The sequence below is a fragment of the Patella vulgata genome, chromosome 8 (genome assembly GCF_932274485.2).
Source record: "Patella vulgata chromosome 8, xgPatVulg1.2, whole genome shotgun sequence".
Lineage (NCBI taxonomy): Eukaryota > Metazoa > Mollusca > Gastropoda > Patellidae > Patella > Patella vulgata.
Window position 1 is genome coordinate 1,750,579 of NC_065886.2, and position 72,089 is coordinate 1,822,667.

General features: G+C 37.5%; 2 protein-coding genes, 1 long non-coding RNA gene and 1 other non-coding gene across 7 annotated transcripts; 2 read left to right on the top strand and 2 right to left on the bottom strand.

The window, feature by feature from the left end:
* Nucleotides 1–14,691: 14,691 nt before the first annotated feature.
* On the bottom strand, nt 14,692–23,406 carry LOC126830405 (uncharacterized). The gene is made up of 6 exons (XM_050560794.2): nt 23,264–23,406; nt 20,817–22,741; nt 20,157–20,264; nt 18,534–18,620; nt 17,655–17,752; nt 14,692–16,904 (listed from the first exon to the last, which is right to left on the bottom strand). The coding sequence occupies exons 2-6, from the start codon at nt 22,738–22,740 to the stop codon at nt 16,893–16,895; spliced, it is 2,229 nt and encodes a 742-aa protein (XP_050416751.2). The 5' UTR covers nt 22,741; nt 23,264–23,406; the 3' UTR covers nt 14,692–16,892.
* A 7,912-nt stretch (nt 23,407–31,318) lies between these two features.
* LOC126830410 (uncharacterized) lies at nt 31,319–34,494 on the bottom strand. Its single transcript, XR_008788981.1, has 3 exons — nt 34,205–34,494; nt 32,630–32,929; nt 31,319–31,476 (listed from the first exon to the last, which is right to left on the bottom strand). It is a non-coding gene; the product is annotated as an uncharacterized LOC126830410 (transcript).
* Nucleotides 34,495–42,709: 8,215 nt separating this feature from the next.
* LOC126830406 (neurotrypsin) lies at nt 42,710–51,934 on the top strand. 4 transcript variants are annotated; one of them, XM_056103044.1, is made up of 7 exons: nt 42,710–42,808; nt 44,521–44,711; nt 46,030–46,356; nt 47,067–47,363; nt 48,727–49,017; nt 49,727–50,059; nt 50,701–51,934. In XM_056103044.1, the coding sequence occupies exons 2-7, from the start codon at nt 44,642–44,644 to the stop codon at nt 50,754–50,756; spliced, it is 1,374 nt and encodes a 457-aa protein (XP_055959019.1). In that variant the 5' UTR covers nt 42,710–42,808; nt 44,521–44,641; the 3' UTR covers nt 50,757–51,934. The 4 variants fall into 4 exon arrangements, with proteins under 4 accessions (XP_055959019.1, XP_050416753.2, XP_050416752.2 ...); XM_050560796.2 differs by lacking the exon at nt 42,710–42,808 and adding an exon at nt 43,941–44,053; XM_050560795.2 differs by lacking the exon at nt 42,710–42,808 and adding an exon at nt 44,115–44,224.
* Nucleotides 51,935–57,049: 5,115 nt separating this feature from the next.
* LOC130014127 (uncharacterized) lies at nt 57,050–58,276 on the top strand. The gene is made up of 3 exons (XR_008789119.1): nt 57,050–57,370; nt 57,780–57,968; nt 58,093–58,276. It is a non-coding gene; the product is annotated as an uncharacterized LOC130014127 (long non-coding RNA).
* The last annotated feature ends 13,813 nt before the right edge of the window (nt 58,277–72,089 follow it).

The following is a 72,089-nucleotide window of genomic DNA, read 5'->3' on the forward strand; positions in this document are numbered from 1 at the left end:
GACATTCTGGATGATATACAATCAAACATTAGATTATTTGCAGATGACACCTCTCTGTACTTAAAAATAGATGATCTAGAGGCATGCGCAGTTACCCTAAACAAAGATCTACAAAAAATCAAAAGTGACAATTAACCCCCTAAAGACAGAAACCCTAACCCTCACGACTAAACGCAACATTGTGAAACCACCCCTTTTAATGAAATCCATTAGAATAAAGGAAGTAACTGAACACAAACATCTTTGACTTGCATTTCAAACCAATTGTAAATGGAACAGCCACATTGATAGTATAATTAGTAAAGTATCAAAATTAGTAAACTGCCTACCCTCCTTGAAATATCGCTTAAACAGAAAATCGCTAAATACCTTATATTCTTCATTTATTCAGCCGGACTTTGACTCTGCCAATGTTATCTGGGACGGGTGCACTGACTACGAAATAACGACGAAATCGACACAAATTAAAATTACCATGCAAAATTATAAATAACCTGACCCTTCATATCTCATAAATCTGGAACCAGATTTCGAGACGAAGATAAAATTAAAGAAATTCGATGTCGTACTGAAATATTTTCTAAATCATTTATTTCATCCAGCATAAGAGAGTCGAATAAAGTCAGCCCCCTGCAAGAAACTCAAGAACTCTTAAAATATTCTTCGACCATCTCTCCAAATCAGATATAAAAATTCCATCGTTTTACTACAACGGTCAGCGGACACTCCAGATAATCCATAGTAAACTTATACTCCGATGTTCTGACCTACAGGGCCACAAATACCTCAGACACTTTGCTGGCAGGCCCGCATGCCTCTGTGGTCACATTTTTTAAGATCCTCATCACTACTTCTTGCAATGCTCCTTATATTCCATGTTTAAATTTACGTGATGATGTAACCTATAATACATGCATATAATGTACATTGCAATCCGTCTCATCATATATGTATTTACATATATTTATCTATGTTTTTGCCATTTTAACTGTGTATATACACCCATTTTGTTTTAATATTATGTATTATTTAGGGAGAGGGGTTTTACATGGGCTAAGCCTGTCCCCCAATCCCATTCAGATATCCTGAATAAAATATTGTTTAAAACAAAACAAAAAATTTTCTCCTCAAATATATTCAGTTGTTATTGAAAGAGCCAGTGTTCCTGAATCAAGACGATATCGTGTTATTTTCACAATTTTTGAACATACTCAAATCTGCCGACCCCATGACCATGGTAATTGTATGATACGATCGTAAAACTGTTCATTGTGATTTCAGTCTAGTTTGAGAATCGTCACGTCGTCGAAGAAACTTGCGAATACGAACACATTCAGGCCATAGGGACTCATCAAACAGTTAACTAAATTCCACACGTCTTACTGTGAAATCGTTAGAAGACATATATTCAGATATCTCAGTCGAGGAACGGGGGAGCGATAACTCAAGGTAAAAATAATCCCGTGTTAACGGGACGAGATCCCTGCATTCTTGTCCTGTTTCCTTGCGATATTCTCCCTCTCTCTCTCCCCTATCGCTACTTCGTCCGAAGTATACTCAGCCAAATTAAAAACTTGACTGATGAATTTTAACAATTTTTTTTTTCTGGTAAGTCAAATAAATTTTAAAGTGTTTCTAACGATAGTAAGTAGTAAGAAGCCGTTAATTTCATAAAATTGTAAAGTCACGTGGATCACGTGACTTTTGAGCATATAAAGATGAAAAACCTGAAAAACACGTGCAAACACAAACTCGTGAGGTCAATCGATGCAAGTTTGCTTAACCTGAACACGCGCACGTAACTTGAACTGGAAAAACAAATTAAAATTGTTATTTTCATCTTTGTTAGAAAATGCCGCGCCTTTCAAATGTAGAACGTCTACGTGCTATAGGTAGGCTCTATGCTGGTCACTGTTGCAACAGCCTTTAATTGTTCACGCCAGACAATAATTAATCTTAGAATGAGAGTGCTTCAAACTGGAACTATTGCCGAACGCCCAAGGGCGGGAGCGCCACGTGTGACGTAACTCCAGGAAGATCAAGCAATACGATTACGTCATATTAGAAACAGATTTGTCACTGCAACCTCCACAAGTAGAGAGATGTTTGGTGGAAGGGTAACTGCACAAACTGTTCGAAATCGCTTGCAGGCTGCTGGTCTTCGAGCTCGGAGGCCCTATAATGGACCAATATTGACACCTCTTCATCGCCGTAACCGACTTGTGTGGGCCACAAGACACATAAGATTTACACAAAGACAGTGGAATTCGGTTGTCTTTAGTGACGAATCTCGATTCACTTTGAGATTTGCCGATGGCAGGGTCCGAGTGTACCGCAGACGAGGTGAACGTTACGCTCAAGTATGCGTCAGAGAAGTTGACCGATTTGGTGACGGCAGCGTCATGGTTTGGGGTTCTTTTGAGCACATGGACGTTCTCCTCTTGCTGTCCAGTACAGGGATCAGATTTTGCAACCTGTTCTTCTTCCGTTTATGCAGAGACATGGGCCTAGACTAACGTTTCAACAAGACAATGCTCGACCCCATACAGCAATTGCTACCCAGAATTTTTTAAGAAATGCCGGTGTCCAAGTCCCGGATTGGCCGTCGCTTAGCCCCGACCTTAATCCTATTGAACACATCTGGGACGAACTGGGTCGACGTGTTCGTCAGCAAGTGAATCCACCACTGACGTTGCAGGACCTTCAACATGCTCTTGCTGAGCAGTGGCGACGTCTTCCTCGGGTAGTGTTTACTAATGTTCTGAGATCCACGAGAAGACGGTGTGTGGCAGTACGAGACGCTAGAGGAGGCCACAACCGTTACTAAACACTTTATTCCGATTGTTCTCCAAGTCTGTGAATTTCATTTTGGGGGGTACTGTGGCATCACGATCGTTATCAATGTCAAGGACTTTCGGCGAGACGCATTCTTGATTTTTGTTGATGCCAAGGTCGTCTGTGCACAACATAACACTAAAATAGTTGCCTTAAACCAAATATTAAAAATCTAGTCCCGAAAATCCCGAGTGTCAAGTTTTTAATTTGGCTGAGTATATATAGATTAGATCAATTCCTGCCGCCATAGACTTCCAAACACATCAACTATTTTCGATGAGTTTAAGTTAAGAAGATTAACTTTAAAAAGCAAATTTGGTCGCCTTAACGGCTCAATACCACACTTGTTGTAACTGAATAATATGTCCCAATCTTTATTCTGGTCAACAAATTGTACTATTTTACAATATTCCAATTAATTGATGATACAAATTTCATCTTAACACACCTAATTTAAAAAATTGGAAAAATTCAACTAAATGATTTGAAAAGCCTGATGTAAAGCTTTTCAAATGTGACTTGGATTTTAAAATATTTTTGAACCCTTTGGACAAGTAAAATAGGATTTAATGGATAATTTACACAACAGGTAGGACACTAACACATCTAGTACTTAGAATAAGGCTATTTTTTTGTTTTCTGGAGCTGTCAAGTCAGCAAGAGTGTTATTGTCCCTTTAATGTGCATGTTATGCAAATATATGGGTCATTATCAAAATTGGTAAAAATTGCAAATCAAAACCCAAATGACCCAATTTCAAATATGGTTAATTGTTTATTTTTTTTATATTTATTTGATGAATCATAGTTCAGAGTGTCAGTTATGAATAAATTGTGGACAATTTTACAGAATTTGAATTATTGTCAGCTTTTATCGGTCACCAGTTTGAAATATGAAATTTCCCGTAACGATTAATAATTTTGTTGAAAATATGTCAATGTTCAATAAAATAAAACCATCTTTTTTAAAGCATATTATTTCTAATAATTGGTCATTTAAACATACTAAAGCATGTTTCCCGCAATGTGGATCCTTTTTTTTTTAAAAAAGTTACGTTTAGTTACCTGGTTTATACTTAAATGAATTATTATGCATTATTTTCTATTTTATGTCTGTATGCGTACCCAGATAATTATTTCGCCATGCTCTGTAGAGAGGCATCAATGAATCCATGAAGATAAGTAGAAAAACTGAAGATATGGGCTTGTTATCATTTTCTGACTGTTTATTCGCAGTGTTACAGAAAGGACAATCATGTTGCAGTAAAGACACAATTGTTACAGTGCAGACATAAGGTATGCGTGTAATGTTGATGTTGTTTTTGGTCTGTGGTGTTTTTTACCAAATGAGTTCCACATAATTTTTGACTTCGAAAAACATTAAAAAATTTCTTCTATATCTAATATCTTGTGGAATCTTCTTATAAAAAATTCTACACAAAAATCACTAAACCTTGCCATAAATGATTGAAGTGGATCTATAATTCCTAGAATGTTTTCGTATCCATACGTCAGTAAAAACAATTATTGGTTTTCCTTCCGACTTGATGCACACAATCGATATGTAGTTCATTATTATCACTGACAACAGCTCTCACATTCACAGTACCAAACTTAGCATAAATTGAAAATAAATTGACGCCTAACACACTCGAGAATGCGTCGATCAACCATAAAAAGATATATTCTTTCTGATGTTTATCTAAATATTTCTTTGATAAGATCTGTACCTCGATCAAATACGTCGGAATATGGAGCATAAATTTTGCGTAAATGTGTCCCTCTAGGAAATAAAATGAAATAGGTTTTAACGTCCCGCTGTTCTGCACCTGATAACGGTTTTAAGTAATTTATGACTGATTTTCTACTGTTTTATGTATTTCAAAAATGGGTTTTCATAAAAGATGATGTTTGAAAATAAAAATGGTGTGATAGTCATGTGTGAAGAATTTCTTGAAGATATCTGCCAATAAAGATTTTGGTTGAGGAAGATCATTGAGCACAAACATGAAAAAGGTACACTGTAATTTTTATACGCAGTAATTCACCTTGATAATTTAGAGGGGGTTTATTGTCCATTCGAGCAAATTTTTCGACCAATCAGAATCGTAGAAATTTCTCATTTGTGCTACAATCATACTTATATTAGACAACATCACTCTCAAATTCGGCGATGTCTGCCAAGGCAAAATGGCGTAATTAACATAATTCAATATGGCGGTCTCCTGGAGATTTCTGAGAGTGATATATTTAACTAGCGTGTTTAAGTGGTGAGACAATAAATAGACTTTTTTTTAAAATTAAAATCTTACAATACAAAGTGGTAATAGAGGTGAAATGTTCCGGAAATAACACATTTGACCAAACCAATTTTAAAAAAAATCCTTCACATATTACCAGCCATTCTTAATTCTCGATTAGATAACTTTAATTCACTTTTAGTTGGTTTACCTTTAAAGCTTATATGTAATACTTTTAGTAGAATTTTTGCTCGAGAAATAACATATTCGCATAATATGTGATATGTACTTAAAATACTTAAATCAACTTAGTCTGTAATTGATAGTTGACACATAAAAAAGAGCGATTTATCGAAAACATATGTCACTCATTTACCACCGAATTACACGTGAGTGGAATTATTCTAATTGCATCATTTGATTTAAAGTAACCAATCATTTTGTTAATTACACAAGTTCAGGGCCATGATCACGCGTTATTGTGCATGATATTCATTTACCTTTAAAAGAAACCGTGGAACCCTGTAAGTCAGACTTGCATTAGATTCCAGAGATCGAGGGTACATCTGAGTTCCTAGACAGCCGAGAGGCTGGATAGGGTGGAGAAGTGGTTTTAGCTATATAGTATTGTAATTTGTGCTATGCTTGTATCCATATATGTATTCAGCTATATAAAATGTAGAAGCGAACTATGCATTATTATTCCTGGTAAGACAAACGTCTTAAGAAACTGGAAGAAGTAAATACACAACGTGAAGCAGAAGTAAAGACAGCTAGAGACAAATTCTAGACGATCACAAGGCTACAGAAATATGTAGTAAGAAAAGATGCATGGGTTGTATGTAGGATTTGGCGACCGGTTTCCAATAGACGCTCTCCACGTCAGACAGAAGGCTCATGGTGCTACATATAGATAAATTACAAAAAGTACAGAATACTGCAGCTAGACTTGTTACTTTAACTAAGAAATGTGACCACATAACTCCTGTTTCGATAGATCTAGTTGTTAAGAATTTGCGCCCTAATCAGAAATGGTTATGCGCTCCGTGTGATATCAATTCCCGGGATGGACTGGAAAGGGATGTGGTGGTTTCATGGGTCTCTAAACTGGTTAATGTTATTGCATATTTTAGAGCCGCCTGTTAGTCCTGAATTTACGTTGTTGATGATGAATTGTTAAGAATGCCACAAGTTAATTATATGCATAAGCTGGACACGCCATGATATACCATAGAAAGTACCATTTACATACAGGTTTTCAAAAAAGAAATTCGCGCTTGTTTGGAGAGAACCCCCTTCTCCCTCCCTCAGACATCGACAAAAAAAAAAAATATTTTTAACGTGTGTACATTTTTAAAATAACGGGAATGATAAGACTTATTGTGGTATTTAGAGACAAGTGTCATCGATAACTGAAATAATTCCGGCCTGCTATCCGAGACCCTGTAAAACCAATGATTCTCAACCAGTGCGCCGCGAGATCTTCCTAAGTGTGCCGCGAAATTTTGAAAGGCACACTAAGAAAATGTGAAAATCTCAATTGAGTATTCATTGGTGTGTTTTTCTTTATTAAGTTTGAGTCATTCTTCTATGTGTCTATGACTTGTCTACGGTTGTATGACTTGTCATGTTTTTATTTTGCAAAATTCAGATAATTTTCATATATACTAAGCAGCAAAAGAAACGTCAGTTTGGTATGTTACTCTGAATAGACGCATTGCATAAAACTTGCCAAATGTTTTTATTGTATATTAGTGACCACATCTCCAAGTTTACCTGCGCAATAAGGCTTCTTCCCAAACACAGAATTCAACCTTGGAAATGTTCTCTAAAACGCAACCCGACTTCTGAGATGGTAATGTGTTCTTCAGTTTGCTCAACTGGCGACACAGGCAATGGAGAACTGTTCTGTTCACAGATAGGAGTCGGCATTGCGTATCAACAGCAGATGGCAGGACCAGAATATGGCGTCGACGTGGCCAGCGTTATTCTGACCAATGTGTCATGGAACGAGGTCCACGCCTAATGATTTGGGGTGGAATCGGCCTGAACCATGGAGTGGGCCCTGTGGTATTCCAAAATCTTGGTCCAGGGAGAGGAGGCGGTATCACAGCAGTGCGCTACATCGATCCAGCTCTCAGACCACACGTCATACCACATTTCGCACGTCATCGAGACGTTTTCCAGCTTGACAACGCCCGTGCCCACACCGCCAAGAATTACTCGGGACTTTCTATAGCAGAACAGTGTCAACGTTAAGTACTGGCCAGCCCTTAGTCCGTATCTAAACCCGATTGAACATCTTTGTGATGAAATTCAGAGGAGACTTAATAACATCGTACCGGGACCAAACACAGCCGATGGATCGCGCAAGGCTTTTCCGAGAGTGTGGTTCCAGGTGCCAATACCGTTCATCAATCGTCTGGTCCACTCCATGTACAAACGCCGTGCTGCTGTTATTGACACAAGGGGTGGACACACCAGATACTGATGTATAGACTGTGTACAGACTCTAAACCTTCTCGTAATGTTTTGGAATTGTGATGAATTAATCAGTAATTCGTCAACATACTGTTCACAAAAAATTGTTTAGATCCATTTCGTATGTCGTTTTCTAGAATGATTTGATTAAAGTGGCTCTCTGATTTTGAAATCGTACTGACGTTTTTTTGTCTGTTTTAATATAAACAAATACATTATAATATATTTAGTGAATACTTAATGTTGTGTGTTTTTCAGTTAGTTTTAAAAATAATGCAGAAAGACGGGAATTTCTACCAATTTTGGTAATGATCCATATATTGATCGCCTTAATGTGTATATTATGCAGATATATGCGCAGACATATTGATAAAAATGTCCGTATGTTGAAACAAGTTGTGAAAATAGACGGAATAAATTAAACCGAGTACGAACAATCCAAACCATTACACAAAACGGTCCTAAAAACGTTATCAGTAAAATGGTGTAATCAACAAATGGACTGTTCGCCGTGTACAAAATACATGATGAACGGTGGTAACAGGTGTCCGGATGAGTAAGCTCAACCTACGTGTCGCCACACCCGCTATAGCTCCAATACACATTTCATATCTAATAAAATGAATGAGAGAGAGAGAAATGGGGTTTAACGTCCACTCAACACAAACTAGGCCATTTCGGGACTAACAAATGGGTCAATTTTAATTCAATAATTCGCTTGCGCGTAGGGGTTTTTAGCAGTGGGAGGAAACCAGAGGACCCGGAGAAAACCCACAAGGTTGGACAGGCAAACTTACTCCTTGTCAGGTACAACCGGGAAATCGAAACCACGCCAGTTGACTCAATGACAAACCTTATGATACAGCGCACGTCGTGCTAACCATTCGGCCATCCACACCCCCATAAAATGAAATGAATAATTGATGTATTAAAATATATGGATTCGTTATTGCAGAGTTACTTCGGATTTTAGCGAATTGAGTGTGACGCCTAAATCCGGAATAATGTGTCCACCCGAATTTGAGATTTGGGGAAGATGAAAAAGAAATGAAACGATAAAATTCCCGATTAGATTTCATAGCATCGCCAGAAATCACAAAGCACACAATCGACCAGCTGCTAATTCAGTACGTGAATACAGGAACCTGTTTTTGCAAAATAAATTCAAACCAATGCGCATAAATATTGAATCAGTTGTATTCACAGAAAAGTGATGACGCAAATTTATTTCACTGATCTTATTTCATCCATACTTTCAGCTTAAACTTAATTCAAGTCCTGAAAAATTAATTAAAAAGATAATGATCGATGTCCCAAGACTAAACAGTCATGGGATTTCAGGCGTTTTATTTTGTTGATTTGAAGGCAAAGGGATACTTTCGACAACTTCACCGAAATGACGAAATGTCGGCCCCACGTCATTAAAGCTTCTTGCAACTACGTTTAATTTTTAACCTCTGATTTTACTCAAGTTTAGTGAATTCAACATTGGTATCACTCTAGTGTTTCCCTAATTTCAGCTCATATAAGTTTTCTTTTATTTAACATGGGCTCCAATAGGACATTTAGGGGTTAACATGTTATCGAGTTCAACAGTAACGTGTAAAGTGTTATCTAATTTTAATAAAATGTTGTAATTTTGTTGTCTATTCAATTGTTTTTCCAGATAACTAGTATCATTATGTATAGCATTCGTTGTGAAACTAAATCGGAGAGATTTGATTTGACAGTTTTTACGTATTTTGAAACCGGTTTCGAACTGTTTTGATTCTGTTATGCAAGATATTTTTTGGCGTTCCAAAGTAAAAGTTCGGTGCTAAGACCACTAAAGATAAATTTTAAATTAGAACATGTTTCGCTTTAGTTTTTATATTTTACGCTGACATTTATTGCCTTAAATCTTCCTAGTGAAAAAACGGAAAATTTGATCTTTTGACCTGCCGGGTCACAAAGAATAAAGGTGAATTTAGCAAGTTTACATTTTTATTGCAAGGTTGATTACTTCCGATCATTTTCAGAATGTTTTCATGATACAAGAATGGCTGCGGATTCACTTTCAGTGCAAATGACCTCATTTGACCTTTGACCCCGAATATCAAGAAAACGCCCCAACGGCGGACTGATTACCACTCGGCATCGTATTCTACGCAGCAAAAGTTGGGTCTGGTTTGTGCCCATTTGATGGACACCCCACCTCCCGCACTGAGCCTCCAGACTAGGAGTTATTGAAAGAGAGAGAGAGAGAGAGAGAGAGAGAGAGACGGGGTTTAACGTCCACGCGACACAAACCAGGTCATTTTGGGACTAACATATGTTTAATTTTATTTCAATAATTCGTTTGTGCGCAGAAGTCTTTAGCAGTGGGGGGAAACTGGAGCTCCCGGAGAAAACCCACGAGACTGGACAGACGAGACTACTCCTTGTCATGTACAACCGGGGAATTGAAACCATGCCAGTTGACTCAATGGCAGACCTTATGATACAACGTGCACGCGCTAACCATTATGGCCATCCATATTAGCTACACTAGTGTGTCATTACGTAATAACTATTTACTCCAACACTAGATATGAACAAGACAAACCTACGGACCGGACACTATATACACCGACACCACCAACCTCAAATGCATGGATCCGGGGTCGTCCCGTGTACTGTGCAGTCCCGAGCCTGATATAGATTTCCCTCAAAATCAAACACAAACTAAACAACAATGGATGAAATGGCAGGGGGGTGGGGTGGCGGTATTTCTCAAACGTTGTATCATACTGGTGGTAGCAGGACAGTTGTTTTTATTTTACTTCCTATATATACTGGCAACATGCAAGTAAATATAATCAAAATGGTGATGTGGATAATAAGTTATTCCTGCCTTAATGTGGATAATAAGTTATTCCTGTCTTAATGTGTATAATAAGTTATTCCTGTGAAAAAAATATGAACAAATTTCAAAAACTCTTATTACCTGTCCAACATGTGCACTTTAAATCATATGGTCTGTCATTGGAGAGAGAGATAGAGAGAGAGAGAGAAATCGGGTTTAACGTCCACTCGACACAAACTAGGTCATTTCGGGACTAACATATGGTTTTTAAATTTTATTTCAATAATTCGCTTGCGCGTAGGGGTCTTTAGCAGTGGGAGGAACCGGAGAAAACCCACGAGGTTGGACAGGCGACCCTATTTCTTGTCACGTACATCCGGGGATTCGAAACCACGCCAGTTGACTCAATGGCATTCGGCCATCCAACCCCACCTGTCTGTCATTGGGGTCAAGTGGCAGTTAATCCGTGATAAGGAGTAAGGTCCCCCCATCTCTCTCTGTCTCTCTCTCTCTCTCCCTCCCTTCCGCCTCTATCCGTGTACGCCTCACTACCCCCCCCCCTGCCAATCTCTGTCTCTCTCTCTCCTCTATTTCTCCCCACAACACGAGTACACATGTAGATCCAAAAGGGTAAAGACAATGGAGTTATATCCCCTTCTATGACTATCGTCAAGACTGCAACGGTGTTTTGTATTAATGTCGGCCAGCCAAAATAAAACACCCTTTTTTAAAAAACCAAACTAATCTTTTTACAGCAAAAGACTTGCATTATAAACTTGATTGATTACACGGATTGTATGTACTTCTCATGAAACAGTGAAACATCCACTCGAAACAAACTCGGTAATTTCGGCACTAACAGTGGGGGGAAAATCGGAGAAATCTCACGAGGTAGGACGGGCGACCTTACTCCTTGTCATGATCAAGCAGGGATTCTACCCCCCCTCCCTCCTCCACAGAGTCGAGATAAAGAGAGGGCTATATATTGTATATTCCCTTTCTTAAAAACCTGTGGTACTGTATTAAGGCTAGGTCACACTTGCCCTGTTGACCACGGTTTAATCAGGTTCCTGTGGTACTGTATTAGGTCACACTTGCCCTGTTGACCACGGTTTAATCAGGTTCCTGTGGTACTGTATTAAGGCTAGGTCACACTTGCCCTGTTGACCACGGTTTAATCAGGTTCCTGTGGTACTGTATTAGGTCACACTTGCCCTGTTGACCACGGTTTAATCGGGTTCCTGTGGTACTGTATTAAGCCTAGGTCACACTTGTCCTGTTGACCACGGTTTAATCAGGTTCCTGTGGTACTGTATTAAGGCTAGGTCACACTTGCCCTGTTGACCACGGTTTAATCAGGTTCTCCCGATTACATCAGACGACATATCATAATCATCTGATATAAATATCGACCATCTTGATTTTTTGCTACGCCTGGTAAAATGTCATTTTGTACCTGATTACCCTGATTTATGTCTGTTGGCGTCCTGATCCTCCCCCTTCAAATCACTATAATGCAAGTACAAATACAAATCTTCAAATACAAAACATTATGACGACATGAGCGGAAATCAACCTGGCATACAATAAGTGACCATACGATAATGGGGAATCGAGAAGAATACAATATACATTTCTGAAAAGGTAAATGTAATTTCGTTTCAGTGGTATTTGGTGTGATATCTGGCCCGTATTTGGACATTTAAAACCCCAACCACCCCCTCCCAATCAATTAATAGAGTTTAATACCATACAATTGTACAAGTTACTTTCTGTCACATTTATATTTACATTGTTTACATACTCTGAAAAAAAAACTTCACGGGCGTCGGGTGGGGGGGGGATATATTTAAAAGTCAAAATACGTGTCTTAATACGAATTTCCAGTTATCGTGATCGTGTATTTCTTCTCCAGAAAGTATTTTGTCTATTGCTCTTTGAATATACGAGTGTTAGCTATTTAATGGCACATTCATGGTTAAATGATTTAGAGATATAAAATCCTCTTTCGTTTGCCTAAAGAAACCTGTCACAATTAAGAAATAACCTAATTACTAAAAACAGTCTACTTTAAATTCATTTTAATTTAATGCTAGATCGGATTGAGGAATATATAAAGAAGCATAACACGCTCGTGATTTGAATAAAGTCACGATCATCGAGCGTTTTTTGTTACTGTATGCTTGCTCGATTCCCGTTGATGGTATGGGGACTTATTGTATGCCAGGTTGATTTCGGCTCAAGTCGTCATATGTTCCGGTTCGATAAATTTCGAAAAATGTTTTTGGAGAAATGTTTCGCAAGATTTGTATTTGGAGATTGTATTTGGAAATTTGTTGTTTGAGATTTGTTTTTAGTTGTATGTCTATGATAAAATGTAAATGTAGCTATTTTTTTGATTTTCTATAATAAATTTCATCTTAATATTAAAATACAATTAAATTAAACAACATTTTTTATTTAAATCTGATACGACAAATGTCTGATTTGTAAAAAAAATATTGATTTTAAGATACAAATGTTAATTTTAGTGTACAAATGTCGAAATGCAACAAAAAATGAAGAAATAAGAATTATGAACATACAATTATTATTGTTATTATTATTATTATTATTATTATTATACAACAAAAAACGAACATAATTGTTATATAGCCTTATTCTATAAGAAACATCAAAATAAAAGATACACTAGATAAAAGCATTATTAAAGACGTTTAACTTGCATACGCTTTTATAAATCAGATTTTTTGTGCAGACGGGTAATGTGAAAAAACAATTGAATTAATATTTGGGTGGAAAAAACCTTTTTGCTTAAAGTTCCCGAAGTTCCATGACTGTTTGGCCTAGAGCCATTCCGGAGTGTGTGAGTTTTCGTTAATCGATCATTAATTGTATCATCAATGTTTCCAGAATCGACATTTCTTTAAATTGACCGATGGATAAAACACTTAAAGGCAGTATAATTTTGCAATCAGTGTAAATTCAGTGTAATTTAAATAAAGGGTGTCTAATGCCACTCTGCTCTAAGCTCGACATGTATTACGGGCATATTTGTTTCATCAGTGAAATTTCTGGTGCCATGTGAATGCAAGGACAACAGCCTGATTGATTTGTTGATTCGAGTTGGAAAAGTCTTCATTAAAATGGACCACTTTCAGGTTGCTGTATTCACGGTCTGAACAACGAAGCTAGAAAACGTGTTTTCCGGCTTGTAATTTCCATAAATTTTCTGGGGGTAACCCCCCTCCCCCAACAAATCTCTCGACGGCGCGTTTCACGACCCAATGGTGTCATTTAACTCAGAGACATCGAAAGCCATTTAAAAGATATATCCATTAAAATGGACCACTTTCAGGTTGCTGTATTCACGGTCTGAACTACGTAACGAGTAAACGCTAGTAATTTCAATAAATTTTCTGGCTTGGCGGCAACTTTTAATCCAGAGACATCGAAAGCCATTCAAAAGATATAGTAAAAGTCAGATCTTATGGAATTATCACTGATCTTATTTGACAGCCATTTTGAATGAAATGCCCGGCGCCATGTTATTCCTCAGGTAGACAGACAGGGTCCCATTGAATAGTTCCAGTGAAAGGGCGTTGTAGGTTTAGTGTTTGTCCGACTCCTTTGAGTATTTGCGCCCCATGTCCAATAAAAGCAATCATGTTGTTCTGATGCTGTTCTTGACCAGTATCAAACATATATCGTGTCTGAGATTCGTTACAAATCGCCTGATAACGCTTATTTGAAATACGTTACGGAAACTACCGTAAAACATGTTTACAAAAGCATTCTAAAGAGTGAAAACTGACATATTTCAAGCTTTACTATGTTTAAAAAATATTTTAGATCAGCCAGCTGAAATCTCATCTCCGCTTTTTGTTCATTCTTTAGGCGCCCACTTCCACCGACAATGATATCGCAAACGAGTGTTTAATCTATAAAAGCTCACATTCCTACAAAATGTTTCTTTAGTCAAGTGAAACAAGAAATTTCATACCATGCGGGGGCTGGGTGAATAAATACATCTGAACAGATCTGAATAGGCTAAATGGAGCATTAGAAGAAGTTCACCTTGATGTTGACAAAAACGTAAGACGATATAAACATCAACTAATAAGGTATACGATGTGATTACCGCAAGGTGATATATATATATATATATAGTATCATAGATGTGTAATACTTACATTCAAGTTAAACCAACTGTATCTGGGGGGTTTTAAAAGTCTTGCGTCGAGCTGAATAAACTATGTGATTCATTGTCATTAAAACATCTATGGGTGGTTAACAGTGTGTAACTAAAAACTATAATTGAATCTTTATTATTGCCAACATTTGAATGTGCCTAGAATTTTCTACACCAAGTCTATCGTACCCAAATATTTAAAGCGCGTTAACAGTCCATTCATTAAAGAGAAACCATGTCATGTCGGGGTTCAAACATTGTAAAATTTATATTCATTTGACGATCGACCTCCTATTTACAAAACTATGGTTTACCCTTACTACAATGTATACATGTTTTAGAGACTACCTGAACTACACGGTACATGATTGTTTAACGTACAAATTTGATGTCTGACAATCCTATCTGAAATTAAGTAACCCTAAAAGCCTTATTGTAGAAACAATATCCACATCAGTGGTTCTCAACCTTTTGTTTCCAATGGTATACCTTGGAACACATGGAAAAATAGCGCTACACCTGGCTAACTATATATGAAAATATTTTTGAATTTTGCAAAATAAAAACATGGGCAGTCAGATGGAATACAACCTTAGACAGAGACTAGTCATAGACACATGAGTAAAGAAAAACACAGCTATGAAATTATCAGTAGACACCAGTGAATACTCAATACTCACGTGGGATTTTTTTTCAGATTTTTGCGGCACACCTAGGAAGATGTTTATTTTCTATTTTAAATTTACGCCATCAGGATCATTCATAATTGAGGATGCTAGTGCAATAAGGTGGACAAGCACCATTGTTCTTAAATAAGATCATTTGATTTTTTTTTTTTTTTTTTTTTTTTTTTAATAAATCAATTTTTAGACGATTTTCTTAACAATTTGTTCATATTTATCACAGAATATGTCAATTTTAGTGTTCTTGTATAATCTAAAATATGTAAAAAATACTATTGTTTGCCGATTGTGTGAAATGGCACTTGTCCACCTTACTAGCACTAGCATGCTCAATTAGTTTGCTTGTTTTAGCTACAGATTGAACCCATCAACCACCAAACCCATATATAAGACATATTACAAGCCTTATCCAACGGATAAAAATGACGGAAAATTCCCCCATTTTGGATTTACTTTGCAGGCCATTTTGAATTTCTACTATCAAGAATTCTCTAAATTTATTTTTGAGATCAGAGTTGAATCCAATAACCCGAAAACACGTATGAAAAACACATTTTTTAATTGATGTTTGTCAAATTCGATTTTTCGGCACATGTCGCTTTCATAACCACCCTGTGTATGAGGAATTTAAAAAAAAATCATTTATCCTCCCACCACTAAAACACAAAGTAAGCCCTTTCCGAAAATTCCCCGATCTTGTTAAGTCATGGTTAAGTAAAGCTGTAAGACGCCATGATGTCATAGTTCCTATGCTTTGTTTTGTTGGGGTTTTTTTTCCTACAGTTCAGCGTGCCAGACGACAAGAACTCGATTCAACAGACCACTTGATAACCCATTCCCTCAAATCAACTAGAACACGGGTTATTTAACAACTCTTCCAGGTGTAGTGAAGACAAGTAAAACGAAATTGTGAACTATTAAAAACGAAACGAAATAGGATGTGTGTGTTAATGACATTGGATTTTGACTGACCCTCATGAGGAGGTTGAAAAGTAGAACCCATTGGTGGAAATAAATATTCCTGACAAATGACGAGAGATTAAAACAGCTGTTGAACCTACAACCTGTAAATCCCTTCGGATGATATAAAAAAACAAGGTACGTGTACATATTGCCGTGCGCGCAAAAGAACCCTGGACAATTGTAATTCGAAATAAGAATAGGCAGTAGTGTCGCTGTCCGGGCAAAATATCCACCATAGCATAATGTATGGCGTATGCCCGTCTTCATTAGCCCAGTCGGTCGGACAAGTGCAGTAGGACATCAGACCTCGTTACGTTTCATTTCATGATCAAACTTGAAGTATTATACATAACTCACGGCATATTGACCTAGGCTTGTATAGAATCACAGTGTCAAATAAACTATCTCATTTGGTTTGAGGTCCAACATCCGTTAAATTCTCATCAGTTTTCTGGAATGTCCATTTTGCCAGAAATATTTACCCTCAATTGAACAATGAACCCAAGTACCCAAGTATTTTTTCCCCTGAAGCGATATTTTAACGCCAGTTTCTGAATAACAAAAAATTAAATATTTGTTAAGACATCATATCAACTGTTGAAAGAACAACATATCAAATACGGAAATGTGAATTATTCTGCTGCGAGTCTTTAAACTTGCTTGATCTTTTAAACTTCATTTTCGGTCCTAAAAAAGAATAAAAATAAACCGATCTATACCTGAAGTATCGGAAGATATGCGTCCTCCTTATTCAATGTCACGGAATGCAAATCTACCTTTACCATGTCGACATAAGCATCCGTCTGCAGATGCTTGTACTAGATTTACGGCTATGTCGACCCCCTCTTAACGGCAATTCATCACATGAAGCTGCGACCACATACATGTATTAAACTTTGGTCTTCACTACAGTTTCTGTATAGCCCACCACACGGATATTGACGGGTTTTTTTTAGAAAAAGTTGTTCATATAATGAAAAGCAACACCGTGTGTCTTAGAAATCATTTAGAGCAAAACACCCGTCATTCTATGTAGAGCAAATTGGTAAAAGGTTCCTTATTGATCTCTCTTTTTTCATAAATTTATTGATGTAGTGAAAGACCTGGCAATAACCGTCAACAAATTATGACTTTCCCCGTACTCCCATTTGGGTAAACTTTTAAGATGTCATTCCAGTACACCCACCACTACCAGAAACCATCAAAAAACCTGTTCTTGCAATGTTTTAGAGATGGACATTCTTCTTTCATAAATTGGCTGATTTACTAGCACTAAAGTTTTAATAAATTTCCTCCCTCTCTTATTTTAGAATTAGCTTTTACTTGCAATGGAAAGGGAAGATAAATCTGTAAGTTGCGATATGGTTCTTTCCTGTGACCCGAGGAAAATGCCATAAATATGATTATTTAAAATATTAAATTAAAACCAATACTTACATGACAAGCGAATTTAACAACAGGAATTGTTATTATAAATACAACAAGCATACACACAATATTGATACCAACTATACCACCAATTGCTATGTGAATATCTAAAAATAAAAAAGATGTGGTTTAATATAATATTCATTCTAGACAACTGTTCATTAGGGGAGCGAGAGAGAGGACATTTCGGTTCAAAATTATTTCAATAGTTTTCTTGCGCGTAGGGGTTTTTAGACAGCCCCGTAAAATGTTGGGGCTTGAAACCATGCCCCATGATTCAATAGCAAACCACATAAACTTAAACCATCCTGACCAGTCTATGACTCTGGGTAACAGTAACTTACATTATAATATTACTGAGACCTGATACATTATAATATTTTATACTCTAGAGACCTGATACATTATAATATTATATATTATTACTACAGCCATCTTGACGGTCAGACCTAATACATTATAATATTTTATACTATAGCTATATGTATCTGTCACACCTGATACATTATTATTTTCTGAGACTGGAATTCAAAGTTCCAGCCCATACTACGACTATTCTAGATCGATATAATAGATCAAAGTATATAACTGGATCATGTCTTGTATTTTATTGGATAATTATAATACAAGAATCTGTAGTAATATGAATCTGTACGTTAGAAAATAGGTGTTCTATCTCCTTTAATATAATATAATTTGTACGTTAGGAAATAGGTGTTCTATCTCCTTTAATATAATATAATTTGTACGTTAGGAAATAGGTGGTCTATCTTCTTTAATATAATATAATTTGTACGTTAGGAAAGAGGTGTTCTATCACCTTTAATATAATATGTAAACAGCCTTCAATCTGTTTTATTTGTTCAGGTTAAAGGTTTTAATACTTACGACAAGCTCCATATGATCCAGCACCGAGAGTTCCAGAAGCAACAGCAAAAATAACCATGACTACAATCTTTAACGCGATATTCAGATCTGTGAAATACGAGAAAAGAAATCATAACCATGGAAATTGTCGATATTTAAATTACAGAAAATATTTATCAAAAATCTATTTGTCTTTAATGTGAACAAGACATTCTACATGAGATTGTCGTATAGGTATTATCGAAATAGGCCGCCTTATATAACTGAAATATAAATTTTAAGCAGAGCGGATGAAAACTTTTCTTGTCAAATCATTCGCAATATTCTGCAAGTGAATCAAGAGCAATAACTCTAGCAGTGATTTTATTAGAAATCTATTTGTCTTTATATAAACAAGACAAAGTATAAACAAGTCTGAATAAATAATGAATGATGAACGGGGGGGGGGGGGCGACAATATTTGTCAATATTTTAATGTGAGTGTATAATTGATATCTTGCCAGACAATGAAACATATGCCCACATCAGTCAGTCTACAACAGTCGCCTAGAAGTACATGTAATCCTAACAGTTCAAATAGGTTGGTACACTGTCTACAAAAGTCAGTTATAAGTATTCCTAGCAGTCCATAAACTTTGGTACATTGTTAATCTTTAGTTAAATAAAAGTAAAATATTTGTATAATATTTCTGCTGCTATGACAAGATTCTATGACATAATAAAAGGCAATAACTCTATATTAGAATTATCAGAAATTGTGGTAATTAAATAAGGCTCTTCACTTTACAAATTTCTAATTGATCAGATCATATATTTTGTTGTCAGAGCATTTACATTAACGGAAATGATTAAAATTCAATAGGGCTCTTCATCGCACTAATGTTAACAACAAATATAAACTGAACATGAAAAGGATTGGGTGATCTCAGATGGAGACGACAATTTCCAACATTTCCACGTGGGCGTATAAAAATTAACACTAGAACAACGTATTATCTAGAACTTGTATTTTTAAGATTACTTAAATTTGACCAGCTTCTACAGTTGCCGGCTACTGCAGTTGAACAAGTTTCAATAAACATCACCGTGGCAAGATATTATATTCCTGCCAAATTCTATTGAAATCCATCAATGAAATGAAAGGAAATGGGTTTAACGTCCAACCGTTCTGCTCAGACTTGACTAATGAAGACATGAATACACTATACAGTTTGCTAAAACTTAAATCTTGCCAGGATACCGGCGCTGTAGCCTACTCTTATATTGAACTCCAACTGCCAAGGGATCTTTTACGTGCATGTGGATGTGTACATGAGACCTCGGGTTTTCGTCCTATCCGAACGAATATACGTTGTTCCTTGACAGGCCCACTGTCCTGTACCACAGATGAGGAGGAACCACACCGAAACATCCCGATGAACTGTCTCGGTCAGTGCAGGGATTGCACACGGGACTTCAAGTTTAGCGAGCCAACGTCTTACTCACTGAGCCAATCGTGGCTCCCTGAAATCCATTTAGGGATCTCGGAGAAGAATGTGGAAATCAGTGATAAGCCGAGTGATCTAGGATGGCTTTATTTTGCTTCTTAAAGGACATCTTCAGATTAGGCTTTACTAGAAATTAAAATATTAAATATTATCATACCTGGGTTAATAACAAAGATTATCACCAAGAAAACAACAACACCAGCAACAAAATCACAGTTAAATGCCACACTACCTTCCAAACTGCATTGTCGATCAGGTGAAGGTCCTTGAAAAATAAATACAATAATTAGATATATGTATACTATATAAGAACATGTCAACAGCAAGGCTGGTGTCCCCACAATTAATCCTCAAAATAAATAAATAACACAGAAACACAAACTATACCCTCGATCTGGTGAAGGGCACTATCTATCTATATATAAGAACACGTCAATAGCGAGGCTGATATCCTCAACCCTAATTCCCAAAATGTATACATAATTTAGATAAAAAGCTGGCCATTCTTGCAGTTCCAAAATAGATATATTGAAAATGTCATTCAAATTACTTTATTCTGAAACAAGTGACCACAGTTTTGACAAGATGTTGAACATAATTATTTATTACCGTAGCAACGTTACTTGCTAATCGAGTCTCAGCCTCGCTTTGGCGATGGCATTTTAATCGGTTTAAATCTGTCCACAAGCCAGAGTACTACTGATATATATATAAAATTGCTCCTACCATATAAACGACTAGGCGGTTATATTGATATATAGCGAAGAAAAAACAATGAAATATGTTATAAAACCTTTGGCTTCGATCGACACCGTACCTTTTCCCTGGTAATCGAAATTGCCACATCTTGGAAACCCCTTTGGTGGATCTGGATGGTTTGGAAACGATTCGTTGATCATCATGGCCATTCCATTCATGTTATGCAGTTCTATGTGACAGTGCATAAACCACACGCCTGGGTTATCGGCCTTGATTCTAACAACAACATAGCCTCCAGTTGGTACAATAATAGTATCCTTTCTGGGCGGATTCTTCAGTTCAAGACCTGGTACGTTATCTCCGAACCACGAAGCGTCAGCCCACTTAGCATTATTACAGAAACTCTCATTTCTAGGAACACCACCTCCACAGTCCACATCCATATTCTCGCCCGTGATGAGGCCTGTTATATTATCGTAGGAACCGTAACCCATCTTCACGACATAAAAGGCATGACCGTGCATATGGACAGGGTGCGACCAACCTTTCCCTTGGCCCATGTTGATGAAAACCAGTTGGTAAACTTTATCATGCTCAAGATCCAAAGAATACATACAGTTACATATCTTCTGTTCGCCACAGTCATCTCCACACTTGTAATTTGATAGTTCTTGTGGTTGGGATAAAGCTGCTACTGGTGGATGGATGAAAGACCTTCCATTCACAGATCCTGGTGTAACGACATTTCCAGGGAAGGCGAAATTTAGGAATCGCTCTTGGAGCTCGTAGCTGGGTGCCGTGGGTGCCGGATCATTAACGTATATTGAACTCGTCAATTGATCAAATGTAAAACATTCAGTGTTGGCGTTACTCGGATAATAGGAAAACGGGCAGTTAATTACATCACATGGTTCGATTACCGTGCATTGCTTTTCTATAGATGGTCCCACAAGTTGCTGTTTTGGTGCATCTGGATAACGCAATATAGCTTCAGCAACGTGTTCCTTGCCGACTTCCAACGTTTGAGCCCGAATCCAATAATTCTGGTTATTTTTCTGATCAGCTTTGATGGTACAGTCAAATCTTTCCCCAGGATTGATAATGATCGAGTCAGCTGTAGCATGCTTTAAATCGTATCCATCAGCAGCAATGACGGTCAAACTATGATTCTGAATTGAGACTTTAAACGGATACACCTTTCCAGTATTAATAAAACGAAATCTGTACACTGTTCGACGGGTTATCTGAAATACATGCAAGGGGGCATCGTTGTAAGAACCATTTTCATAACGAAACCTGCCCTTTCCGTTGATCAGCCCTGAATGAAAATTAAACATAGTAAAATTGGCACCATCCAATGACTGTGTTTGCTGTACACGCTGACCATTGATGTATAGACCATATAACATTTTAAAATATTGTTCGTTGGAATCTCCGTCGTGATTCCAGTCATTAATGACAGCCACGAACTCTGGTATAGGCTCTGTTGTGCGCTCTCGTACAATGAAAGGCCCATACAGGCCCATTGTTCTCTGTACCCCGATATGAGAATGATACAGGAAGGTACCTCTCGGCGCAGCTGTAAATTGATATGTAAATGATTGTCCAGGTTCAATGGGACATTGTGTAACAAATGCAACACCATCCATCCAGGGAGTGTCGCGTTGATGAAGACCATGCCAATGTATTGAGGTTGCTTCACTTGGTAATTTGTTTTTAACATGGACTATAACTGTCTGACCTTCATAAACCTCTATTGAAGGTCCTGGTAAGGTACCATTGGCAACAATAACTAGCTTGGAATCAACCCAACCGTCGGCAGTGATAATATCGCTCGTGTCTTGTATTGGGTTAGTATTCATCGTATCGTTAAAGTTATAAAGTTGACCTTGATATGGATGGACAGATATCTGATCGTTCATCATTGTCAATTTGAAATCAACCGTTAACCAGAACTCACAAATCTTGGCATCTATATCACACGTGGCTCCATCAGATCCAGATAATAAAATGACAAGAAGACAGAAAACAACTTCATCCATGCTGAAAAAAAACCCTGTAAACATTAATACATACTGACGTCTGCTTCTCTAAATCTTGATTAGTGCATCTGTCATAATCACCATTGATGACCTATATTAACCCTAAATCTCACATTTGAGCTTGATAAATTTATATTATCCTGGCTAAATATGGAAGACCAAGCAGCTCTTTATTCAATGTTCTTAATTCTGAGTTCCTAACTCATAGTCCCTAATTCGACATTTCAATACTAAATTTAAGATTTTGTATCGTAAAAACAACATTTGCTTTACAAATCAGAAAACCAATCCTTATCGCGTAAAAGCGGGGAATCGAAACCACGCCTCTCGACTCAATGATAGACATTATGTTATAGACATTATTTAATTCTCATTTTTAATCGTGTTTTATTTGTCCCTTTGAGGACAAAACAAATTGCATTGAACCATTTTTCAATTTCTTAGAAATCTAATTTCTGATAATTTTACTTACGGAAACAAATCTATTTCTTAATTTTAGAGACAATAGGTAAAGACGTCTTACCTTATAAGTAACACAGGTAGGTTACCTATTCTCTGCTGCTTGTATTTATACGTAAACACAGGGATGTTATCGATTCTCTGCTGTTTAAAACGTGCAAGATTTATATGTAACACAAGTAGACAGTATATTCGCTGTTGTTTACAACCCGGTTCCTAGATTTGTGCAAGCATTGATTGGCCGTACCTCCAATTTATATGAAATAAATAGAGCATAACATTGAATTACGTACTTCTCTTGTCATTTCATCTTATTTATAATTCTCGGAGAACAGACTATAACCGGATGTGTAATTGAGTATCAAGTTACAGTTAATCTCAACAAGTCACGTCTGTCATATATTCGTCTTTCACAGAAACCTAGATGAAATGTGTTTATTGCTACGGGACTAATCAGAAGTGAATGATTAAAAAACAAAAATAATCACCACAATATAAATGATGCCTGGTAACTCTGAATTCATAAATCTGTTTATAAATAATAAGACTACTCACTTTGTTAACTAAAATAGTTTTGGAGGGTTGGATACTCGAATGGTTAGCGCTTGCGCGCTGCTTCATAAGATCTGTCATTGAGTCAACCGGTGTGGTTTCTATTCCTCGGTTGTACGTGACAAGGAGTAGAGTTGCCTGTCTAACCGGATTCTCCGGTTTCCTCCCACTGTTAACGAACGCTACGCGCAAGCGATTTATTAAAATAAAACTGAACCATGTTAATCCTGAAATGACCTAGTTTGTGTCGAGTGGACGTTAAACCCCATTCTCCCTCTCCCTAAAATTTCTCGGAATTTTCCCTCTCCCTTTAAAGTTTCTCGGCATTTTTCGCCCTCGTTGTTAATTGTGCATACCAGGTGCGAGATCTTTCCGCTTGCTCGGTTAACAAAAATAAATGGGACTTTTTATATAAAACTCGCAATTTACACACCCCCCTTTTATGACTTAAATGATCAAGTCGGTTCTCAGAGAATTATGAATAACTTGAAATAAGGTATAAGTTGTTCAATCATATTTTCTACCCACGTTGTCACCTTTTCACTTGTTCAGTTTAATAATGATGACTAACAATATTGTGACCTTTGCCGATTACTGATTCCAATTTTATAATCAAGAAATATAGCAAGTTATGGTCATAAACATTCATTATATTTTGTTGACCAAATTAGGTAATAATCCCCTCCCTATATGCAAGGTATAGGGCACACCCTTTCCTTATTTGGAATTATGTATTGTGAACAGTCTATGACGTAAGCAATTAGGGATTCGTCACATATAAAAGAGCAAAACCATGGCTTGAATAAGCAGACGAAAGTAAGCAGACGCCGATTGAATTCGTAGCAGAACCAGGATGTGAGATTTCCATCAGCTTACACTCTCTCCGCTCCGCAAGTGGAGTGAGGTTGAGTAAAATACATGTTAATTTTAAATATTGTAATGTCCACTATTGTTGTTTTTAGGACTTTGAATTTTGTCTAATGGTTTGGATTGTTCGTACTTGGTTTCATTTTATTATTATCTGTTGTAACATACACAAAAACTTATACCAAAACTATTGCCCTAGAGTAAAACAGTATCCAAGCCAGGGGTCAAACACTAGACGAAAGAGGGGTAGCAGGGTAGAACTACAATGTCGGGGCCAGCCACTAGACGATTAAGGCTAACCAAAGAGGTGTAGCAGGGTAGAGCTACAATGCCCAAGCATGAGTATAGAATTTAATGGCGTAGAGAAAATCGATCTGTTGAAGTAATCATCAATAGTTAATGCAACATATTATCTTACTAGGCTATATGTTGTTGAAGGCATTCAGTACAAAGATTCCAATATTTTCTATACACTCTTCATTATTCATTAGTATATTAAGTTGAATTGAATCAGTTATATGACGTTTGATATATGGAAAGAGATATTGCTGTCTCAAATTATCATAAATACGATAATACAATAATATAGGTTTCTCATCTTCTACATAATCTCCCAACACTGTATCTTCCCTTTTCAACTTCCAGATTATGTGCAACAAGTCGAAATTTACTGAGAGGACTCCTTTCAATCTTCTTAGATTTGTAAGTCATTATATTGTCCGCAATAAGATTTCTTAGCCATTAAAAATAAATCTATGTACGTTCGTTCGATGAAATTTGTTTGCTTTTTCCGTCAAGAATAAATAAAGCGTGTTTACAAAATGTATATTTAAAAACAACATCAATGTATATTTAGAAATACTGAATACTCGAGGGAAAAAATACGTTTAAAACCAACGGGCTTGTTGTGCAATGCGAGGGTGGAGAATTTTGTCAAGCCAGCACTCTTTCTACATGCTGGTTTCGCATTCCAAATGTTTTAGGGTTTTTTACGTGTTCTAGGGCCTACTCGAACGACTAGATACTCCGCCCATGACAGTCGTGACACTGACACAAATAGTACACATATATGCATGCATACAACTAATCGCACAAATGTAACACAATAGCTACCCAACCATAACAATGTATTGGTTGGTATATGAAGAGTATACCTCCGTAATAATCTTATTGGTCTATATATAAAACAGGTAAACTGTCGACTATGAATAGATACACGTATTATTATATTATAGTTATGTTACTGGCTGTACATATTACATACATACAAAGGAACGTAGCACATGCATTGAGCTAGTAATATTAGTAATAAATAAGTCTTGATTTGATATGCATTGATCTCAAAATACATTTTTATACGCCCACATTTTCATGTGGACGTATTACGCCGTCGCCCCTGTCCGTCCGGACGTCCGTCCGTCCACAATTGTTTGTGGACTCCCTACAGGTCACAATTCTTATCCGATTTCGACGAAACTTGAAATATAGGTGTATCCCCAAAAGATCTCGAATGCTTTTGATATTGGCATGTATCGGATCGAAACTTCACAGATTATGGCCCCTGTTTGTACGAAAAATCAAGTTTTTAGCTTGTGGACCCTTTAGAGGTCACAATTTTGATCCGATTTTGTTGAAACTTGAAATGTAAGTTTATAACCCAAAGATCTCAGTTCCTGTCGATATTCGCGCATATCGGACAGTAACTTCCTGAATTATGGCCCCTGATTGTACGAAAAATCACGTTTTTAGCTTGTGGACCCTATAGAAGTCATAATTTTTATCCGATTTAAAAAACCGTTCTATTATGTCACCGTTCCACCCTAAGGATTAATGAGTTCAAATTTCGTGAAAATCGGCCCAAAATTGACAGACAAAATGGCCGCCGTTCGTTCCCAAATAGCGTAAGAATATGGTATATCAAGGTTGTGGACCCTATAGGGGTCACAATTTTTATCCGATTTTGTTGAAACTTGAAATGTAAGTTTATAACACAAAGAACTCGGTTCCTTTCGATATTCGTGCATATTCGAATTTCGTGAAAATCGGCCCAAAATTGACAGACAAAATGGCTGCCGTTCGTTCCTTTCGATATTTGCGCATATTGAATTGTAATTTCCTGAATTATGGCCCTTGATTGTAGGAAAAATCACTTTCTTGTTAGCTTGTTCTCTATCCATCTCTCGAAAATGTGGGCGTATCCTGCCTGGCAGCCGCTGGTTAGATGTTATCACGAAAACGAATATGGAGAAGACATGCTGTTTATTACCACTCGTCGATAAAGTAAAAAAAAATCTCGACAGAGCCTCATTTGTTTTTACTTTATCGACTTGTGTTGATATTTTTTTATATCAAAAAAGACTTGTAGGAGATTCTCTATATATCAAAAATGACGAGTAGGAGATTTCATTTAATAACCAACCCTTTCTTATGTGCACAAATAAATAAATATAACTCTTTGGTATAGATTTAATTTTACTGAACCGGATTACATTATGGCGTAGTGATGCACCATTTTTCGACAGCACCGACATTAGTTGAAATTGTTCAATAACATATCAAACTGATTAAAATACAGATCTATATTTCGTTTCGTTTTTTATACTTTCGATGGCCTACGCTACATGGAGATCTGACCAGTTGTAGTGGCAGGTCGAGTCAGAGTTCATACGAGCTACTTTTGACCGTATGACGACAGACATTTGATTAATCAATCGGTATTGATGTTTCTAGTGGATGACCCTCAGTTCCGTGCACCTCACGCCAAAAACTCGCCGTAATAGACCGTTTCATTGGCGAATCCCTCACATCATCCAGAACACGTCAATGATATCAACCCATCCAGTTCCGTGTGTAGTAAAGACAAGTAAAACGAAATTTTGAACTATAAAAAAACGAAACGAAATAGGATCTGTGTTTGAATCAGATTGACAACATATTAGCACAAATTGGAAACTACTAGTTCGACTGTCTTATAAACTGGACGAGTTGGTTCAGGTAGATTTGGTACCGCGAGGTTTGGGGATGGGAAAGGATATCAGCGAAAATTGAACAAGACGACATCGGACATCTATGTAAACCATTCCATGTAAGATTGACCCTGACAGCCCAAGGAAAGGAGTCAGTTCCATGTGTTTCTCCTAACAATTGACTACTTTATGCTTGTCTGAAGTTTTATCTTTTAAACGTGGTATTGAGAATTTGGGACTTTGCGGTACTCCCATTCTGGTAGACTTCAGTACAACAAACACTACCCCAAAAACGATAAAACAAATCTAATAATAAAGAATTAATGAACATATATGCAATGTATCTATGGTCTGTTAATTACAAATATTAAAAGACTTATATTGCTATTATTGGGCGGTCGGTTATAAATTGACTGGTCTAAAAATATAGAATAAATATACACTTATACTGTGTTTCTATGGTCTGTTGGTTACAAGCTGGTATAGAGAATCAAGTTAAAACATGTTATAGCTACATGTAAGATTAAATGTTCTGGAAAACTAGATTTGAATTAGACAGCAAATTAATGTCAGCTGCATAAATCTGGATGTAAGATTAAATGTTCTGGAAAACTAGATTGATTTTAACACAGTCCATTTGCTGAGTACACTATTTTGCCTATACGGGTTTTTTTAGGACTTCGAATTTTGTCTAATGATTTTGATTGTTCGAACTTGGTTTTATTTTATATTTACCTTTACCGCAGAGTAACAACACCGACGTTGTGGATATAAGAATTAAGGGGAAGCAACTCCAAAGATCTCTATTGTAAAACAAATATGAACATCAAATATTGCTTTGTAATTTTAAACTCAAGAACAATACAATGTAATATGTTTGATCACCGTAAAAATAAAATGAAACAAGCATTTAAATAATAAATATTGCATTCAACAGAACACACTATTCCAAGCGGCGGACTATACGTTTTGTGCCATGAGGTCGACTCGATAATTGGTCCGCTTCATTTACCGGTTCGTTCTCATATGATATTCGATCTCTCCTTGGTCCGGATCTAGAAGAGACAGAAGACAGAATGGTGGAATACAGCAACTGTAGATAAAACTGGCGAATATTATGTCAGTGGTAGATAAATGGATCCCATCAGCTATATTCGTTCCAACTGTTCACTCGATTTACATATCTGGACGAGTCTTCTTGAAGAACTTCTTCTGCTTCTAGAAGTAGCAAATCAATTTGGCCTCTATTTGTATATTCGTTTTACACAATTGAAATGTTGTAATACATACATTATTTGTATTAAGTCTAAGTCTAATATTCAAGAACTAGTCTACTAGGCATTGGTTGCGCGATATAAATGTGTTGCTATTATGTCTTTCCATCGAGTTTGATAAACATCAGCAAGATGGCGCACAAGGTGGTATTTATGATTGATGCTGAAAGATATATATATAAGATTATGATACATGGTATTAATCAGTAACAACAAGAGAGAAATGTGGTTTAAAGTCCACTTGAGACAAACTAATCAAATAACTAAGGTTCATTTTACTGCGACGTTTCAACAAGTTTTAACAAGTCGTTATCACAAATAACACGAAACAAATGTGTAATATTCTTGATAATTAACGACCTGTGAAATCTTGTTGAAATGTTGTAGTGGAATAAATAAACCATAGTAATTGTTATCCATAAATAGTGTGTTATTTGATTATGTTGAAATTGCTAAATGCCATTCAAAGAATATTGACACAAACTAGGTCATTTAGGGGCTAACATGTGGTTCACTTTTATTTCAATAAATCGCTTGCACGTAGAGGGCTTAAGCATTGGGGGAAACCAGAGGGAAAAAACAACCAGATTGGACAAATGACCTCACTCCTTGCCACGCCACGCCACTTGACTCAATGGCGGACCTTATGATCTAAAGCGCACACCTTAGGCCTTTCGGCCACCCCCCCCCCCCACTAAAACAATTAAATAACAAACAACTAAACATAGTTGGTCCGGCTATAAAAGTCACTTCCCACACAAAGACAAAACAAATACAGTTATGTTTGATACATTGTCTTAATTAAGGCACAAGGCTTTCAACACCCGCCAGGGCCACGGTCACACATGCAGACGTGAGATCATAAATTCGCTAATCGCCATGTCGTTTCCCTCGCACATAATACGGATGAACTTGGGCACTACTCGGGAAAATGACTACTAGCAGAATACTTTATCCGGTTGCTAAGATACCACAGTCTGTATACAGTAGCCACTAACATCTAATCAAAAATAACAAACCCGTAGTCGAAAGTCCAAAACATATTTCTATGAATGATCCATTAAACTTCCGTCGTGAAGAGGAAATGATAATACCTTGATCAACAGTCAACACTGTGAACAATTTTTAATTCATTCCCATTGGTGAATTACGACATATCCCATATTGCACATTGAATATCCGGGTTTATTAGATGACGTCACTGAGGCAACCACCATTAACAAAACATGTACGTGGACAATTGTAGTATTTAACCTACTGTTCTTGCTTGTGATACCTGTTACATAATAACAGATGCTACAGACGCTTCCTACCATCTTGACACGCAAAAGTGATTTTAAACCTGTCTGCTATCGATACCCCTGGAGGTCTTGGTGGCATTCCTTATGTTATTATGTAACCTTAACTTGTTGCTGGCATGTCTTATTTAAACTTTCTTTGTCTGGCATGTGTTGAGTGTTAGACCAGATATGATACATTAGCCAGGTGTCTAATAAGATCCTTTGTCTTGAAGGGTTTATAAACCCAGAACGGAAACGACATAGTCAGTCAGGTCCGGCCAGGGCACGACTCGGAGGAGAGGGCGTCTAGAAATTAACTCCAGGCCACGCATGTAATGTTGGCAGACTCGTGCCTAGCCCAGCTTGGGCCATGGCTCCCCCAGCACAAGCTAATTACGGAGTTTTAAGTTTTGTACATAATATGTTAGAAGAAGAATAAAAGTATTATAAGATGCTAAACTAGTCTTGTCTTCTGAACTTGATTAAAGGGACAATAACACTCTTGCTGGCTTGAATGCTCCAGAAAATAAATAATATCTCTATCTAAGTACTAGATGTTTAAGTGTCCTACCTGTTGTGTAAATTATCCATTACATCCTATTTTACTTGTCCAGAGGGTTCGAAAATAGTTTTAAATCGAAGTTTCATTTGAAAAGGTTTACGTTAGACGTTTCAAACCATTATGTTGAATTTTTCAAAATTTTTAAATAAGGTGTGTTAAGATGAAATTTGTATCATCAGTTAATTGGAATATTCTAAAATAGTACAGTTTGTTGACCAGAATAAAGATTGGGACATATTATTCAGTTACAACAAGAGTGGTATTGCGCCTTTAAAGAATCAATACCGTAACATACCATTACTGTGGAAGTACACCTTAATCAATTAATGTGTGCCGAGATATTTGGACCACCTGCATTGTCAATATTAGTTTATTTACCCTAGTTTATATGTACAGACCTGGGATATTTGTACCAGCATTGTTTCCACCCATACCATTACCATCACCGCCATTGCCGTAACCACCTTCCGGGATTTCTGTACAAAACACAGACGCTTTACCAGACTTACATCCGTCACCGTTGCCGGTAAACACCGATGTGCAATCTGCCGTAGATGCGGCTTTCTGGGGACATGTGAAGTTATAAATTCCTATGGGTGAACTGTCATAATAGCTAGCATTTGAGGAAATCGACGTTGCTCGGACCCAGCCTAATTCCTTACAAAACGCGTCACCTTCCTTCAGTGTAAGACCATCGCCACAGAAAGAATAAAATCGTGTGTACATGAACTCCAAGAGATATCCATAGTTGCTGGTGTGACCTCCACCGAATCTTACTGAAAGATAAAGGTTACACGTGGGAGTACCATGCTTTAAAAGGTTTGTTATAATGTCATTTATCATTTCAGAGAGAGATTGGGGTGGGGTGGCGGTAACATGCTCTTAGCAATAAACTAGGACTAACATATGATTCAATGTTATTAGGGTCTTTGAACTGTGGAAGCAAACCGGTGGACATGGTGAAAACACACGAGGTTGGATATGCCGCCAAACTCCTTGCCAAGTAGAAGTGTGAGATCGAAAACAAGTCACCACTCTGAAAGTCAGATATTAACCGAATCCCCACTTATAAAGGGCAAAACGCATTAGCTACACACTTTTTCACGCGAAAAGTTCCCTGATGTTTGTTTGGGCAGCGTGTCCCCCTAGTCATCTTCGAATTCAATTCCCGGTTGGCATAGAAACGTAGAACGTTAAACCCCATTTAATTTCAGTTCATTTCATCGATTTACAAATATGTAGATGCGTGGTCCGCGGATGTTTGGTAACTTCCAAACCGTTAGATGGTGACATTCGTCTGGGGTGTCTCCGTCATCGTTAGTCCAGTCAGTGCAACGAGTAGGGCGTTAAACCCCATGCCATTTCATTCAACACTGTATGGGGTGTGTCCGTCTTCATTAGCCCAATCGGTGCATGCGAGTAGGCTCTCTAACCCATGCATGGCATTGCATAGTAGAACTAATTAGCATGGGGATTATATGGTGTAGCCACCTGACATATAACATTGGTTAGACCTTTTATGGAAGCTACAACAGGCATCTATTTCCTTGTATGTAAACGGGCATACGACATATATCGAATTCCAACTGTCAAGGGATCGTTTACGTGCACGACCCATATAAATATTATATAGTAAAGTTTACCATCTATTAACCACAGCCATTCTTTCCTTATCACTCTTGGCATCAGCCCACAGACTGTTAGAGATTGTCAGAGACGGAGGGTGTCGTATAGTTGTAGTTCATTGATGACACTACTGGAACCCAACTGGTGTCTAAGGTTTTACTAATAGAATACCTTTGACAGATATAAGTTTCGAATGTATTAATACAATAAAACAAAGACGGAAACACGTTGCGTTGAAAGATTGTCAGAATCAAAATGTGCCGTATATTCTCAGAAATCGACAAAAAACAAAAACAAACTAACCTTTTCCATAGCATCTAACAGCGAGATATTTCTGATCGGATCCGGAATAGTAAGGCTGATCGTTTATCACCTTTAATCGATGAATGAGTACATTGTCGTCGCGTGAGACATCCCACCAGTATTTCGATGAAACTGCGGGCATTATCGTTGTCTTTCCACCATTAAAACCAAGACTAAAGCAAGCCGATCTAGCAACCAAGGAATCAGTTTTCAAGTTAATGGCGTATCCTGTTTTACCGTTTTTTGTTATCTGCAAGTATCCATAGTCAGTTCCGCCCCCGGAGAGGGAGTATTCGTAAGCTGTAAACAACGAAATGAAATAATTTTTGTAATTATATGAAAAGCACGGGGCGTCGATTTAATAAATTAAAATAACAAAACAACTTATTTTTCTTCCGAACCTACCATTTCCGAATGTCTTAACTTCAATGATTTTTTTATGTGCGAAATAGCATTGGGTGGTCGTGTGGTGTAACGCGATCCGAAACTTGTATGACTTCAGCGGGCTATACCCGAAAACGAATTATTGAAACAAATTGTAGCATATGTTAGTACCGTAATATCACTCCCTCCCGCCCTTCTTTTTCTCTCTTCCTCGCCACCTACGGCCCTTAGGCTTTCTTATATATCCTGTAGTCCTTTACCTCTGCTATATGTTCATCCTCATCTAATCGTTAGCCTTATCGAAGGTTATCGCTGCCAATATTAAAATGTATTTTCCATTGATTATACATGTATGTAAACAGTACAGTGTACAAAGTCCAACTACCGGTAATGATGAAGTCAAAATACCTCTAAGGCCAAAGTTAAATGTAAAACGTCAAATGTAATTTGTCAAATGACAAATGTTTTATTAGAAAAGGCTGCTTTTTCGACGTGTCTACATTTTACATTTCCCTCATTACATTTTACATTTGCGTCCTGCCGCATCTCATTTGTCCTTCACACTTTCTACATACATGTAGCATCTTACGCAGAGCACTATGATATGCAAATGTAGATATCACATGACTTATTAACATATACGGAAACGAGGCCCAATCAACCTGACACACTGTAAGCCTCCGTGTGTGTGTGTGGGGGGGGGGGGGGTAAATGTCGAAATACGGCTCTTAATACGAAATTCCAGTTATCGTGTTATACATCACTGGAAAGTATGTTTCTATGGCGCTTTGAATCTATCAGTTATTTCCTGACACAATCATGATTACGTACTTTAGAGACTATATTTTCAACTTATATTATTTGTCAAATGCTCGGATTAGCCATACCAATCACATGATTTTATTGGCACGGTCGTTCAGTGAATTTCTTATAGTTTACCATGTTGATTGCCTCAATATCGTGTGGTAAAGAGCATTTAATATTGGCAGTCATACCCTTCCATAGAGCATATGGTATTGCGAGGAGCCTCAAAAGTGTAATAGCCTTGGGCCTTTCTTCATTTAAATCCGGCACAGCATGTAAAGAACAACTAGCCCGACGTTATTTACCACTCAAGAGTAATGGTGCTTTAAAGAAATTCCGTTATCACTGTCCAGACATTTTTAGTCATTCGATATGTACCATACTTACGGTCATCATAACATGTCACGGCTGCATATTTCTCTGAGGCACATGTGAAGCTGGTATCATCCCCGTATGTTATATTACACGAGGTTAGGTTCGTCTCATCACCACTACAATCCGCATCGAAAATCCACGTGGGTTTTATTTCATTGTATGAACTGTCCATCCGATACGCTGAACCTTCTCTACCATCTCCACAAACAACGGAAGCTGCCTTGTGACCCCAGCGAGTCCCACAAATGTATCCCCATATACCGTGATACAAGACCTGGACACGGATTCCATCTATATTTATCTTTCCGTCCTGAGTGTGGTCTGTAGGAACATCGCATGCTACCACTGCTACCTTATCAGTGATCCCACAAGCTTTACTGGTAGAAACACGACACTCTGACAACAGATTCTCCGTTCCTGTACATGTAAATGTCTGTTCAAATCTCGTTTCCGAGTCAATGTAACTTTTAAAGGAAGCGGAGGGTAGAATTGTACTTTGACCAGAGTGACCAAGCTCTCGACAAACGACTAGAGCTGCATTTGCATCGAATCCATCTGCGCACAAAAAATTAGCATGGACACTGATGTTGTAGACCTTGATTGGTCCATATCCATCTGACAGTGGAACGACTAAAATATAATCAATTGTAATATCTATTAATTTGAATGAGTTAATATGATACCGTAGAGGTTATAATAAGAGTTAGATCAGAAGTTTGTTAAGTTAATAAGAGTGATGGGAATTTTTAAATTGAACTTGTCCCCAAAACCCCACTTAATATCTATGTTAACCATCCGAGAAAGAAAAAATGGAACGAAAACATGAGTCTTATAGTTTTCTCATTATTTATGTTCTGCTCACCTGTACCAATGAGGGAAACTTTGCCAATACACGCAGCGCCTGCAGCAACACCAGACTCGTCGAAACAATCGGGACTAGCATCTGTTAGTTGACATTCACTAAGTTGAGACTCGCTACCAGTGCAAATATATGATTCGTTTTTCATTTGTGTTCCTGTTCGGTCACGTACACTAAAGGATCTTCCGGATAAATAGCCCATTTGTCGGCAGAAGACTTGTATCGTCTCTGTGGTTGTGTCATTTGGACAAAGGTTGTTGTAGCCATAATGTCCATCGTAGATGTAAACTGTACCTTGAGATATACCACTCGAGATCTGAAAACCCACTGAAATAGAAATTAGGGAAGGAAATGGAGAAGTCCACCGAATATATGTTTGGGGTTAGCATCTGGTATATTTAAATACCCGTAATTCGCTGTCGAATATTCGAATGAAACTCGATAACCCAATAGGTTAGGACTGCAACCGAGCCGTGGTCCGCGTCACGTAGACGCATGGGCATTAATGAAAGAAACATGACACAAACTGTAAATATCAATATAAATAAAATAACCAGACCAGTAGTCTCAGGATAGTGAATATAAAAACAAATGTAGTAGTCTAGAGGTCTAGAGTGTCACGCTTCGACCTCTAGTTGGCCGGTCACCTCTGGCTTGCGGCTGTGGTTTCGATCCCAGGTGTGAGCGTATGTGGCTTGGAGATAGGGGCGCCTTCTCAACCTCGTGGGTTTACTCCGGGTACTCCGGTTTCCTCCCACAGCAAAGACCCCTGCGCGTGCGCTAAGATCATTAAAATGAACATGTCTGCGATATCACCTTCGGTGGAAGCGGACGTTAAACGCTAAGAACAACAACATATCCATATAAGTATTTTTAATTTGTAAAATCTACATCTATGTGTCTTATAAGGAAAATGTAGATCTATATGTAGATCTAGATGCGCAGTAGGAGGTGTAATCTGAATACCCAGTAGACCGTGAAAAAACAAGGATGGAGATTTATTCTGAATACCCAGTAGACCCCGGACGGTGAGTAAACGCAGATGGGGATGTATTCTGAATGCCCAGTAAACCCAGGACGGTGAGAAAACACCGTTGGAGATGTATTCTGAATGCCCAGTAAACCCAGGATGAGGAGAAGAACCATCAAACTGTGTTAGCCGAGTGTGTTATTCGGAATGATGTGACAATCTCGATATAAAGCCATTCATTGCAAATTACAAGGAGTAAGCACGCCGGAAATGAAATGAAATGAAATGGGGTTTAACGTCCTACTGTTCTGCTCCTGTACTGGACTAATGAAGACGGGAACCACGCCGGGAAATCCGGATAAACTTTCTCGGCCAGCGCAGCTAGGATCGAACGAACACGGGACTTCTAAAATAGAGAGCCAACGTCCTACTCACTAGGCCACCTTGGTCCCCGCTTGTCAAGGAACAACGTTTAGGCGTTCGGATGGGACGAAAACCCGAGGTCGCATATACACATTAGATTGTACATACAAAATACCTTGGCAGTTATTCGAGTAACAAGCAACGCCGCTGTCCAGGCACAATTTCATTAACCCAGTCCGAGCATAACTGTGAGACGTTAAACCCCATTTCATTTCATCGGAACCCTTGTTTCTACTTACCTTCCCCTTGGCAAGCTAATTTATAAATTTTAAACTGATGACACCACGAAAGTGTATCCCAACCAGTGTTATTACAATCTAATAGATATTTATCGTTGGAATCACACGTAAAGCCCGTGTTCCAATATCCAAAACGAGTATAGTCTGCTCTTAATTGGTATGGATAGCCATTCTCATCGGAAGCATTATAACCAAGCTGTTGACAGATCATGCCACCATGTATAGCTGTTGCTCTCATCCGGTTGTCGTCACATAAATACTTCCATTCATCATTGATTTTAACTTGTACAATTCCCTGATTACTGCGTTCTCCGCCCCATAATCTAAACGAACCATTTGCTATTAAAATATAAAATAAAAACTCGATTAGCTATATGCGTGGTATTTACTTATGTTTATCTATTTTCGATATTTTATTATATTTGCCCATGATATTTAAATAATGACTCAATATCAGTTCTCTATCAAATAACGATACACCGCTCCGTCAAATAATGTTACAATTCACAATCAAATTAACGTTACAATACTCCATCAAATACCGTTACAATTCTCCACCAAATACTGTTACAATCCTCAATCAAATAATGTCATAATTCTCTATTAAATAATCTTAAATTTTATGAGACCCCATGTCTATTATGTGAGGTCCTAACTGTTAGTTTGTTCAGCGTATGCCTAAACCTAGTTATTTAGGCTTCTTTCGAGTGTGAAGTCCTAAGCTGTATCTATTATATTTTTAACCTTAACCCTGAATTGGATTAAGTATGATCTAAACATCTTACCTGTAGCTGAACTCTCTGGAATAAACAAAACCAATGAAATATAACACCACTTGAAACTCCCCATCATCTCTACAGCCACAAATACAAGAGTAATAATTATATTAAATGGATTGGTGTCTCAAGTCTCGTTAATTATATTTAATGGATTGGTGTTTAAAGTCTCGTCAATGTATCACTTCCGTAATTTTGATTCTACCTTATGTTTATTTGTGAAACTTTCGGGAGAATGACGGAATAAAAGCTCTGGTGCATTGTCCCAATTGGTTCAAAAGTACATGTATAGTTATTTTTCTACCTTTTCACAAAAGACAACCTAATTCGGTAATTTCCTTTGATCTTTAGTGGTTATTCTCTCGACCTATAATTGGTTTCCGGAATATTATTATTGTTTATCTACAAAACAAGCTGGAAAGGGTTATTAATTTACATAATAACCCGGTATGCGGTTAATATTCTACATAGAAATTCCAACGCCAATGTGTACACGGTACACAGTAGACAGCTGTTCTTGTCAGACCCTCAGTCCTGCACCACTGACAAGGGGAAACCACGCCGAAATATATCCCGATTAGCTTTATCGGCCAACACCGGGATCGAACCAGCAACCTACAGACTAGCGAGCCAGAATCTTGTACACTTCGTCACAGTGTCGCCTATTCTACATAGTAAGAGGTTATTATACTACATAATAACCCGGATATTATTATGTAGTATAGTAACCTGCATAATAACCCGGGTAGGATATTATTATTCTACACAGCAACATGGGCGCCCCGATTGTTTTTCGGAAGGTTGCGGGGAAACTGAATATACTTGGACCCCCAAAAAATTTACATCGTACTTTAGGTCTAATATTATTTTCAGGTACCGTAACGTTATCAAAATATGTGTCCCTATAGAGATGTCAATTTCCTATTTAAGAAAAGCTTACGTTCACTTTCGTGCATTTTGGCTTTGATGTAATTAAACAATGGCGGATTCGAGAATCGACGCATTTCGGCTCGTTGGTCGTTCTCATTTTTTCAACCTATGTTGATAAGAGAATTTTCAACAATAATATCCAATATGCATTCCTTACTTTAAACGCGTATGAAGAAGCGACAGTTAACGGAATTCAGCTTTCAATAATTCTCTTCGAAAAGAAAATTATTGGCTCAAGCGTAAAATTCAATATGTAAAAGTGAAAAAAATATGAATACGGCACCCCCTGACTTAAACATGATAAACATTGTGTGATGTTTTAGTTTAACCCCGTAAAATATGCCAAAACAGTGTTTACAGAAGACTGAAACTTTAAAATTTTGGTATGGGGTGGCCCATACTCCCACACTCTCCCTATCGCTCTACATCGGCTGCTGCGCAGCCTCGTGCATCCGGCGTCACAGTTTGTCAACATTTTATATAATTTCATTTGCTCCCCCCCCCCCCACACATATATTTCACGGCTACGCCTGTGCACAACAACCTGCATAATGACCCGGGTAAATTCATTCGTTTCGTAATTTACAGCCAAAAACGTTCCCAATCCCCCATAAAAAAAGATCTCGACGTATACCCTCTATAATTCATTGACTCGTACCGTTTTGATCTTTACGTATATTACCAGTTTGAAAATGATATTGCGCAATACAATTCTTGTATGTTAATATTTTACTTATTCCAGAATGTGTCAGTAGTAAACGGAGGCATACCTTGAATGAACATATCAACATTTGCCCAACTCATAGCAACCGGACCTGTGGGGAACCATAATCAAAGAGAAAAAACGCAAATTGATTTTTGCCTTAATATTCACTAAATACCTGTATGGGTATTGGTTATCAAAATGTATAAATTTCACGATTTTATTTCATTTTAAATCTGTTTAATAAATCAAAACAAAATGGTATATTAATAAATCAAAAAAAAAGAGAAATTATACGAACCTTTAAAACAGTAGACTGCTATCTCAGAGCTATCCTCGATATTACTGAATACAGTATTTTTATATTTGTTCTTGTGATATATATTTCGCAATAGGCTAGGTATTATGTTCAGTATAGTAACCACAATAGAGATTGTGAAACAAGGGTGGTTGTCAGGGTGGTTCTGTTGAGGTGGAAACGCGTGCATGTCCAGCTCCTAAGTGCTTTCCTTGCCCTTTAGATCAAAAGGTCTGTCACTGCTAAATACCTGAGAGGCATATGCGTAATCTCGTCTGTCCAACCTCGTGGGGTTTCTCCGGGCCCTCCGGTTACCTCCTACAGGTAAAGACCCCTACGCGCAAGCCATTTATTGAAATAAAATTAAACCATATGTCAGTGCCGAATTGACCTAGTTTGTGTCGAGTGGACGTTAACCCCCATTTCTCTCTCTCTCTCTCTCATATATTCTTAATCTGAATATTGAAATTGAACAGTTTCAGTACCAAAGTGACTTAGTTTGTGTTGAGTGGGCCTTGTATACAATGACTAGGGTGACCCGTGCACTTTACAGAAAGTTGGTCTCGACACGGCTAAATGTGCACGCTTCAGTTGCGTGTCTCGAACTGATTTCTGACTACCCCGCACTCGCTTTGAGTCGATAAATAGCCATGGCACGTGCAATTCTTTACAAATATATCAACTATTACAGCCGTAAAAAATCTATTGTTGACGATTTTGAATAGCAGAAAAATTTAGCTTCTTGGTTATTACAGCAGCTTTAGTAATTACGTTTGTTTTATTTTTTAAATTGCTTCATCAGTAACTGTACCGTTCAGAGCGGCATCTTTTGGTTTAGTACAAATACTATATCTGAATCACTTTCTTTAGCAGGAACATGATACTAGCAGTAGTTTCATTTTACTTTTACAAGTTTCTTAAAACAATTGTTGAGTTGTCTAAAGTGCTTATTTCTAAATTCAATTTCTTGTTCTAGCTTTCTGTTATGTTTCGTAAAAAAGTAGTCTTGATTATCCCGACCTGTCAATCAGACGTAGAATGGTCGATAGACTGGTTAAGCGAGACTAATTTCAAAACAAGGGCACGTAACCTATCTTTTACTCAAAAGTGTCTGGATGTTATGGACGCAACTTGGAACCAGTTTTCAGTCTATTATTTATAGATGATTAATGGTCATAGCTTATTAAGTACAACATGATCGTTTATTTAGTGACTATAATTGTGTGAAACTGATTTGAGGCTTGGCATATAAATAAATATTGTGGCGTAATTGACGAGATATTTGGAGATATTTATTTATGGTGGGTCACCCTACATGACAAATGATTGCATATTAATTAGGTTGTATTACTCGTAAATCACTTTCTGATTTATTGCAGTAATAGATTTAGTTTTACAGTTATAAGAGGGAAAAAAGGGCGGAAATGGGGTTAAACGCAGACTTGATATAAACTGGATGACTATGCGACTAGCATATGGTGCAATTATATTTCAGTAATCAACCAGAGCATCCGTCCTGACCGTGGTATTTGACCCTACTCGTCATACGTACCTGTTACACGAATGCTAACACAAGGCCTCGGTATTTAGACCCTTCCGAATGATTAGGCCGCTGTCCTGTGCCACGGACTAACTATATGGGTCTTACGCATGCGCTTTAGATGATAGGGCGCAATCTGTTCGAGAGCCGAAGCTTTTACCTGATAAACACGTAAATCACGGGAATTATTGAAATAAACATCCTCCACTTTAATTTGAAAATGTCCCAATCGGTGTCGGGTTATGCTTTATTCTTTAAGGGTTCCACAGCTCTCAAACCACTCCTCGACGTATTACAGACCCCGATAACCAAAGGAATAAAGATATTATATTGTTGCCTTGTTTTGTTGTTGTTTATACTGTAACTATTGTCTTTTTTTAAAGCCACGGTAGCTAGGTGATTAAGACGCTGGCTCACTAGCCTGGAGGTCGGGTGTTCGATCCCTGCATTGGCCAAAAAAGTTCATCCCAATTTTCCGACGTGGTTTCCCCTTGTCAGTGGTGCAGAACGCAGGGCCTGACAAGGACAGCTGTCTAGCCCTTCGGATGAGACGAAAAACCGAGGTCCCGTGTATATATTGGAATGCACGCAAAAGATCCCTTGGCAGTTGGAATTCGATATAAGAGTAAGGGATAGTGCCGCTGCCCGCTCAAAATTTCTCTCATAGCACACTGTATGGCGTATGCCCGTCTTCATTAGCCCAGTATAGGAGCAGAACAGTAGGACGTTAAACCCCATTTCATTATTATAATTCATTTATAGTTTTTTTTAGTAGCCATATAACCGGGTGTACTGTCTGTATATAATATTTATTTTGACAGAACTGTTATCAGTAACATTATCGATGGCTAGTAATCTTGTGCAAATTTGGTCAATATGTCGGATTGCGCAAACTTTGTCTATTTGTATTGTGTGTTGCTAAGGCCTGATTTTCAGGTACACGTTTCCACCGGTGAAAAAATCGATCCAATGCACCTGTAATGGGACGGTTTCCATGCAAGTGTTTCTTGCTCGCAGAAAAAAAGTTGCCCAATGAGCGACCTTTTCGCTTGTGTTTTTCTGATGTGAAGTGTGTGCATACGGATGCTTACATTCTCTCATACACACACGGGTTTTCTACCACAAATTCGATCAACTGCGCTTGTTTTTGCAAATACAGCGTGAAAATGGCAGATTTTTATGACATGGTGTTATTTTATGAAATTACTACTTTAACTAAAATTACCGGTATATAATAAAATATATACTCGCAGATTGGCAGGGTTTTTTGTTGAATAAAACTATTGGTGTATTTTTGGTAAGACGCTAGCTCGCTCGCCTGGAGGTCGGGTGTTCGATCCCTGCATTGGCCGAAAAAGTTCATCCAGATTTTCCGGCGTGGTTCTCCCTTATCAGTGATGCAGGACGGAGGGGCTGACAAGGAAAGCTGTCTAGTCGTTCGGATGGGACGAAAAACCGATGTCCCGTGTACACATTGGCGTGCACGTAAAAGATCCCTTGGCAGTTGGAATTCGATATAAGAGTAGGCCGTAGTGCCGCTGTCCGGGCAAAATTTCCCTCATAGCACACTGTATGGCGTATGCCTGTCTTCATTAGCCCAGGTTAGGAGCAGAACAGTAGGACGTTAAACTCCATTTCATTTCATTTCATTTGGTGTATGTTTTATACATTGTTTACTCGCCCTTCTCTCTTTCACGGCATTGACTTAAACAGTATTTCGTTTCGTTATTTTTATAAGTTTCTTTAAACCGACTTCGCAATTTTAGTTCACCGCCTGTCAAGCGTTTGAGATCGTCCAAAATATGATTGGTGTAGCGTTGAAGTGGACTGTGTGGGATCATCGTCACGACCAATACTGTTTGATGACTGTAGTTTGAAGTAGGTTATGTTATGTCATTAAGTATATATATTTATAGAACAACTAGACGTACGATGATAATGAACGATGGGTGAAACTTGACAGCTCTCCCCACTAATCGATACATGTGTGTATTAAAGCACATTATACATATCGACATCAGGTATGAGACTACGGTTGCCACTGTTTTATATCTAGTCATATAAGTCTTCAGTCAGATATATAACATTCATGAAATGAAATGAAATGGAGTTTAAAGTCCTACTGTTCTGCTCCTATACTGGGCTAATGAAGACGGGCATACGCCATACAGTGTGCTATGAGGGAAATTTTGCCCGGACAGTGCCTACTCTTATATCGAATTCCAACTGTCAAGGGATCTTTTACGTGCATTCCAATGTATACACGGGACCTCGGTTTTTCGTCTCATCCGAAGGACTAGACAGCTGTCATTGTCAGGCCCTTCGTTCTGCACCACTGACAAGGGGAAACCACGTCGGAAAATCGGGATGAACTTTCTCGGCCAATGCAGGGATCGAACACCCGACCTCCAGGCTAGCGAGCCAGCGTCTTAACCACCTAGCCACCGTGGTTCCCTATAACATTCATAGTAACAAATTAAATAAAATGAACTGAAGTTTAACGTCCGGCTTGGGTGCTCCGATTGGGTTAGTGAACACGAGTACACGCCATGTGCTATAAGGGACATTTTGCCCGTACAGCGGCACTATGGCGCACTCTTATATTGAATACCTCGGTTTTTCGTCCCATCCGAACTACTACTGTACCTTATCCCTTGCCAGGCCCTCTGCCCTGCGCCACTGAAAAAAAAAAGGAAACCACGACGGGAAATCCAGATGAACGTTCTCGATCCACATCGGGAGCGAACCCGAGACCTCCAGACTAACGAGCCAGCGTCCTACTCACTATCCACCGCGACTCCACCCCTGTTTTATATATGGTGATAAACGTTGTCAGGCAGGTATTCCAGACCAAGTAATAAACACAATCTATTTGAAATATTATCCCTCAACACTACCCTTATTATATATTTTCTGAAGGCAATACTATTTCTACAACCATGGATTATTAAACGTACGTTTATTTGCTATATAATTCAAGGACCAGCCCCCTGCGCATAGTATATGAAAGGCCTGGACAAACAAAGCTAGGCGGTATTAGACGAGCTCTGACGGTTAAAGCGTTATGTAGCAAAGACCAGGTTATCCTGTGACCTATAAACGTGGTAGACCATCTCGACCCAGGTAAATCAGATACTGTTACCTTGACCTAGATTTCTTACGATCAATATGTAGTCTATCTGTACTTTTATACATTAAAAGCGAGTGACTTCATGAACATAAGGATTTATTGGTTGTTTGTAGCTTAAGAAAAGGGATTTAAACACCTGTATTACAGTTCATTATATCATACAGGTAGTCAACTCATGTTTTGTATAATACAGGTAGTTATCAACACATGTTTGTGTTTTGTATAACACAGGTAGTTATCAACACGTGTTTGTGTTTTGTATAATAAATAGAGGATATTTGTCGTTTTAGAGTGAATAACATATTTTATTTCATCGAGAAGCAAGAAAACTTATATTTTCACGAATGCGTAGCATGAGTGAAAATATAAATGTTTTCTTGCTTAGAGATGAAATAAAATATGTTATTCAAGACAAAACGACAAATGTTCTATTTATTTTATGATTTTACAATCATTTTAGGTAAAAACAACATGGACTTCTTTAGCCAGTGGAATAACACTTTTATTTCACTGATAAAACGCGGTATTCCACTACTGATCATAAAATAAAGTTAGTTATCAACACGTGTTTTATTATCAACATGTCTGGTTATTCCCTACTACTCCTTCAACTTCTGTTCATCGCAGTTAATCCACAACAATCAGGGGATGGTAAGTGTTTTAATGTGTAACCCATCTCTCACTAACGCATGATTTCAAGTATGTGTTCTAAATCATACGGTCTGACATAAGGCCACTCTTGTTCGTGACCGGGATTAAGGTCGCCTGTACAAACTCATGGGTTTTCTGCGGGTCCTCCGGCTTCCTTTCATTGCTAGGGACACCGAACGTAGACCCACATGCGAATTATTGAAATAAAATTGAGACATATATTACTTCCGAAATGACCTAGATTATGTCGACGGACGTTACCCCACCTCTCTCTCTCTCTCTCTCTCTCTCTCTCTCTCACACACTTTGTTGGGTATGTGACCTCGAAGTTAAGAATGAAATATTATAATGTGGGTTATGCGGGCAGCAGGGGGGTGCCTCATAAGCCATGAGACCTTGGTCTTTGCCAAAATCTGTTGTTTTTTGGGGTTTTTTGATACCGACTGTTTAACTTTAATGACATAATTGTTAAGTTTGTATCCACAATAGCTAGAACGAAAATGTTCTGAAATGAAATAAAATGTTGTGCACCCACTGGACTAATAAAGACGAGTAAACTGTTGCATATAATGTAATGTTGAAATTTCATGTTAATATCATTAAAAGATATGGGACGATGTACAATATTATTCACGTATAAACACTCTTTAAAACTATATATAATTTTGTCTATACAAGATTTATATGTGATTGTATTATATGTATACTGTATATACGCAGTCATGCATAGAGTTACTAAACAGTAGGCCTACATAGTGTTGTACTTTAAGTCATTTATTTATATTCGTTTATAAAAGAATGAAATATTTACTATGTTGGACAAAACCATAAAGTTATATGTACGGAGAGCGAGCGAGAGAGAGGATATGGTGGTGGTTGTGGTGGGGGGGGGTAATGTCTACTCAACATAAACTATGCCATTTCGGAACTAACGCATGGTTCAATTTTATTTCTATAATTCGCTTGCGTATAGGGGTCTTTAGAAGTTGGAAGAGACTTGAGGACCAGGAGAAAACCCACGAGGGTGGACAGGTGACCCCACTACTTGTCACGTACAAGCAGGTAATAGACACCATGCCACTTGACTCAATGACAGAACTTATGATTCAACGTGCACGCGTTAACCATTCGGCTACCCAACCCCCTGTCTATGTAGGACAAAACTATATAGGAGTTATATACATTGTGTATTATATTCAGTATTCTTAAAAACTATATGTACTCCCCATTTTAACCAAAATCCCTTTTGTTCCCACCCACCACAACCCCAATTGTTTTAAATATATATATCTGATTGTTGACATTTTTATAATTTCAGTTGTTCCTTTAAGTCAAAACCGTGAATATGGGGTTGTTAAACTTTACAACGATAAAATTTATAGAAGAGCAGTGTGTGCCGATGGGTTTGATTCGAAAGCGGCTAAAGTTGCTTGTAGGGAAATGGGTTTGGGTGAAGGGGGTCGTCTGTTACCAGTAACAGCCTTCAGATACCTCAAAGTCTCCCTGGACAAAGATATATTCAATACAACCTTCAACTGTCAAGGAACAGAAGCTAGATTAAGAGATTGTATTTCAGAAAACAAAGCTTCTTGTCCGAGTACAGATGTTGCAGCAGTTGTATGTTCGGTACCACCAACTTCCACAGGTAACTTAATCTATATTTGATCAATATAGTACCAAAATACAACAAGAATTGAAAGCTAGACCTTTCATATCAGAGTCCGAATTCAAAATATTGATAGAACAGCTTAATTTGCTTTGCTTAGCCATGCGCCCTTAATGTTCTAGAGCTCTGTCTTCCTTTTCCCGACTTAGTAAATTGATCTTCTTAACTTCAAATGCAATATGTCAGTAGACTCACTTGCTTAGCCACTCGCTCTTAACATTCTCGCTCTCTGTCTGCCCTTTTTCTAAAGGCTTGACGTTTTGACAAGAATGAAATATCGGTAAATCAGGCACTGCAACCAAACTCAAGCACAACTGTGCTTGATAACGATAGGGATAAGAGGATACTTGTCAAAAAGTTATGCTTTTAGAATAAAACCAGTGATTGATTTATCGATATTTTTTTATTCTTAAAGAACAAAAGGAACGTACCAACACAAGAAAAACAAGAATGAGAGGAGGGAGTTTGCAAGCGGAGAATGTGTTTGGTTTTCATAATTTCCTGCCCTGTAGATGTAGCAACAAACAATGGTCCGCCACCAGAATATTGAAATGCCACGACAAATATTTCAAATATTTTAAAGCGGACAAGGAGTTTGTTTTTCATAATTTCGTGTTCTAATCGTGTAGCAACAAACAATGACACGACAATTATTTGGAAATGACGAACATCATTTATTTATGTTACAGTTGACGGCGAAACGAGAATAGGTGATGATGAACAAGTTGAAGTGTTTTATCATGATTATTGGGGTACAGTCTGTCCCCGACACTGGGATGATAATGCAGCTAAGGTGATGTGTAAAGATTTAGCTCAGCATGCCAAGGCTAGTGTAATCGCAGTGGGAGACCTGAAACCCAGATGGGTATTTGACGTTAATTGTACTGGTGATGAAGATAAATTAGATTCGTGTCAGATAACCAGAGATGATCCTAACTTTGAATGTGATACAATCGATCAAGCTGTAGCATATTGTTACAATAATAGTAAGTTTAAACAACAGAACATTTCACAATTTTAAATCTGTCCAGAACAACGGCGTAGTTTTCAGTAGTCTCTGTAAAGTTTTGGCCATAAAGTGAAGAAAACCGAGAATTTGACTCTGGAAGTTACACCCGCTAGCTCTTCTGCTGGATCTGCTGGAGTTTTCAGCAGAAGAGGGTTGTTAGTCCCGTACACACATCTAAAACAAAAAACTCACCCTAGCTTGTTTAGGGTGTTCAGGGCTTTGTTAACAATGTCTTCCCTATTCACAACCCTAAATTATGTAACTCTAGATTATAAATTGTTTGTTTTTAGAAAATATGCCCTATGTTAGATTTAGATAAAAAAAATCTGTCTCTTCTTGCTATAATAGTTTACAAATAGATAATTGAAAATGAATATAAGGAAACTTTCATTCACATTATTTTATTCTGAGTGTCATTATCACTGTTTTAAGTTTTGACAAGACGTGACACAGATTGTTTATTGTCGTAGCAACATTATTTGTTAATCGATACTAAGCATAGCTTCTCCAAATCAGTACATGGCGATCGTATTTCAATCGGTGTAATCCGATGAGAGAGAAATGGGGTTTAACGTCCACGCGACACAAACTAGGTAATTTCGAGACTAACACATGGTTCAATTTTATTTGAATAATGCGCTTGCGCGTAGGGTCTTTAGCAGTGGGAGGAAACCGGAGGTCTCGGAGAAAACCCATAATGTTGGACAGGCGATCCTATTCCTTGTCACGTACAACCGGGGAATCGAAACCACGCCAGTTGACTCAATGACAGTGTTGACAGACCGTATGATACAGCGCGCACCTGCTAACCATTCAGCCACCCCACCCCCTCGCCATCCGATAATCCAGAGGATCTATTATACGCTTGTCATATGAATAAATGTCTAAATAATAATTTCTATAAAATTTGAAGCCAAAATAAACACCTGTGTAATAAACACCTGTAATAAACACCTGTGTTTCTTACATAATACATCTTTAATATTATAAGAATTTTGGTGGATTGACCCGACAAGGACAGCTGTCTAGTCGTTCGGATAAGACGCAAAACCGAGGTCCAGTGTACACATTGACGTACACGTTAAAGATTACTTGGCAGTTGGAATTCGATATAAGACTAGGCTGTAGTGCTGATATCCGGGCAAACTATCCCTCATAGCACACTGTACGGCGAATTCCCGCCTTCATTATCCCAGTCGGTGCAGAACAGTAGGACGTTAAACTCCATTTCATTTCATTTTCATTTGGTCAACCCGGTGACATGTAAAGCCCTAGCCAGCGACAGAACTAAGTAATAACATGAATAACAATTATCTCCGTTACTTTTTCTTTTTTTTCAGCTTTGGACTTTCGTCTTACTGGAGGTGGAAGAAATTATGGATATGTTCAATTAACACATAATGGTGTTACTGGCTACCTCCAAGGAACTGATTTAGCACGAGCTGCTTGTAATACTTTCGGTTTTAACGGGGGTATAGCGCACGATATGCCGCAATTATCAACTAGATACTGGTGGTTTGCAAATAGAAACGAACAATTTTTAGGCTTTCCCCTTCTAAAAGTAAATAATCTGCAACCCCGAGAAACAGGCTCTAAACAGGAATATCTCTCGGTTTTCTGTTACGAAAACGGTAAGTAAATTGACAGCATCCTGCTTCCATTTGGACAGCATCTTGACCTATTCAAGAAGCGAAATGTAGCATAATATCTCTGGGCCCTGTTTCACGAAATTTTAACTAAAGATAAAATCCAGATTTTAGTAGATACTTCAATTTTGATTGGCTAAGCACTGAAATCAATCTAATATTATCGAATCAAATTACTAAAATTTGGATTTTATCTTAGTTAAAATTTCGTGAAACAGGCCCCTGGGCATCAGTTGCTAGAGATTCTAATGTACGATGGATTATTGACTGTTATATCGAAAACCTTCTTGTGTCTTGTTTGTGTAGCATTTCATGTGTAGTCTATCTCCATATCAATTGTATGTATTCTCCCTAAAGCCTTGTTGTACATTTCGTGGGAAACATTTACGGAAAAACATGACCACACAATTTTCCGGAATCTCCCACACTATAAACTCGCGATATAGGTGTGGTTCGAGAAATCGGTTCTTGTGAAGTTTGGTGCCTGATTCGTGCATTTCACGTAAATGAAACTTTGGTAGATGGACACGGACATGTCTCTATCCGCCTGCTTCGCACTGTGCGTAACGTCCGCTCGCTATGACAGGCAAACTAACTTCTCTATTTCGTGTATCACAAGTGGCAGGAGGCGGTCAGATGCCTCACGCTAAATATTTTTTGTTTTGTTTTGCTAAGCACGTGTCCTCTTTTACAGTAAGACTTGGTTCAATCGGTTACGGAATCGTTCTGGAAATGAAATATAGAAAATACTACGCATATTGTGCTGATGGGTTTGCTCAGAAGGAAGGTGACGCAGTATGCAGACAATTAGGATATCCCAAAGCAACAAAGATCACAGTTGGAACTTCGAAAGTAGAAATTAGTGTGATAGGATTTCTTGATTTTACCTGCCCAGAAGGAGCAAATTCAACAAAGGAATGTACATCAACGTTTAACCAGAGTGGTGGTGGTTGTGTCTCGGGAAGAGCTTATGTTCATTGTATACCAGATGATTCTAACGGTGGAAGTAATGGACTAGAAATTACAGGTTTGTTTGTTGTCGCTGTGTTTTGTGTGGATCCATTTTCGTAGACCTACTGCTCCCACAAGTCCTGCCCTCGACCAGGATCGTCCACACCAAATTTGTTTTCCAGATTCCGCGTGTGCCAGGGGAACACCAGAAAATCCCTTCCCGGGCTCGTTGTTTTCATTTTTCATTTTGAACAATTGCAATTTGATTGATTGAACACGAGTTGACATTTTTGGTTTAGTTTACAGACATGCTTTTTCGGTTCTTAAGTGAGTAGAATCAGGGCTTCTTTGAACGGATTTCACAATTTTACAAAATATAAGCATGTGTCCATAGAATCGGGTATTTAATTAGCAAGTGATAATAATTAAAATACATTTATGATTACTTTCTTTCTTCATAAATGTCTGAAATTATCCAGTAGTTACTGGTTTCTATAGCAACCAGGGCATTATACCTTAGTTACGGGTTTCTATTGCAACGTGTTTCTATTGCAACCTATCGTAGTAACGTTTTCCATAAAAACCCAGAAATGAACAGAAAGATAAATTTACATTCATGTTCACATGTAGGCGCTTGCATCAAAATGATCACAATTTTGCCATATTTTGCAGTGGGTTATTTACGGTTTTGATTAACGGCTTTTCTTTTATTTTCAGCTTGTGTGACAATAACTGCACTGTTCCTGGTACATGTTATTTTATCTGCTTTTTGAAATTTAAAACACGGTTTAAAGGTCACATGTTTTTCTTCTGTTTTCATTCCCACATCTGTCTAAACAGATAGTTGCTCTTGCCATCATTGATTGTATATAAAAAGTTAAATACCATTATACTACATTGATAATATACTTATTGAGTTAATTACCATTATCATATATTGTACACTTATTGAGTTAATTATCATCAAGATATGTAGAGGTTATATTGGCTTGTACACACAGTGAGTTAATTCACAGATCTGAATGATTGTTAAAATATAACATTCTTATTTTACACTATGTTAATATTGTCATGTCTGTTTTGTATATTACTGTATGTGTGTTCATCTAATGGGTCCCTGGCCTCAGAATATTGTCATTTTTGTTATGTATATTACTGTATGTGTCTTCATTCAATGGATCCCCTGGCCTTGAGAAATAAAGAACTTGACTTGAACTAATTATCATTATGATAATATGTACAATTTATTTTTGATTGTACAAGTTAATTATCATTATGAAGTTATAATTGATGGCACACGTTAACTAACATTATGATATGTAGATGTTATAGTGTAGTTCACCTGCAGTAAGTTAATTATCATCGGGCTAGTTGGATGTTATAATAGATTGTATATAATGAGTTAATTATCACAATGATATAATGGATTGTACACCTAGTTGGTTAATTATCTCTATGATATAATTGATTGTACATTAAGTGAGTTAATTATCACGATGTTATAATGGATTGTACACTATGTGAGTTAATTATCACGATGATATATATAAGTGAGTTAATTATCGTCCTAATATGTGGATATGATAATTCATACTGAGTTAATTAACACCACGATATGTTGATATTATAATTTACTGTACCTGTAGCGAGTTAATTACCATTATAGGTTCAATTTTTAATCGATTGGACACCTAATGAACATAATTATATAACAACAGGTGCTTTTCAAGAATACTCTATCTCTCCTCTCGCGGCAGCGTGTTTTAAAGGGATATTTGACATGTATTGCTTTTCTTACTCTTTTATATGTAAATAATTTAATTATACCAACCTGTCCATAATAGTTTTCTAATTGTTTACCTTAAGTCTGATTGTTTACGTTCATATAACAGAGGCTGGATATATATATTTATACAGATTAATATTAAATAAAACATATCTTTATACATCTTATCTTATCATGTTATAAACAATTACCGGGACCCTTTATACACCTTATCTTATCATGTTATAAAATAATACCGGGACCCCTTTTGAAACATAATGAGATTGCCATCACTAGATGAAAAAAGGTCCATAATACTTAACCCTCAATGGAGTAAAATTTTAGAACTGCTATGAAACGGGAATCCATCGGTTTTATCGCGGGTGTTTGCCGTACATGTATCGACATAAAGTAAGTCGCTAGCATATTGTTATATTTCAATAATTCACTTGCGCGTATGCGTCTATGGCAGTGGGGGACGTCAGAGGACCCTGAGGAAACCCACGAGGTTGGAAGGTAACCCTACCCTTTGCCACGTACAATCAGGGAATCGTAACTACGCCACTTGTCTGAATGCCTAATCTTATGACCAAACGCGCAGCCGTTAACCCATTCGGTCATCCCAATCCCCTAAGTATACATAAGAGACATAATATATGATAGTTATAATATTTGGTTGTTATGAATATTACAAGCCGTATATTGGATTGTTATACAACCCCAACTCTAAAATATCCACAGTGGTTAGGACAGTAGCTCACATCTTGAATACGCCGGAGTCGAGAGTAAGGCGTCTTGGTTCGTCATGTCATGCTCAGTTGACTCTGTATGAACGTGTTCGTAACGATCTCTCGTCATTTGGAACGTAAAGCTGAGTAGGGGCCAACGCGGTTCAATGCAAGACCTCCATTCCGTTTTTAGTTGTGGCAATAAACTATTGCTAGATTTTAAACGTGATTTGAATTGTTTTTGTTGGTTGCTTTGATTGATTTGTGTAGGTGTCAGTAATTGATGTTCGTCGATGATATTGTTATTCAATTGTTTATTTCTGTAAGTCTACAAGTAAATATAATCAAACAAGGGGTATAAATAATCAAACAAGGGGGTATAAATAATTAAGTTAAACAAGCCAACAGTGAAAATGATGTCCCCACTCCACCCCCGCCACAATCCCAAAATAAATACATCATACATATTAGTCAACTGAACCTGTAATTTTTGTAAAGCATCGAGCAATCCAGCTAATCATTAAACTCAGTTAGGAAATGAAATGAAATGAAATGGAGTTAAACGTCCTACTGTTCTGCTTCTAACCTGGGCTAATGAAGACGGGAATACGCCATACAGTGTGCTATGAGGGAAATTTTGCCCGGACAGCGGCACTACGGCCTACTCTTATATCGAATTCCAACTGCCAAGGGATCTTTTACGTGCACGCCAATGTGTACACGGGACCTCGGTTTTTCGTCCCATCCGAACGACTAGACAGCTTTCCTTGTCAGCCCCTCCGTCCTGCATCACTGACAAGGGAGAACCACGCCGGAAAATCTGGATGAACTTTCTCGACCAATGCAGGGATCGAACACCCGACAACTCAGTTAGGACATTTACCTAACTATACACTGAGTTCAATTACTCCATCAGTTCGAATCAAAGTTATTGTGTTCCAAATTCTCGACCAATCAAATTCCTTATCGCTCTGCTTAACCTGAACAGGAAATGCTCATTATTGAACTTAGTCAAGGTATTGATGTGAAAAAACTACACACCAAGTTTCATCACTCTCACTTAATTTGAACTAAAGTTATCGTGTCTTAAGCACAAACCAATCAAATTGTTTATCTGTGCTTACAGAAAATACTCATCTTCGCTTCATCAAGGCTTTTACCTGATAAAGACCTACGCCAAGTTTTTAACATTATAGTCCAGTTAAGTGTTATATTGAGAAGGGAGGGAAACATATAGGAACAAAGAAAAACATTTTGTAAGGCATTATCATAGCAAACATTAGATTGGGTGTGCTAGGGTCTATTTATTGGTGCAACATAGCCCGGTTTGTGCTGACTTGCCATAAAACCACATTTTTTTCATTCACTCAGAGTTCATTTAATTAATATTTAAAGATGCATAAAGTTAAAGCTAAAGCTGCAGGTATTTCTTTTGGCACCAAATTTTATATAAATTATTAGACATACATTTATTCACATGACAAGTTTATAATCAACTCTCTAGACCATCGCATGCTCGCGTTTTCAATGGATTAAAACAAGATTGTCGTTTAATTTATTTCTAAAAAATGGATAATCGAGATTGTGTTTACTATGGTAACAACGGTAGCAATGACAATCGCGACTCGGCTATACTGCAAACAGACGTAATTTCTGTCAGAATAAAGTAATTTGATTGAACATTTCAATATATCCATTATTCATAACTTATTTTTGAACTATTATAGCAATTACGGCCAGCTCTTTACATAGAGTGGTTCTGTCCTACAGTAGGGTGACCCACCATAAATAAATATCTCCAAATATCTCGACAATTACGCCACAATATTTATATATATGCCAAGCCTCAAATCAGTTTCACACAATTATAGTCACTAAATAAACGATCATGTTGTACTTAATAAGCTATGACCATTAATCATCTATAAATAATAGACTGAAAACTGGTTCCAAGTTGCGTCCATAACATCCAGACACTTTTGAGTAAAAGATAGGTTACGTGCCCTTGTTTTGAAATTAGTCTCGCTTAACCAGTCTATCGACCATTCTACGTCTGATTGACAGGTCGGGATAATCAAGACTACTTTTTTACGAAACATAACAGAAAGCTAGAACAAGAAATTGAATTTAGAAATAAGCACTTTAGACAACTCAACAATTGTTTTAAGAAACTTGTATAAGTAAAATGAAACTACTGCTAGTATCATGTTCCTGCTAAAGAAAGTGATTCAGAGATAGTATTTGTACTAAACCAAAAGATGCCGCTCTTAACGGTACAGTTAATGATAAAGCAATCTAAAAAATAAAACAAACGTAATTACTAAAGCTGCTGTAATAACCAAGAAGCTAAATTTTACTGCTATTCAAAATCGTCAACAATAGATTTTTTACGGCTGTAATAGTTGATATATTGTAGAGAATTGCACGTGCCATGGCTATTTATCGACTCAAAGCGAGTGCGGGGTAGTCAGAAATCAGTTCGAGACACGCAACTGAAGCGTGCACATTTAGCCGTGTCGAGACCAACTTTCTGTAAAGTGCACGGGTCACCCTACCTACAGGCAGAAATGAGATAAATTCAGTAGCTCGTTCGCTGAAGTTGTACTTAATAACTGGATTAAAGTTAAACAGTTTAGGTTTTCGTGTAAAGTAGGGTTTGATAATAATAATTATAATAATAATAATGTGCATTTATAGAGCGCTTAATCCATCCAAGGTGCATGCCCTAAGCGCGGTAATACGACAATGGCTATAATAATACATAATGAACATATATACATATATATATCTTAAGTCTAGATTTAATCTGAGCAATGGATTCTGAACACTTTATCACAGCTGTTAAGTCTTTCCACAATTGTGGAACTATAGACTATCAAATTCATTAAAAAAAACAACGGAATTCATCTTCAATATCATTTAAATTGTATTTTCTGTCGCTAGGTTCTAAATCATTTAATCGGCCGACTCGTATATGTAAATTACAAATACTTTTAAAGAAATCAGCTTAAGGGGTAGCTCCCAATGAATGTATCTCAGATGAAACAGTAGGTTTTTCATATATTGTCCCGATAATATATGAAAAACCTACTGTTTCATCTGAGATACATTCATTGGGAGCTACCCCTTAAGCTTGATATAGACGAAGTGAATGAACACACCCGAATACGGTGATCCGAAGCGACTGGTTACCGTTTGTTTCATTACAATTTTGTTGATGGTTTTGTTGGAACTCGCGGTTTAACAGCCTTTTCAGGTTTAGGCGGCTTCCCTGGCTTGGGTGGTGTTTCTGGCTTAGAAGGTTTATCCGTCACTTTAGGTTTTTTGTTCACCACAGCGTAAACGTTATTAGGGTTTGGAGTTGGATTGACGTAAAATATTTCAGGTGGATTTTCGCCATTGTGGACGGAAGCCTGCACTGAAAAAACACTTGTGTTGGATCTCAACACAAGTACTTGTGTTAAAACTAATCTACACAAGTTATGTGTTGTTTTGCATTGCATTAACACAAACTTGTGTCGATTTATAAAATCTTGTGTTTTTTTCATATCATTAACACAAGTAATGTGTACCTTCCAAGATTTGTTTTCTTTTTATAAAAAAAACTCCATACAAAGTCTGAATTCGGGAGTCGTCAAGTTTTAAGAAAAGTAATAAAGGGCTTAATTCACATCTCGAAAATCACATGCTGTTCTTCACTGGAAGGGTGTGAGTACCAATTAATCAGACAATTGCCAGACAGACTTGAATGTTAATTGATTAAAATGTCTGTCTTTTTTTATTGACCCAATGAACTGATAGATCAAATGAATATATAGTGTACATGTGATTTTCAGCACCCTGGTGTTTTCGAAAATTGATTCAATGTACAATGAACAAAAAAAATGAGTAAAACTCTAAATAATGTAATTGGTTGATGTAATCGAAATTGGACAGTATTGGTTAACTGAAACGTAACCAATCAAATTCAATTGATCATCCACGTGTATCTCATAATCGACTTATTGATATAATGGTTCTCCAAGTTATCTATACTTTTTGTCTGCGATATCACTTCGGTGGAAGCGGACGTAAAATACAACTAACTAAGAAGAAGTATCCATACTTTAGTCATTGCGACAAATTCTTTCTTTGATATTATATCAGCGACATTCAGTTAGATAGATGTAGTGAAGTTAGCATCAACAGGGTGCTTTAGCCGTGATATTTTAAAAAAAATTATAATGGTCACATAGAATACCAGACCGCAGGTTTGTAAATTTTTACAAAAAATAAAACTGTATTTAATTTAGCATGTATATATTGCTTCTATGTATATAATAATTCGTTTCGTTTAAAACAGTCAGATTTAGAACTACTGCCACTGACTGCACCGGAAGTCTATTTATATAATGGCGCCACAAAGAAAATTTTTTTGATGTGTTCTAAAAGTGTTCCGCTAATTCAGCAATCTAATGAATCTGTCTTAATTTTTCTGAAATCGTGCTTAATTATTATTAGCTAATCGGCGCTACACCGTTGTTCAAATACTTAAAATTGCAAGAAACCCCCGACTAGGACCAGCAGGTAAGAATCTGTCTTGATTTTATAGTAATACCCGGTTGCAATTATTGGCCGCCATCTTTGATTTTTATAGACGTTCGGGCAAAAGGAGAAATGTATATCCAGACATGGACTATAGCTAGATACTAACTTGTGTGTTAGTTGTTTAGTTGAAATGTAATCTTATTTCTGTAAAAGAAAAAAACAACAAACAAATCAGCCTTTTTTTATATCAATGTCATCAATGTGTAGGCCTAATATTAGACTTTCAATGATTCAGAAGTTTCTCTACAGTTTCGTTATTTTTTTTTCCAGTCATTGATGTTAGCATGTACTACACAAAGAAAAACAGGTAACAGAATTTCATTTCCTTTTAATATATTTTTTTAATAATGGCCAATAATTGTTATTGTATGTAACACGAAAAGTATTTATCTCTGTAGAGAGAGGGCGAGTAAATGGGGTTTAAAGTTCACTAAATTCACTTGACACAAACTATGCCATTCATTTCCTTGTATTAAATATATATATATGTCCTAGAATCAAGTAGGACAGGTAGTCTTCTTCCGCCCTTTTTCTGAACACTGTCTCATTCTATTGCCATCTGTGTATGTTGTGTTATATTAATTCTGCATAATTAACTCTAGTTAACCTAGTTAACTCTATAATAATAAATGAATTTAATATATAAATAAATAAATAAAATATAAATAAACCAATAATATATTTGTAGTTTAATATGTTTTATCTTATCATTACAGGCAAAGCATGAAGCCAAAGGAAATGTTTTTACCAAGGCATGTTCCTCAATAGCGGAGAGAGTTTTATCCAGTGTCGGTTCTGCAGAAGAACCCATTCATAGCAGACCACCCATTGCAGCACTTGTAAGGTCGCTATAAAGAACCCGACAGACTCTGCGACCAAAAGATCCCACTGACGTGTCGTCAAGCGTAAGTACTCATGCAATTAAATACCCATGTATATAAGAATTTATTAACATGTAATTAAATGTACAATTTTATTTATTTATTAACATGTACTTAAATGTACTTTTTTATTTATTTTTTGTTTTAGCTTGACGAAGATTTCATCGATCATAGTGCACCGGGATTTTATCAAAAAATAGTAAAAGTTGGGGAAAGGCGCCATCACATTTTTTGTACTGATAGACAGATGCAACTACTCGCACGCGCAAAAACTTGGTATATGGATGCAACTTTTCGGGTGGTGAACAAGCCATGGTCTCAGCTGTTTTCCATACACGTCTCATTAAGACTGGAGAGACCACCCGACAGTTACCATTGGTGTTTTGTGTAATGTCGGGTAAAAGCCAAGACGACTATTATAAGGTAAATAGCACTTACTGATTGAATTACTATTAATAGTAAAAAAAGGACTATTATTTGGGACCTTGAAATTGTCACAAATGGGTCGCACTAACAGTGACATTTGTTTCAGGCATATTTGTTTCATCGGTGACACGTCTGGTGTCATGTGAATGCAACGACAACAGCCTGGTTGATTGATTTGTTGATTGGAGTTCAGATGTCTACATTAAAATCAACCACTTTCAGGTTGCCGTATTCACGGCCAGGCAAGACCGACTTGAAATTTCTAGAAATTTTTCTGGGGGAGACAGGCCCCAACAAATCCCCCGACGGTGCGTTTCACGACTTTGGCGCAAGGCGGTGACGTTGAAGAGACGTCGAAAACCATTTAATAGACATAGTAAAAGTCATATCTTACGAGATTATCGCTGGTCTTGTCAGAAAATGCTATTTTATATATGATTATATATAATTATTTATTCTCCCACCATTAAAGCACACTAATTACGAAATATCGCTCTCAGAAACTTCATGGTTTCTTTTGCAATTTGTTTGGGGTAAGACGTTATATAAATAATATCAATCTGTCTACCACAAAAATTTAACAGATACAAATGCATGTTATTCCACAGGTAGACAGACAGGGCCTCCTTTGAAGGGACTCAGTGAAGGGAACGCAGTTGGTTTAGAGTTTGTCTGACCCCTTTGAATATTTGCGTCTCATCTCCAATGAAAACAATCATGTTGCTCTCATGCTGTTCTCAACCAGAATCAAACATATATCGTACCTGAGATTTGTTAGCATGTTCCACACAACCCAACATTTATCGGCACCGGGATTAAGGGTGTATATCTTTGTTTCTAACGCTTATTGGGAATACGCCACGGAAACTACAATAAAAACTTATTTACAAAAACATTCTAAAGAGGGAAAACTGACATATTTCAAGCTTTACTGTATTTAAAGAAATAATTTAAATCAGCCGGCTGAAACCCCGTCTCCGCTATTTGTTCAGTCATTCTTTAGGTATAGTGCCAGTTTCCACCGACAATGATATTGCAAACAAGTGTCCAATCTATAAAAGCATACATTCCTACAAAATGTTTCTTTAGTCAAGTGAAACAATTAATTCATAACTATGCGAGGGTGTGGTGAGTCAATTTCGTGGTAACAAGTGTGAATAGGCTAATGTGACATAGAACAAGGTCACATTGATGTTGACAAATACGTAAGACGATATGAACATCAACTAAAAAGATATGTAATGTGATTCAGCTGCAAGGTGATATATGCATATATGCAGCATAGATAATTAAAACTTCTATTCAAGTTAAACCAACTGTATCTATTTATTTAAGTCTTACGTCGAGCTGAATACATTTTATGATTTAGTTTCATCTATTGGTGGTTAACAGTGTGTAACTAAAAACTAAAATTGGATCTTATTATTGCCAATGATATAATGTACATGTAATAGCAAGTGTATATATATTTTTTGTTCAGTCTGTACACAGTAACATATCTGAGAACCATATTATTATCATTTCTGCCCAAGGCTCCCTGTGCCTTATAGTTAGCAGTGATACAAGGCAATTACCAATTTTCCATGTTCTTGGCCTGAAGAAATAAAATGATAAAAGTCAAGTTTTTATTATTATGCAAGTGGAAAAATACAATTATTCATAGTATGATTTGAATAAATACAACTGATTTGAAGTTGGAATTATTATTTGTCTAAGATGACTGGGCATTTACAAATTGAAATAGCTATTCTTCATCAAGAAAATACATGAATATTTTTCCCAATTCACCTGGATTTTATTGTAGGTCTTTGTACGTGAAATAGCTTTATTTAACGTCCGCTACCACCGAAGTGATATTGCAGAAAATTAACAAATTCGGATTCCCTTTTAAAGGAAATTGACTGCACTATCGCTGGATTGTATTATATAGGTCATGTCAGTTTTTTTCAAAATGGCGCCCAGAACACAAAACAAACATTATAATTCAGGGCTGACTGGTGTCGAGGCTGTATCCTAAGAATGATTTTTTGAATATTTAATCACACAGAAACACAAGTATGCACATGCAGTTATGATATAATATTAAATTAGCTTACCTCAAATACCTCGAAATATACTGTTTGGTCAGTTTGTCCGCCCGCCATATTTCTATTAGTCACACATCCTTCGGCCAATTAAAATGGACGTATATTTTGTTTTAACCGATAGGAAAAATTTGCGTTATAAATAGTAAACGAGCTTGATTGACCGACCACTGCTAATGTTTTTTCGTGAAACGGTATAACTGCAATCAACACACGGCCGCCATTCTCGATGATTGACAACTCACGTTTTTCCTCATCCACCAAAGAACCGTTAGGTTTCTTTGAACATACTGTAATAACATTGGGATTATCAGTTAATCAGCTTTAATTATCCCGCTTTGATCGTTGCCATTTCTTATATTTTCCACAAAAAAACTTTGCCTTGTACGCACTAATTTATCAATTGGTATTGCCATCTACGACAAGCATGTCAACGTGCAGCTCACGGATTATCGTTAACAATTTCTAGGGGCTTGTAAAAAAAAGATTGCATGTCGTGTAAATATTTATTTTGTTTTTTGTGTAGGTCATTTTCAAATAAATTCATCAGCATATTATTCGTTTTAAATAAATATAAAAATTTTATGAGAAACGATGATTATCAAAGAACCGTAAGTGCAACTAATGTTTTATCGTTTGGTTGAGCCTTTTACTAACCACGTGTTTCATGTTAATAAATATTTTCTTTCGTGTTTTGTTTGAATTGGCCTATTTCTAATAAATTATCCCGAGTCCCAAACGTCGTTAACCCGAGTCCCAAATGACGTATACCAAAGTCCCAAACGTCGTATACCGGAGTCCCAAATGTCGTGGTCATATTTTTTTGAGTCCCAAATGACGCGAGTCCCAAATGACGTGAGTCCCAAATGACATGTAATCAACCTAGAGTTGTTGTTAGTGTTTGTCGGATAGATCCTTTATACTTACTGGCGCTAGGTAATTTCGAGGCTAATATTGTTCAATTTTATTTGAATGATTTGCTTGCGCGTACCGTAGGAGTGTATTAGAAACAGTGTTTGCGCAGGTTCGAGAACGGCTGAAGAACATGAAAACACTTTCATGAGTCTCGAACATGAGAGAACGGTATCCATGGTAACAAGATGAATTAAATTTATACAATCTGTTACGATAACTTGTTTAGTATTTACTTCGCTATTAAGCATAATTTTGATAAATTATGACACCGTTTTACTCCTTTTCAATTCTTTGGATGACGATTACATCACCTTTTGTTACGCCCTCGTCCGTAGGTTTGTCCGTCGTCTACAGAACTGATTATTTTGAAATTGATATGTTGTTTATTTTAATGAGATGAATCCTATTTAATTTCAATAATTTCTGTTAGTTTCTTCTGGAGTTATGGCCCTTGTTTCACTTTGTGAAATTCATTTGAATCTTTTAAATTAGTGAAACGAAGACGTCTATTAAATTTCTGCGATTTCTATGAATTATGTCTAGAGTTGTGGCCCTTGTTTCACTTTTTCGAACCTTGTGAACGCACGAACAACAAAATTATCATCCGATTTGTATGAAAATTGTATGCATTATTTAAATTAGTAAAACACAAAACAAAAAAATCTGTCAAATTTCAACAATTAAGGCCCTTGTTTCAGTTTGTAGAACCTTTGTAAACCCACAAAGGACGAAAATTATAATCTTGTATGAAATTTTCTTGTAAATGCCCACATTACCTACAAAAGAATGAATATGCGACAATCCCTGTTGACTGCGCAAACGATTAAACTGCTGTGGGCATATGTTTCGTTGCCTGGCAACCTAACATGCTCCGACTGCACCTCCACCAATTATAACAGCATCTAGAAATTATATAGGTCAACTATATCATTAAACCATCAACACGATATACCATGCTAAATATATTTGATTGTTCGGTACAATGCATACTGAAAGCAAATCAACTCAAACCTATGAAATATTGACATGGATTCTGGTTTAACGGCCTACTTGTCTTCAACAACTGGGCTAATTTAAGACGGACGGCTATGGAGTATCGCATAGGAAAAGATTATATATATAAGCAATATTTCTATTCAGATTTGTATCTGAATAGGGGTTGGGGAACAGGCATAGCCTATATCAAACCCTTCTCCCCAATAACTGCCTTTGTTACGCCAATTGAAGACTTTAGCGTAACGTCACCTATAACATCCTGATTCTACATTAAACTGCACCCTGGATAATCTCGTCTATATTTACAATGCCAGTAATTAGAATACAATGCTTCCATTCTACTCTTTATAACACGATTATAACAGTTTCAAATACTCCATACTTTTCGAACGTCACATATACTATTCAAAAAAAGTAGGGGATATTTGATTTTGGGGGCATAATACTAAAATATGCAAATGACTACGAAAAAAGTCACTATAGAACCTAACAGAAGAAACATTTCCAGTTACATGTGACGCCCAAACGCACCAATAGCTACCGCATGGAATGCAGGTGATGCTTGGGATCATCATGGGGGTCCAACCCAAGATTTGCACGACTCTGACTTTGAATGTTACAGTCATTGTGGCATTGAATTCCAGGGTGGAAACATCAGTTTAATTGTTTTAGTGACCAGAAAACAAATTTTGATATGCGTCGGCTTACCCAAAATGAAAGGTTACGTGCCCTTGGCATGCTACAGATCGGCACAACACAGGCGGTTGTGGCGCGGACGATGAATGTTTCTCAGTCTGTCATAAGCAGGCTATGGTCCAGATACCGTGATACACAATCTGTACAGGACAGACCACGCTCAGGTCGACCAAGGGCGACAACTCAAGCCCAGGATCGATTTATCCGTACCTTGGCCTTGAGAAATCGTGTCATCACAGCAAATCAGACCAGCGCTCGTCTTCAAACAGACACTGGTGTGAGAGTGAGTGGCCAGACGATTCGGAATCGACTGCATAGGGGTCACCTTCGCGCCCGACGTCCTCGCGTGATCCCTTGTTTGAGAGATCATCACATTCAGGCAAGACGTCGTTGGTGTAGGGATCGTCAACACTGGGATAATCGACGCTGGAGCAATGTGATGTTTTCAGATGAGTCAAGGTTCACTTTTGATTTTTTGGACAGACGTAGGAGGGCGTGGCGTCGTCGAAACGAGCGCTTCCAAGACGTTAACGTCATCAGACATGATCGATTTGGGGGTGGTTCTGTTATGGTGTGGGGAGGCATCACTGTTGCTGGAAGAACGGCTTTACATGTTGTTGCAGGGCGTGTTACAGGCCAGTACTACCGGGACAACATCTTGGCAGTCCATGTTGTGCCGTTCGCACGACGTCATGGCCGCCGTTTCATCTTCCAGGATGACAACGCAAGATGTCACAGGGCCAGGATCGTTACAGGTTACCTCCAACAACAGAACATCACCACATTACCTTGGCCAGCACTGAGTCCCGACCTCTCCCCCATCGAGCATGTCTGGGACATGCTTGGACAGAGGTTACGTCAACGTCAACAACGTCCTGCCAATGTCCAAGAACTTGCTGCTGCGTTGCAACAGGAATGGGACAATCTGGACCAAAATGACCTTAGACGTCTCATTAGGAGTATGCCACGTCGGATCAATGCTTGTTTGGCAAACAGAGGAGGATTTACCCGTTACTGACTTGGTTGTGATGCTGTGGTAACTTTGCTGTTTGACTCCGGGTATCATTTTACCCTTATAATGGTCAGTCTGTGCCTTACTTAGTCTAACGATCATTTGGAATAAATCGATGAATGTGAACTTCATTTCATTTTGTCATTTGTTTCTTCGTCAGTTTCATTAGGTGACTTTAATAACACTTAAAAATCAAATATCCCCTACTTTTTTTGAATAGTATATATACATACTTACCTGGTATACCTGTTACCTTTTTAGTTGACCCATATACAGGTGTCTCAGAACTTGTTGATGTAGATTCATCCACAGTTGTTGCACTCGTCACTGACACATTTTGTGGTGTTGTTACAGGACTAGTTGATGTTGGTTCTTTTGTTGAACTTGACGATGACATATTTGGTGAAGTTGTTGTGGGATTAGTTGGTGTTGGTGTTGTAGTTGATGTAGTATGGTAACTCCAGTAAGTGATGGTGAAAGTGTTATCTAGAATAAACAGGATAGTTTACATGTTATCAATGCAATAGAATTTATAAGCCTGTTCTATTCATCGTCTCATTTATTTGGGAATTCTCCAGATACCTATTGCCTTATTCACAAAAAAACTTAAAATAAAGTTACAATTTGTACTAGGATTTAAAATCTCAATCAATGAAAAGTCTGCATCGTTCAACTATTTTAGTTTAATTGTTCGTGAATAAGGCCCGCACACCCATATATCGTTGTATAAATAGGTATGAATTAGCAAGTAAACTCGCTATAATTACATCTATAATGAAAATGTTCACATATTTTGTTTCCATTTACTTCGTTAATGTGTATACATTGAATGCGTTTAATAATGGTACTGTCATTAATACGCCCGTCAGACCGGGGTGGCGTCCGTACTGCGCTGCTAAGGCTTCGGAGAATGGTCTCAAAGCGCGACAGGGTCGCCATAAGCGTGTCTGCCACAACCCCACGAAGCGTTGGGGCGTTGTCATGGCGATGGTACGATGATTGTGCCACGTCCTCATGGGTCTTCCAGTGCGTCAATAGGTGATCTTATGTGGTTCCCACTGCGTTCATGGAGTTCTTTATACGACCATGCCGCGGTTATCAAGCTTGCATTACGTTCATATGGGGACCATTCTTTTCATGTACGACTTATAAAAACAGGTGATTCAAAGTTCATACAACACGTCGGTAGGCAGACGAAGTGACTTATCGTCAATAGGTACGGTATGAAGATAAGTCACTTCGTCTGCCTATTGACGAACAGTGTGTATGTCGTCATCTTGAATTTCCAAAAATCTGACCAGCTTATATAGTGGCCGTGATCACGTAGTAGAAAGGCACGTGCGCTAGCGATACACGTAGAGCTCCATGAGCGTGGTTAGAGAGCCGAGGGTTCGCCGATGATCGCCTTTGCCAAGCCAATAGATCTCAATAGCAACGCCATAAGCGCGGAGAGATCGTGGCGAGCGGTATAATCGCACAGGTCGCGGTAAGAGCGCGACTTTTTTTTCAAATTTGCAATTATTTTGGACATTTTCTCGGCGACCTTGTGCATTTTTTTGGTCGCCGTACGGTCGCAACAGCGCAGTAAGGACGCCACCCTGGTCTGACGGGGCTTAAAGGGGCATTATGGGAGATTAGCTAAAGAGTTAACAGTTCTTGCAATAATAGTTAAAAAATAGATAACGTAAATAACCATTAAAAACAACCGAGGTAAGCCATGTAAAACAGTTATGTAACCCAAATAAACTTATTTTGTCAATAATTACCAACCAAATCGATATATTGGAGACCCAGTGAGAACTGTGCCCAGTAATCTATTTCTAATGTACTAAAGTACATGTCAGTTACTATGACAATTATCTACTAAACAGATATTTGAGCATGTAAGGAATCAAATACAATTCCACTCAACATCCATCTCTTCAGTCCCGTGTCAAGCATTCATAAACCGTTTTTTGTTTTGTTTGTTGTTGCACTAGTTATATTGTTATGGATTTAAAGACTTACTTGTAACAATGTTGTTGATTGTCGGTTGTTGGTTCTGGTGTTGAATCTCTGGTAAATGTCAACTGGAAGGATTTATTTAAACTCAGTGGATAGAGGAATGTCTCGTTATTAGAACAAATCCAGCTATCATTGTAAGTTGTTTTATAATTAACCACTTTATATCCACATCCTTTTACACCCACTACATTAGATACAAGAACAAGGTTAATGCCAGATGAGGGTGCTTTAACTAAGGTGATGTCACACTGACAGCCATGCCACCATTAACAGGTATATTCATCTGTTTATTACTAACAGTACTGTTGGTACATACAGGTACTGTAACATAAACAATAACACGTTAACAGGTATGCAGTACTGTTGGAACATACAGGTACTGTAACATAAAATTAACAGGTATAAACATTTGTTTATAACTGACAGTACTGTCGGTACATACAGGTACTGTAATATAAATATCAATGTTATTATTAAAGGGGCATTAGGTAAGATTAGATAAAGAGCTAACAGTTCTCGCTATAATAGTTACAACAAAGATAATTAAAACAGAATATGCTGAAGATTTCAGTCAAATTGCTTCACTCTGAACCGCGATATTAGCGATTCAATTTTAGGCTATTAGCTTCTATAAGAGATAAATTTATCCGATTTTGACGCCATTTTGTTTGTTGACTATTTAGGCTCGAATGACGTCATATGTGGTCTGTGGGTTAGGATAAGGGTTAGGGTAAGGGCTAGGACCTGTAGATTTCGTCATAGTCTCAAGATGTAGACAGGGCTAGCCCTAACCCTAACCCTGTCTTGTTATTCGAGTCTAAATAGCCAACAAACAAAATGGCGTCAAAATCAGATAAACTTTCTCGTAATATAAGCTAAACTACGGTAAAATACTGCCAGGCTGCATTTCCGGCAACCTGTTTTTCAAAATTTTCTGGGGGAGGCCCCCTACCGCTAGTTGAAGCTCGTGCCTTTTCCCCCTTAACCTTGGACTTTGCCCCAGCTTTGCCCCTCCAATCACCGACGGCTGGCGCCGCCACTGCTTCCGAATCCGGGTCAGAATCCATCACCCCAATTGACTATAAATAATTATGATCCTGTGTATACATTGGCGTGTACGTAAAAGATCCCTTGGCATTTGGGATTCAATATAAGAGTAGGCCACAGTGCCGCTGCCCGGGCAAAATTTCCCTCATAGCATCATTGTATGGCGTTTGCCCGTTTTCATAAGCCCAATCAGAGCAGAATAATAGAACGCTAAACCCCATTTCATTTCATTTCTAAAAATAATTACGGGCGTCGTACTGTTGCAAAGACACGTATTAAAGAATGAACAGACAAAATAAAAACCTGTAATAGGCAGAATTACTTCTTACATAATACATCTTTAATACGTCATATTCAGTGTACACATTGGCGTGCATTTCAAAGATCCCTTGGCAGTTTGAATCCGATATAAGAGTAGACCGTAGTGCCACTGTCCAGGCAAAATACCCCCCATAGCACATCGTATGGCACATACCCGTCTTCACTAGCCAAGTCGGAGCAGAAAAGTAGGACGTTAAACCCCATTTCATTTCATTTCATTTGATCAAACCCGCAGCATGTAAAGCTCTGGCTAGCGACAGAACTAAGTATTAACATGAATAACACTTATTTCCGGGACCTTTTCTTTTTTTCAGCATTGGACTTTCGTCTTATTGGAGGTGGAAGATATTATGGATATGTCCAATTAACACATACTGGTGTTACTGGCTACCCCCAAGGAACTGATTTAGCACGAGCTGCTTGTAACACTCTCGGTGTTAACGGGGGTATAGCGCACGACATGCCGACACTAGATATTGGTGGTTTCCTCCTACTGCTAAAGACCCCTACGCGCAAGCGAATTATTGAAATAAAATTAAACCATATGTTAGTCCCGAAATGACCTAGTTTGTGTCGAGTGGACGTTAATCCCCATTTATCTCTCTCTCACTCTCTCTCCTTGCGTTGCGGGGCGTAACATCTGCTCCGCTATCACAGACAAACGGCTATACGGACAAACGTCTCTATTTCGCACATCACAAGGGGCAGGGGGGGGGGGGCGGCAAATGCTTCAAAAGTATTGATTAATCAAACGGATTATCTATACTTAGTCGAAGCATAAAATGATTACAATCAAACTCAATCCAAGGTTTCTAAGTACCTGATGGTGAAACTATATACTTTATTAGTCTCCATCAGTTAGAATCAAAGTTATCTTGTCCCAAAGCATAGATCAATGAAATTGGTTAGCCTTAGCGGAAAATGTTCATCGTTTGAATATCAAGTTTGAAAATGTTACTTCAATTAGAAGGAGAGTTATTGTGTTCCAAGGTCTCGACCAACCTGAGCAGGGAACGTTCATTATTGACCGTAGTAAAAGTATTGATGTATTGGAACTACCACACCCCAAGTTTCATCACTATCACTTAATAAGAACCAAAGTCACCGTGTCCTAAGTACAAACCAATCAAATTGCTTTTTCTTTGCTTACCGGAAATGTTATCTTCGAGCTCCATCAAGTCATTTACCTGATAAAGACCTACACCAAGTTTTTAACATTAGCCCAATTAAGTGTTATATTCGAAAGGGAGGGGATAATTAACTACAAACTAACAAACATATACAAAGCACAAAAAAACAGAAGGCATTTTTATAGTAATATTAACATTAGATTATGTGCTAGGGTGCGTTTATTGTCGCAATAAACCCAGTTTGGTGCTGACGTGCCATAAAACCACATTTTATTCATTCATTCAGAGTTGATTTAATTAATATTTAAAGATGCATAATTCAGAGTTGATTTAATTAATATTTAAAGATGTATAATGTAAGAGCTAAAGCTGCAGTGTAGCTCTTTCCTTTGGCACCAAATGTTATATATAGACATTTATTTACACAAGTTTATAATCAACTCTCTAGACCATCGGATGCTCGCGTTTTCATTGAAGTGAAAGAAGATTGTCGTTCAATTTATTTTTAAAAAAATGGATAATCGAGATTGTATTTACTATGGTAACAACGGTAGCAATGACTATCGCGACTCGGCTATACTGCAAACAGACGTAATTTCTCTCAGAATAAAGTAATTTGATTGAATTTTTTTAATATATTCATTATATATCCGTTATTCATAACCTATGTTTGAACTGTTATAGAATAACAGTCAGCTCAATCTTACATAGAGTGATTCTGTCCTACCGGCAGAAATGAGAAATTTAGATCAATTCAGTAGCTCGTTCGCTGAAGTTGTACTTAATAACTGGATTTAAGTTAATCAGACTAGGTATAAAGTAGGGTTTGATAACAATACTGGGCATTTAATCCATCCAAGTTGAATGCTCCAAGCGCGGTATAACGACAATGACTATAATAATAACACATAATAATATATAATGAACATATATAACTTAATTCTAAATTTAATCTGAGCAATAGATATTGAGCACTTTATAACAACTGGTTAGGTCATTCCACATTTGCGGAACTACACACTATCAAATTCATCAAAAAAAATCAGAGATTAAAATATAACGGAATTCATCTTCAATGAGTTTGTATTTCCTGTCGCTAGATTCTAGGTCATTTTATAGTTTTAAAGAAATCAGCTTAAGTGGTAGCTTCCAATGAATGTATCACAGATAAAACAGTGAAGTTTTTTCATATATTTTCCAGTTAATGAACACAGCCGAATACGGTGATCCGAAGCGACTGGGTACCGTTTGTTTCATTACAACTTGGTTGATGATTTTGTTGGAACTCGCGGTTTAACAGCCTTTTCAGGTTTAGGCGGCTTACCTGGCTTGGGTGGTGTTTCTGGCTTAGAAGGTTTATCAGTCACTTTGGGTTTTTTGTTCACCACAGCGTAAACGTTATTAGGGTTTGGAGTTTGACTGACGGAAAATATTTCAGGTGGACTTTCACCATTGTGGACGGAAGCCTGGGGGTTGGGTTCTTCACACGAATTATCTTTCTGTTCATTCTTTGGGGGTTTGCTAACAACAGCGTAAACGTTATTAGAGTTTGGACTTTGACCAATGGAAAAGGTGTCCGGCTGATTTTCGTCTTTGTAGTTGCTAGCTTCGTCGTCTGCCCTTTCGATCTTCGGTTTCTTGTTGACCACAGCATAAACATTATTAACATTCGGAGTATTGTCCAAGGAAACGTCTGCTGGAGCAATTGCATGGGCTTTGTCAGGTTTTCGTCCTGGGAAGTCATCGATATCGGTATAATCTGGACTGCTAGGAGAACGTGAAGTTGGAGTAGAATTGTCGGGAACTGAATCCGCACTGACATACAGGTCATTCTCAAGATAAATCATTTCATCCTGTATTTGTGACCTTGTCTGATCTGTGTTGTTACTATTGGTTCTACCTTGTGTAAGTTGTGAATCCCTGTTGTTTTCCATCATTATCGGTTCTTCAGGATGTACGTTTTCATAACCAGTATCTCCATTAGTTCTAGTGGATGGTTTGTTATATTGGTTGTTTTTTCGTCGTTTCATTAAACTGGAAAAACACCAAATCCTGGGTTAATAGCTTCATTATAGTAACTTCAACTGTGAATTGAATAGTGTGCTTCTACCCAGCATTGGGGTGATATTTCAAATAGCATCACACTAAATTGCATTGCAATGGACTTGTCAGCCAAAACTGTTTGAAACGCGTGGTAAGAGAATCGTCTGTGCTGTTGACATGGAACGTCAACCACGTACGCGCTGGTATACAAGTAAATGAACCCACGGGTGGTTGAATTTGAAGAACAGTAGGCGAAATCGAAGTTCCCATTGCAACATTCTCAGTCCAAGCATTGCACCTATGACCATGGGAAACCTGGCAGCATGTAGTCACAAGATAAATGAAGTAATATTTTGACAAGACCTTAAACTATATTGCATTCCATTCGCTACAGATGACTATTTGTACATATAATAAAGAAAATATCTATAATTTACGATATGGAAGACGTTTTACATAAATAGCATTGTCTACATACATTGTATGTATATACATGTATATTCTACAGTTTTAAAATAATAACTTTCCAATGGTTTTCATACTTACCAAACAATAATCACAATAATTATAAAAAGAAACAGACATGATCCGGCTACACCTCCACCAATTATAGCAGCATCTACAAATTACATAGATCAACTATATCATTAAACCATCAACACTATACAGCATGCTAAATATATTTGATTGTTCGGTACAATGCATACTGAAAGCACAACAGCCCAAACCTATGAAAGTATTGATATGAATTCTCGTTTAACACGGCTAATTTAAGACGGACGGCTATAAAATATCGCACAGGAAAAAGATATATAACTGCCTATGTTACGCCAATTGAAGACTTTAGCGTGACGTCACCTGATTTTAGATGAACTGCCTCGTATGTAAATGTGTGGATAATCTCGTCTATATTTACAATGCCAATATTTAGAATACAGCACTTACATTCTACCCCTTTATAACACGATTGATTATAACAGTTTGAAAAATTCCATACTTCTCGAACTTCACATAAATTCTTACCTGGTATACCTGTTACCTTTTCAGTTGTCCCCTGTACAGATGTCTCAGAACTTGATTGAGTTCCACCTGAAGTTGTATCACTCGTCACTGACAGAATTTGTGATGTTGTTACAGGACTAGTTTGTGTTGGTTCTTGTGTTGAACTTGTCAATGACACATTTGGTGATGTTGTTATAGTATTGGTTTCTGTTGGTTTTGTTGTTTTTTCTTGTGTCCCGGGAGTTGATGTTGTGCTAGTAGAAGCTGATGTATTATGGTAACGCCAGCAAGTGATGGAGAAAGAAATATCTAGAATAAAAACCAATAGCGTACATGCACAACAAGGCATTTTAGTATGAATGCAATACAAGTTATGAGCCTGATGCGGGATTGGATGGTCGAATAGTTAAGATCTGACATTGAGTCAATTGGCGTGATTTCGATTCTCCGGTTGTACGTGACAAGGAGT

Bases quoted from the DNA above. Each gene is read 5' to 3' on its own strand.
- LOC126830406 (XM_056103044.1), top strand. From the start codon at position 44,642: ATGTCTGGTTATTCCCTACTACTCCTTCAACTTCTGTTCATCGCAGTT. The intron at 44,712-46,029 runs GTAAGTGTTTTA...TTATAATTTCAG, and splicing joins TCCACAACAATCAGGGGATG to TTGTTCCTTTAAGTCAAAAC. The intron at 49,018-49,726 runs GTAAGTAAATTG...CCTCTTTTACAG, and splicing joins GGTTTTCTGTTACGAAAACG to TAAGACTTGGTTCAATCGGT.
- LOC126830405 (XM_050560794.2), bottom strand. From the start codon at position 22,740: ATGGATGAAGTTGTTTTCTGTCTTCTTGTCATTTTATTATCTGGATCT. The intron at 20,265-20,816 runs GTACGGTGTCGA...TTATTTTTCAAG, and splicing joins TTTCGATTACCAGGGAAAAG to GACCTTCACCTGATCGACAA. The intron at 18,621-20,156 runs GTATGATAATAT...CGTATTTCACAG, and splicing joins AATCTTTGTTATTAACCCAG to ATCTGAATATCGCGTTAAAG.